At 31.0% G+C, this 60,948-nt stretch overlaps 6 protein-coding genes and 1 pseudogene across 7 annotated transcripts; 3 read left to right on the top strand and 4 right to left on the bottom strand.

Annotated features, from left to right (window-relative positions):
- Window positions 1-2,489: 2,489 nt before the first annotated feature.
- LOC102669707 (uncharacterized) lies at window positions 2,490-3,272 on the bottom strand. The gene has a single exon (XM_006601350.1). It carries the CDS (start codon window positions 3,270-3,272, stop codon window positions 2,490-2,492), a length of 783 nt encoding a protein of 260 aa, XP_006601413.1.
- Window positions 3,273-7,835: 4,563 nt separating this feature from the next.
- Window positions 7,836-8,589, bottom strand: LOC100777359 (histone H4). The gene has a single exon (XM_003549400.4). The coding sequence runs from the start codon at window positions 8,326-8,328 to the stop codon at window positions 8,017-8,019; it is 312 nt and encodes a 103-aa protein (XP_003549448.1). The 5' UTR covers window positions 8,329-8,589; the 3' UTR covers window positions 7,836-8,016.
- A 4,502-nt stretch (window positions 8,590-13,091) lies between these two features.
- Window positions 13,092-15,178, top strand: LOC100305783 (probable small nuclear ribonucleoprotein F). Its single transcript, NM_001354178.1, has 5 exons — window positions 13,092-13,172; window positions 13,355-13,442; window positions 13,535-13,572; window positions 13,657-13,721; window positions 14,847-15,178. Exons 1-5 carry the CDS (start codon window positions 13,167-13,169, stop codon window positions 14,914-14,916), a joined length of 267 nt encoding a protein of 88 aa, NP_001341107.1. The 5' UTR covers window positions 13,092-13,166; the 3' UTR covers window positions 14,917-15,178.
- A 3,511-nt stretch (window positions 15,179-18,689) lies between these two features.
- LOC100815844 (NADPH--cytochrome P450 reductase 2) lies at window positions 18,690-24,410 on the bottom strand. The gene is made up of 18 exons (XM_003549388.5): window positions 23,930-24,410; window positions 23,796-23,855; window positions 23,619-23,695; window positions 23,453-23,510; window positions 23,288-23,374; window positions 23,159-23,195; window positions 22,212-22,281; window positions 21,920-22,111; window positions 21,742-21,834; window positions 21,422-21,647; window positions 21,233-21,316; window positions 20,985-21,136; window positions 20,460-20,556; window positions 20,053-20,202; window positions 19,883-19,960; window positions 19,669-19,791; window positions 19,474-19,587; window positions 18,690-19,123 (listed from the first exon to the last, which is right to left on the bottom strand). Exons 1-18 carry the CDS (start codon window positions 24,272-24,274, stop codon window positions 19,043-19,045), a joined length of 2,124 nt encoding a protein of 707 aa, XP_003549436.1. The 5' UTR covers window positions 24,275-24,410; the 3' UTR covers window positions 18,690-19,042.
- A 10,132-nt stretch (window positions 24,411-34,542) lies between these two features.
- LOC100811569 (afadin- and alpha-actinin-binding domain-containing protein) lies at window positions 34,543-39,986 on the top strand. 2 transcript variants are annotated; one of them, NM_001415734.1, is made up of 17 exons: window positions 34,543-34,696; window positions 34,762-34,790; window positions 34,892-35,003; window positions 35,111-35,208; window positions 35,300-35,396; window positions 35,565-35,654; window positions 35,766-35,828; window positions 35,967-36,041; window positions 36,126-36,191; window positions 36,285-36,362; window positions 37,025-37,135; window positions 37,214-37,291; window positions 37,396-37,515; window positions 38,297-38,340; window positions 38,424-38,451; window positions 39,072-39,157; window positions 39,643-39,986. In NM_001415734.1, exons 1-16 carry the CDS (start codon window positions 34,664-34,666, stop codon window positions 39,153-39,155), a joined length of 1,206 nt encoding a protein of 401 aa, NP_001402663.1. In that variant the 5' UTR covers window positions 34,543-34,663; the 3' UTR covers window positions 39,156-39,157; window positions 39,643-39,986. The 2 variants fall into 2 exon arrangements, with proteins under 2 accessions (NP_001402663.1, NP_001242072.2); NM_001255143.3 differs by lacking the exon at window positions 39,072-39,157.
- Window positions 39,987-42,226: 2,240 nt separating this feature from the next.
- LOC102669580 (uncharacterized) lies at window positions 42,227-43,192 on the bottom strand. The gene has a single exon (XM_006601349.4). The coding sequence runs from the start codon at window positions 43,055-43,057 to the stop codon at window positions 42,500-42,502; it is 558 nt and encodes a 185-aa protein (XP_006601412.2). The 5' UTR covers window positions 43,058-43,192; the 3' UTR covers window positions 42,227-42,499.
- Window positions 43,193-45,755: 2,563 nt separating this feature from the next.
- LOC100778069 (replication protein A 32 kDa subunit B-like) lies at window positions 45,756-50,803 on the top strand (annotated as a pseudogene).
- Window positions 50,804-60,948: the final 10,145 nt, after the last annotated feature.

Genomic DNA, 60,948 nt, shown 5'->3' with positions numbered 1-60,948 from the left:
ATTTTTTCTTTGTCCATCATACCTAGTATCTTGTCTCTTTGTTGAAAGCGATATACATTCATAATTTGTTTCAACTCTTTTGATGTATGGATAACATACCATGAAATGTGTGATACAAGAGATCTTCCTAATTCTTTGAATATTTACAATTAATGCATATTGATTATGTGTTCATACATATAAATGAACATAAGAAGTTGACTCGTGTATAAATGAATAAATATATAAATGAGATTTGAAATAATTATTAGACATGTTTTTTGTTTGGTGGGATCATTCTACTAGTAGACATTGCAGTATATGGTTTTTATAAAATTAGCGTGATGATTCAAGGGGAATGAGCATATTGTCCTTGTAAATATATAAGGAGAAATTAATTTATTATTAACAAGTTTATGATTCTTTGTATAAGATGAACTTTATTTAAAAATTTTAGATGAAAAAAATTCATGAATCTCTATCAATAATTTTAAATATTTTTAAGAATTTACTTAATTTTTTAAAATCTTAAAAATTCATAATATTTTTTAAAATTTTATGAATTCATATTTTATAAATCTATTAAAATCTAAACTACAAAATTCTAATTATAAAAATCTTTAAAAAAAATCTTAAAAACCATTGCATTCGTACAAAATATTTTTAAAATTCATATGATTTTTTTACAAAAAAATAATTTTTTAAAATTATAATTCAATATATATCATAAATATATTTTTAATAATAATCAAAAATAACATTTTCATATTATATTTCGGAAAAAAAAACTTCGGATTAAAAAATTATTCTTGAAACAAACACTTTTTTTTTTAGTAGAGACAAGCACATACATGGGCTTATTGTCTGTGAGTAACAGAATATCAGAATCTAGGCACTTGAGTAAATGGTAGGGTCATTAGCATGCTTTGTTAGCACACGCAATTCATAGTCCATTTAAAGCATCTTTCACCAACTTCACTAGACCGTCCCATCATAAGGGGAAAAATGGTATAAATAACTCAAAGGTCAAAAACTACATTTAATTACTAATTTAAAAATCTCACCGTTTTCTTTTTCAAGTCTTTAATTTAATGGCCCCATCATCACTTGTTGACAAATCACACAATATATTGCCGTGCTTAAACATATATTTTGTCTTTTATGGTGATTAAAAAAACGTTTTTATTATTAATACTATCAGATTTGAGGACTGAAATTAAAGAAATAAAAGTAAAAGAGTCCTTGGTAAAAAAAAAAAGGTTAAAAAATAATTAAGAGTAATTGAAAAATATCAATATAACATTAGTATACTTTTGACGTAATAAATGTTGGTATTCTTAATAACTTCGGCATGTTTATCTCCTTAACCTTGATCTTTAAAACTGACCTATCAAATTGGTGATAGAAATAATTGCAAATACTTTTTGTACTTGTTCATTGTCCTCAATTAATTCCATTAATTATGAATTATCTACTTAATCAAACAAAAATATACTGGTAATCACTCCACCTCAGTGACAGCATTTTTTTAGAAGCTAAAGGAGGAAAGACATTAAGTTATGTGGCACAAAATAAAAGCTTTAAAAGTTAATTGATAGTTAAAAGTTAACTTATTAAATTATAAGAATTTGGTAAAATTAATTATTGAAATAATTAAAAAATATAAAATGATAGAAAAATAATAAAATTATGATTTATTTTTAAAAAATAATAAATAAATAAATAAATATATTAAGAATAAAAATAAAAAAAATAAAATAAAATCATACTTCAAGTAAATATATATATATATATATATATTTATAATAAATATATTTAGATATGTGAATTATATTTTAAATTTATAATAGATAATTTAAATTATAACATAAAATATTATTTAATTAAATTTTAAAGCAAATATTAAAATTTAATTAAGGAAAATAAATAAAGGGTTGATATAGAAAGGTAGACAATTAAAAAGATCCCATGACAACAATTTACATCATCATTCAACGTCAACATCCCAAATATCCTCATAAAAAAAAAATAGAAGTTTCCCATTCCCACATAAATAGTGCTTATATTTAAAAAAAATAAAAATAAAAGGGCTAATATTTCGAGGCATACAATACAAGCAAGAGCACTGGAGCAGCCGGTCTTTGTGTCACTGTCGGATTTCTCGTGATTGTCATTCACTCCTATAATTAATAGCCATCAACCTAACGATTAAAAAGTACTTTAGAATTCAGCAAAATAAAAAAAGTTGTAACTTTTGTAGTAAATAAATAAACAAATCTCCTAATCCACTTGGAGGAACCATGATCCTTCACTATGCGTCCCCCACTCTACACAGAACACAATGTACCCCTTCTACGTGAAGTCAATATTATATTTTCCTTTCCCTCCAGCAACAATCCAATGACAAAAATACCCCTTCCATATCCAACTTTTCCTCCCAAACCACAGGGCAATTGCGTCAACATAACAATAAAACCCTCTCGTCACGTCCACCTCACGTGACTTCAAACCTACGATGCTTGCGGCAACGAAAACGACGTCGTTACGGCGACGCTGCTGTGATCCTTGCAACTCAGTGCCTTCAGTATTCTCCACGACACCTTCCCGGGGCTGCGATTGACGGCAACCTTCCCGCCGGATTCCGTCGCGACAAACATCGTTGCGGATGGATTCCGGCGAACCTGCCGGTTCTTCATGTCGCTGAGCTCCATCTCCGGCGGAATCTTCATCGTCCCGAACATCAGAGAGTACCAGCGCGGCTTCGTCGCCTTCTTCGCCGCTGCCTCCGCCGGCACGAAGCTCCTGGTGGAGGAATTCCGATCAACCTCTGGCGCCGAAGACTCTCGCAACCTGCTATGATCCAAGCTCTTGCTGTTCCTCATCATGAGTTGGCGAGAACCGGTGCACGTGCTCACACTGTTCGATCGCGTCACGGAGGAGAGTGACTCCGATCTGCGGCGGCGCGAGGGAGATTTTTCCTCCTCGACGATGAAATTTTTCAGCGGCTCTTCGGCCTTGAAGGGAACGAGTTTGCCGCAGAAAATGATGTCGTCGGCGGGGCACATGTCGGAGCTGCTGCTGCTGCTGAAGCCGTTGAAAATCTCGCAGGCGTGATCGGGTAATGAGGACGGTCGGAGAATTTTCTTAAACGACGTGTCGTCCAAGCTTGGAGTTCTCGAATTGCGGTTAAGTGGAAGATCGCAAAGCGAGAGTGCCTCCTCTCGTTCTTCTTCTTCTTCTTGGGATTCCACATCATCTGATTCTTTCATTATGTGTGCTTGCTCTTCTTCCATAGTTTAAGAAAATTATCAGAAAGAATTGTTTTTTAAAGAGGGAGAAGAGACAGTTGTTGTATATATATATGTGTTTTTTTTTTATATTTTTTTGTTATGAAAGGAAGTGGGGACAAGAAGAGAAGAGAAGATATAGCTCCTTTGACAACATACAAGATTGAATTTGTGAGAAATATTTGATTTAATTATCAGATAATATAATATAAAAAGAGATTAAAAAAAAAACTTTGAGTGTAACTAAACTAAAGAAAGATTAGATCGATGGCTAATTATCCAAAAGATCAAAGTTTGTAAGATATCTAATAGCGTCTCACTAAAGAGATAAAAACCTTAATTACGTGATTACGAAAAAGATAAAGAGATGGAGTGGGGAAAAAACAAAGAAGGGTGTGAGGGAATTATTAGTTTCTATCACACTTTTTTTGGGGGGGTTTGGAGTGCATACAACGATATTTGTATTTGCAGTTTTATTGTCAAGGTGCGGTGCTCTGGGGTTATTTTGGCGATGGCATCTAGAAAAAATGATAGGGAAAGGGTTCTAGAAAGCCCAAAACAGAAGAGGGATGAGAATAGTGCAGTGTCCATTTCTGTGCCCATAGAATGATTCCAAAGGGGTAGGTATTCTTGTGGCTATGGTAAGAATTGAGGGCTTCAATTGAAGATATTTTCGGTTCTTAGACCTTATTACTGGCTGCTTTTGTGATTTGCGACATTGCCTTGCCACGGATGAGAAAAGGCCCACGTATACGCACTTGAAGCCCCTTTTACAAATACAAACACAACACGAGTATTGCTGATTTGTCATTCCTCTTATTTGTCATCACCAACGTCAACTCAAAATCTTATTTTCAAACCAACCAATTTTTTGCAAACTCTGAATGCTTGTATAAATTAACAGTGAACGCAGTTTGTTGCCAGCCTATTAAAGTTGCAAATTTTAACACAACAAGCCTCTTTGGATCTAAGATAAGTACTTTTAAGAATTTATCTATTGAAAAATATCTATATTTCTAATAAAAAAAATGTTAAAAGTATTTATAACTTATATCCAAACAGACCCAATATTAACATCAAAGCAATGCATTTTTCCTTTTTCTGTATATAGAATTGATTCTTGTTTTGCTCAGTGATCAATTTTTACTCAGGCAGAATATGATTTGCTGCATGTTTTTTGTTATCTTAGGTACACAATCCCCTGACGAATGTAACACCTAGAGACTCGCCGTCATGGAAAATTGGGACACCTCTCAAATAGAAAACTGGATAACACCAAAGTATAGTATATTTTAGGTATATTTTCTAATAAATAAGACAGCCTCACACCTCATGCTCGACTGTGAAATTGATTTAAATGAATAAAATAAAAAAATGTACAAAATAATATGATGTGATTTAGTTAAAGAATAAAAACAAGTGGAATAAATAATACATATACTTATATGTTACATTATTTAATTGCATGAAATGTAAAACATTTATAAATCAATTCTGATTTATTTATACATATTATAATTCGGCATAACAACAGGATAGGTTGAGAGAGTTTGGTTCTTTCTATCTCTGTCCAAGGATCGATGGGGTGACGAGGGAGTTTAGGAGAAGTGAAGATTAAAAAAAAGTTAGAATAAATAATGCATGCACATGTAATGAAAAGGTTCATTATTTTAATCAATTAATCATCAATTATCATTAATAGTCAGCATTTTTTATTAGTTAACATTATAAAAACTTTTATATTAACAACAATTTATAAAATTTTAAATCTAACTCCATCCTCGATGAGGTTATGAAAACTTGGGAACTCCTCGACTTTTTAAAAAATTAATTTATTCATGTTTTTTAAATAATGTATAAAATTAATAAATAACAAGAAATTCAAAAAATAAGAAACTTAATAACTAAGTTGACTACTTATGAAATGTGTAATTTTTATTTCCATTTAATTCTTACAATGTAAATTAATTAACTCTTATAATACTTCATTTATATTTTTGATAAATATAAAATTTGAGACTGAGAGAGTGAGAATAAAATCCTAACTCTGTAGGCCTAGTTTATGGGTGGAGTGAGTCGAGAGATAAGTTGTTACGTCTTGGTTCATGGGCCCATAATCATTGAATCATAAGTTTCTCTCTTTAAGTTAGAACTCATAATCATTTAATCCTAAGTTTCTCTCTTTAAGTTAGAACTCATTTAAGGTTCAAATTTCACAACAACAAAAAAATATTTAAGGTTAAAATTTAGAGTATACCTTTGTTACAAATTTAGGTTATATAATTTTTTTTTATCATATAAAACTATCAATTTAATGTATACCTTTGATTACGGTATCCACAAAAGGATTCAAACCTCTTGTTAAAGTGTCCATCAGATGCTCAATTCAAAGTTCAAACCACCGATTTCATACTTCCTATATACTAAAGTCATTTTTATCAATTGAATTGATTAATAGGATATTAGTTATTAATTGACACAAGTTACATAATATTTGTTATTATTGACACAAATTCATTAGTCATCAAAACAATAGATCTTACATGATTATATGACTGTAATTATTTTTTTAATTAGTTATCCCAGATGTAGGATAGTATTTATTATATATTGGTTAGTTAATGCATAGATGTAAAAATCAAATTGTATGAGCACTATTTAATGTAAAATTCTCGCAATCATAATTTTGTCCGAAATTCCTAGTCTCTTGATTTTGCAAGACTATCTAGTTCTTGCTCCATGTTCCTTTTGTGATTTCTCTCTAGTGATTACCTTTTTTTTCCCTTAGCCTTATGTCTAGTGACAGGTATGATGACTTATTCATTCACCTTAATGGCAAGAACCATTATACCTGGGCTTCCAATTCCAAATATTTGTCAAAGATAAATACCTTTAGGGCCATGTTGACGACACAAGTTCTGCTCCTAACAAAACAAACCAGCCAAACAAATATGCTGCATAGGAAGTCAAGGATACACAAGTCATGGCATGGATCATTTTGTTGATCCTCATATTATTCTCAATCCCTGACTATTCAACTTTGCAGTCAAGATGTGAGCCTATTTTAAGAAGATTTATAGCCAGAATAATACTGCAAGAAGGTTCTAGCTAGAACATGAAATTTCTATATTTCAATGGGATAATCTATCAATTTCTGAATTCTATTCTCAATCCATGAATCGTTTGGCTGAATACATTGACATTGTCTATAAAGATTTGTCAAATCAAGGTCAAATTGAAGTGCAACAAGTTCATTAGACTACAAAAAGAGATCAATTTCTTTTGAAATTAACATATGACTTTGAGGGTATTCGGTCCAATCTCATGAATAGAGCTCTTGTCCCATTCTTGGATATATGCCTCAATGAGCTTCTTCGTGAAGAACAATGTGTGCTAACTCAAGCATCCATGGAACAACAAAAATTTGACAATTAGTGCAAAAAAGATGGTTGTATCATTAAAGAATGCATCACAAAACCACCAAAGAAAGCACAAACAACCTTTATTGCTACGACTGGTCCTTCTACTGTTGGTTGTGAATCAAAATATTTTTGCCTCTGCACAATCAATGCCCATAAAATGGTCCAACAAATGATAATTTCTGCATTCTTTGCTTTAGGACTTTTAGATAAACTTTTTTCTTCTTGTATTTCGTGATATTTTGACTCCGATACATCCAATCACATGATCATGAAAAAACAAAACACATAGAGATTGATTCTCACTCATTTCAAGAGATGTATGACCATTGAGTTATCATTTTGCCTAATGTTTCTACATATGTTCAATTCACCAACATTCACACAAAATCTGACACATTAGCACCATATTTTCTAGTCAACAAATTGATGCCTTTAAACTTACCAACATCAATTTAAAGGGAGATGTCAATAAAATTGATTAACAAAATCTTACTTATTAATTGACACAAAATACAAAATATTTATTATTATTGACACAAATATGTTGTTCATTCAAATTAATAGATCTTACATAATTATACAATCTTAATTAATTATCACACTTATAGAATAGCATTTATTGCAAATTATACTGTTCAATGCAGAATTCTAAGTAAGAAAACATCCGGTTTTTCATCTACAACTTTTGGTCTAATAGCTTTATTTAAATCTTGTTACCCATGTATTTCGATCATCACAATTCACAACCTTAAAATTTACAGTCGTATACCCCCCCTCAATTCAAAACCTTTCGATCATCACAATCCAACAATCAATACCGTCTGGAAAGCTACAGCACCTACATCGATAACTTTCTCCTATTCAAGCCAAACAGAATTATACCCAAGACTTTGAAACAAAATGTCACCAACATGTCATAAATTTACCATCCCATTTAATCTCAAGCACGGCAACAAATATCGCAATCTGATTAAATCACCGTCTCATTAATTTCGCGGGCAGATGACAATGACCATAATATAAATTGAACAATGAAATTCAACTTAAGCTTAAGAATATAGCACGATCTTGCAACTAAATGTTAGATAAGGGCAAGCTAAATAACGAGAAGGCATAAATAAACAATGCATTTAACCAGGCCACATCATAAAAAGTTCAAGTTAATCTTGATTACCATATTAAAAGTTCTCATAGCTACAACCCAAAGCGAAACAAGAGCAGTTGCTAAACCTCAAGCTACAGCTAAAGAACTATTGCAGAATATAAACATCGAAATTGACACTATAAGAAACCCTAATCGAGGACGCAGTGCAGAAATCCCCAATTGTCTAACCGCCAAATCCGTAAAGGGTCCTCCCCTGCCTCTTGAGGGCGTAAACAACGTCCATGGCAGTGACGGTCTTGCGGCGAGCGTGTTCAGTGTAGGTGACAGCGTCACGAATGACGTTCTCTAGAAAGATCTTGAGAACACCGCGAGTTTCTTCATAGATAAGACCACTGATACGCTTGACGCCACCACGTCTGGCCAGACGGCGAATCGCGGGCTTGGTGATTCCCTGAATGTTATCCCTCAGAACCTTACGGTGTCGTTTGGCTCCTCCCTTTCCGAGACCCTTGCCTCCCTTTCCTCTTCCAGACATGCTTGTCGATGTTTCTTTTTCTCTGAGATTCAACCTTGATGCTAAAATGAATATACACGCAAGCAAACTTGGTTGGTTTGCCGGGGAGAATCCAAAGGATTATATAGATGCGGCAATAGATTTACCGCCGTTGGATTTGTTAGCGATCCGTGTGGATGGGTATTATCACCGTTGGATCTAAAATGGTTAGTTCTGATTGGTGGAAATGGTGTGACGCGGATCGTGAGGTTTGAAAATTTGAATTTTGGGTTAGTGGGTGAATTTTTTTCGTTGGGAATTGTGTCTGTGAGAAAACACATTCTATTAGCACGAGAAGAGGAAATAATTGTGTGGAGCCAAGTGAATCCGATGGCGAGCTCAGTCGAATTCGGGAATTTTGAACGAAAAATGAAAATACCGTGCGCTCCATATGAAAATGTACCCACATTTTGGGTAAATTTGGGATTTGGCTCTACAACGCGGGAAAATGTAATTTGAGATTTGAGAGGCCAAGCTTTACTTAAAAAAAAAAAAAAGATTTGAAAGGCAAAGCTAGAAAATCAAGTCGCAAAATTGAAAGGCTTACGGGTAAGATTGTTTAAATTAAAAAAATACTTTAAAATATTTTTTTTAATAAGCTGCTAGAATTTACATCTTAAAATAAGTATAAAAAAAACTAACTATTTTAAGTAAAAACAATCTAGATAAATACATTAGAAAAATATAACATTATTTATTTTATTAAAATAAACATTTAAAAAAAAGCTTAAACAAACTCACTTTATATTTACTTGTAGTACTTATAAATTGTGATTCTATAATTTTGATCATTCAAATGAATTTATTGTATATTCGGTCCTCTATATTTTTTAATTTAATAATTTTAGTTCTCTCTTAGTATATCATTAATTTTTTAACACAAATTTATTGCGTGACATTTAAGTGATGGATAAGTAAATTTCAGTAGGATTCTAGTGTAACTTGTATTTGAGAAATCCCTAATTTCTAGTTTATTATAACTAGAGTTCCTAATTTAATTCTCTCAATTAAATTGTCATACTAGCTTGTTGGGAACTTATCACTATTTGCATGCCTAAATTGATTAATTGAACAATGATCATACTATGATTATTTAGTAAACTTACAGGATAATTGAGTTTATGATAGATTCATGATCAAACTTTATTTCTAAGCTTCCAATTAGGTTAATTACTTTTATTAACCATCTTTTATATACCTAAAGTTTCGTTTCATAATGAAGAATTGGTAGTTGATAATTAAATTAGATTTCTTAAAGAACTGGAATTAGGGAATCAAGGTATAGCAAGTCATATTTATTTGCATTAGCTAGCCGGCACTAGTTGAAAAGTCACAGTTCTTCATGTATTAAATGTTTTCGACCGAACTATATTGCCATATAATGCTGAAATGGTTAGAAAGTGTGTGTTTCATTTGAAAGTAGAAGAAATGGTCTTAACCATTCCATGAAAAAGGATAACTAGTTACTCTCAATTCGAATGAAAAGATGATAAGCAAACTAGATTTTCATTGATCCAAGGCATGCTATGAGTGCATGTTCTATTGTTTCAACTTCATATCCACAACTTAAGCATAAAAGGGTTGACCTTTATATGACGTCGACGAAGATTTATGTGCATGCTGGTAGTGAGTTAAGGCAAGCTCACCACGCCAAATTTGTGCATATTGACTTTTGCTAAGAGATAACTTGACTTTACTATTGTATATTTCTCATCATGCTGGATATTTTCTTCCTTGGATCACGAGCTTACATTGTTGAATCAACCTCCTCACCATAATAGCTTTTGCTAAGAGATAACTTGACTTTACTATTGTATATTTCTCATCATCATTGTACTACCACAATAGTGTACTAATTAAGGTCTCTAAAATGACAAATAGGCAAGGACATGATGCAACAACAATGTATAAGAATAATAGATGTTGTAAAAGGGGTGTGCATCCCAATCATTAGTCTCCATGATAATGAGCTCAACCACTTTCATATCTGGTCTAACATTAGTAGCCTTAAAAAATGGAGTCTAAATCCTTGGACATTTGGGATCCACCTATCCCCAGTAAGGCAGTAACATTCACACAAATTCCTGTTGGAAAATAAAATAAAAATGAAAAAAAATAAATACGAAGAAGATGCATAAAATAAATTTAATTGACAACACATAAATAATGCATTATAACATACAATAAGTACAAGGAAAAAATAAATTAGGGAAAAATATATATAGTCTGGGTTGAAGCACGTAAACGTTATCTTTAGAGAGAAAACGTCTCAATGCACCGATAGGAAAATTTGATTGCGCTCCTCTCCCAAGATACGACAACCCGTTGATTCCGATCGTGTGCAGTGAAAAGATCCCCGAACCTTGTGAAAGCATTTAGTGTAGTCTCTCATAACACCTAGTCATGATGATGTCTACTCGTTTCTTACTAATTAGTTATATGTTATTTTCTCTAACAATAATATATTATACAACTCAAGTGTTATTTTCAATTTGTTGATCTTTTCTGCTTACATGTCATGCAAGTCTGTTGTTATAGTTCCTGATCCTAGGCTAGATAAATATTTTCATACAACAGACCAAGTTCTGAATTCACTGTTGGATTTCAACCCTGGTGGGTTGGGTTTGCCTCCTTTTGAAAATAATACAAGCTAAAATTGTACATTTTTTCTGCGGACAGAAAAAGCTGATGAGTAGTTAATCCATTTCGATAGATTATTTGACCTTTATATTGTTGTGCTTGCTGAATTACTACAACCAATACCAACGTTTTAGATAGAAATTTAATGTTTTGCTTACATATTTCTCCTATGGCATGAAACATAAAACGTGATTGATTTGATTGATTTAGATCAAATACTTTATGATTCCTTATCAATATCAATTTGATGATGAAATTATTTTGAACCAGTTTTTTTTTTATTTTGAAGGAAGGACTTTTGGACCAATTAAACACTATTGAATTAGTCGGTTCATCTATTCGGACCAACAAACCATATAATATTGTTTAATGAATGTTTTAACGAATTCCATAAATGTTTATGTACATTTTATATCATTGGATGCGAACTAGTTATATCATCTCATTTGATTCAATCAGTTGGTTAAACCGAGTTCATTGACTATTTTAAATCAATTTATTTAGCTTTTAGCAAAACAAGCCGAAGAGTTGTCTTGCTAACAAAGTTTGGATTTCTAGAAAGAAATTTATATATATTTTTCTACATTGAGTAATTTGTCATTCAAAAATTATTGTCGGGTTACACAATTTACGTAGATCACAAGGCCATCATATACTTTATTGTTAAAATAAACAAAGAGGCTTCAAATTGAAGTATGCACCACCAAAAGCACAAAGTATCCCAAGTTTCATTTTGCAGGTTGAAATTGGCTTTATCAACAAACACAAAGAATCTCTTGTGCTGCAACTTGGGATAAGAAATTTCTCACTTTGGAATTCAATGTTAAGTGGAGATTGTGTCATTTGACTCTGCCAAGACACTACAACACATTATATTAAGGTCGTGTAAGACTCAAGTGTTCATACACAATCTCTACTGCTTTATTAGTGAGAATATGGTTTGTAAAAAACATTTTTTATTGCACTTCTACAAAATACAATGTTTTTTTTAAGGAATAGTTTTGGTGCATGAATTCCATACATGATTTTATCATACAAATAGAAGACCGATACAAATTCTATTAAGAAAAACTGTTCATGTGAAAGATAATTAAAATACAGAGAGAGAAAAATTAAAGTTCGAGTATGAATGATAGTTCGATAAAATACAAAATAAAATTACAAAATCTCTAGGATAAATTATTGAGATTAATAGTCACACACACATTCAGGAAGTCTCATGCGATTACTATAAAAAATAAAAATAATAAATATAGAATATTAAATCCTATTTAAATGATCAAAATAAATATCAATACATATAATCACTAATTTTTTTACTATTCAATATATATTATTCATCAATTAAAAATCATGTTAAATATATTTTTTTAAATAATTGTTATAAAAGTTAATTAACTTAACATACATTTTAATTCATGATTTGGAAGGCCGTGGTATTTAAATTGTTAAAGTTAACTTACTTATTTCTGTTACACTTTTTCCTTCAAAATAATTTCCTTACAATTTTTGTTAAGCAAACCCTTATATACTACAAAAGAAGAGAAGGGAATATGGGATAATGGGAGGCTTGCAGCGGATTGAATGACCAATTGGGCCTGGACGGATCTATCTACTATTGTTTTCAATTTCAAAATTTTGATTTTGGGTTTGAATGACTACCACATTAGAAAATAATATAAAGGTAATTGCTAAATACACCTTAAATTTTAGTTTTTCAACTCCTTCTCTTATTTTTTAATTTGTTCTTACTAAAACTCCCTCAAGTCCTTTAACCTGTCTTTTTTGCAGAAATTCACACACACACACACACACGCCCTCCTCCTACCCTTTGTTTGGATTCATCCAATGGAGCACATCTTATATTCATTTCCCCTTCCTCAATTTCACTCTTCTTTTTTTATTTGAAAAAGTGGTTCCAAAGCTCAAAATCTCACACTCCCCTACTGAGAGATAGCAATTAGGATGAAGTCGATGAGAACATTGAAAAATAAAACTGTCGGTAAGGGTAATTTTAGAAAAGAAAAGTTAAAAAGAGGTGCAGAAGTAAAATGCCCAGTGGGCTTCTCAAAAAACCCGAATCATATCCCAAATCCCGGTCTTGGGGTACAAAACCCTAATAATTACCGCTTCGAGATCTCGCAGCGTCCCAAGTTCCAGGTTTCAGCGAGCATTCTACAATGGCTGTGAGTACCTTCTTCTTGCACTCCCTTTACTTAATCATCTTCCATTTATTTCATTCACTTAACCTGCATCTTCATAACTGAGTGATTTCAATGCTTGCTCGCTTTGAGTGTGTAGAAGGTCACACGATGTGATTAATTGTGCCTTATTTTCTAATTTATTTTCGTCCTCGTGTTTTTTGCAGACTATACCAGTTAATCCCAAGCCTTTCTTGAACAATTTGACTGGGAAGCCTGTAATTGTGAAACTGAAGTGGGGAATGGAGTACAAGGGTATGAGTATGATGCTTTGCTATGGATCAATTGTTCTACTGTTATTCCACTCTTACACTTTCATTTCGCTGTTATTTTGTTTTATTTTTCAGGCTATCTCGTTTCCGTTGATTCCTATATGAACTTGCAGGTATATATATCTAAATTAATTTTTAGGTGTCTGGGGGCTCTTGGCTTAGTCGCTACTAATATTAATTTTTTATTATCTTTGTAGCTGGCCAACACCGAGGAGTACATTGAGGGACAATTTACTGGAAATTTGGGAGAGATTTTAATCAGGTATACTCCATATCAACTATTCTATTTGTGAACAGTGGTTTTTGTGTTTTGATAAGGCATGAGGTTTTAAAATCCAATCAAACTTTTAAATCGGAAAGGAAAATACTGAAAACCAATCAAATCATCAATGACAAAACCCCCTAAAACCCTATAGTTGGAATCTGTTTTCATATTCCATTTTTTAAACTGAACCCAATCGTACTCTTTGTTGTATGTTTATGATTTTTGTCATATTTTTCTTGTTCTAATAGAAATGACCGTAAGAATCAATGTCATTGTGTCACTGCTTAAGATGCTTGAAGCCTTTCTGTCTTTTAGGTGCTAAAAGGTTAAAGCACACCATTACTTAAGATAAGTGTACTCATGTTTTTACAATCAGTTATTGTCATATATTTTACTAAAGTAGCTAGTTCTTTAATGAAAACATTCAAAACATTTGATTAAAGGGAAAAAAATATACAAGCTAAATTGTGCTATTTGAAAAATGTGGATATGTTAAAGAAATATTTTAAATAGTATTAGTCAAGAAACTGAATCATCCAATCTAGTCCAATTTGCTTTTTAATTGGATTGGCTAGAGTAGTATATTCAATCCTTTTCAAGTTACATTTTAAATTCCCATTATAATTTTAACTGGTTTCACATTGTTGTGAACAGTGGAAACTAGAGTTTACAATCATTGTTTTCACTCTGTTTTGTAACATAATTTGGGAGGTATAAGATAACATGATATATGGTTTCTGAATCGTGTTGTTTAAATTGAAAAGAGTGATATGAAGTTGGGTTATATTTGCTCAAAAGTCGAAAATACTTTTTACTTTCACCACCTAGATATTATTGACAAAGCAGATTCATGTCCTATATGTCATCCTTGTATATTTGTCATGTTGTATATACTTTTTTTATTATAATGCTGCCACATTTTGTTGTTTTTTTACTTCTGAACATGATAATAAATCCAATACAACAAGAAAGCAAATATGTGCATTTTTTCCTTTCAGCTGACTTTGTATTATTTATTTCTTTTAAGTTGGATTTATTTCATTTTGACATCCTTTTAGAGTGTCATACCTTCAATTACGTTAGTTAAGTCTTGTTTCATTGTTTTTAACTTTGTATTTCTAGATGTAACAATGTTCTCTACCTTCGAGGAGTACCGGAGGATGAGGAAATCGAAGATGCTGCTGAAGACTAGAGAGTGATAGAAGCTGCTAATGGCTATGACATAAACAGAACTCGAATTTCTACTGTTTTTGTATCTTCACATAAATGTAGGTTTTTTGTAGTCAATGTGTAGAGATTTGAATCAATGATGCACTCGCTTGTGAATAGGGTGCCTATGTTCAAGTTGTCTGTTATTTTATTTTTATGCTTCTGAACAGGTTATTTTTCAGTTTATGCAATCAACAGTAATCAATATCATTTAAACACATCCATAAGTCGTCATTTAATCATCATGCTCCTATTATTTAAGCATTTTCAGAAGAAATCAAACCATGGTATGGAGCAAAATAATGATAGATATTCACATTCCTTTGGGTGATTTTGCCTAAATTTCTTAGAGTGTGTTTGGATAGAGCAATTAAAACGGAGAAAATAATTAACCAAAGGATTTAAAATCTTCCTTAAATTTGGTTGGATTCTTTTTTAGAAGAAATTTAAATGTTTGGCATTTTAAAATATAATTTGTTATTAACTAAAAACCTAGAATTCTAAATTCTTTCATGAAGGAATTCTAAAATTTCTAGTAGTTCTTAGGGTTGTGTAATTTACACTTACTCTTGCATGCTCTTGGTGTTGCATTGTTTGCTCGGTCTCGGCCTCTCCTCCACTATGGTGGCAAATCTATTAGACGGTGGTGACTTCTCAGATCTAATGTACAATGTTATGGTTGTGGTAACGTGGTCTTTGTCGTTGATCAAGCGTCAACGATGACTTCTCACATTTTTTTTTTGGTGAAAGACTTCTCATATCTATTCAACACTATTGTGCGATACCATTGTTGTTGAAGTTCGACAAGGGGGTAATGAACCGGTGATAGACGACGTTCAAGGGATAGATGGATAATTTGGAAAAATAAAAATAAAAAAAGAGAAAAGAAAAAAAGAAAAATATAAAAAGTCTCCACCATTTATTTTTTTAATAATTACATCTAATGGTCTACAAAATCATCTTGTTATATTAATTAATGAGATTCAAACTTGATGGAAAATTGTCTAGGATAAATAATGACCTTATGGTTACATGAGATTCAAATTAATTTTATGTATCAATATTCATTTCTTGTTGGAATATATATATATTCCATGGTTTAGTTCTAAATTTATATGTTCTAAGTTTATATTTTAAAAATATAATTAGAGAAAATATAATTATTTATTTTAAAATAAAACATTTTATAAATGAAAGAATTCTAATTGTTCAACTAAATTACAAAATTTAAAAGAAATTTGGATGTTTTTAAAAAAATGAAGAAATTTAATTGCTTTGTTCAAACTCAAGATTTTGAAAATAAAAGATATTTAATTTTTTTATCCAAATTATAAATTTTCCCAATAAAAAAAATTCAATTAAAGATTCCTAGAATTTAAAATTCTCTATAATTCTAAAATCGCTGAGTCCAAACACAGTCTATTGCATTGTGGTTTTCATATATCTCAAATAAAGACCGGTGAGGTTGAGACTAGTTTTTCCACAATTCTGCTAGCTTTTCTTAATAGTTTTCCCTTTAAGGATAATACTCCCTGAAAACTAGGTATAAGTATTTCGTGGAAAATGAATGCCTACATAGTAAATTCAATACAAGGAATTGAAGGACAGTTGGCAATTTTCAAAAGATTAGGAGTAAATTACTCCTTTCGTTTATTTTATATCTTTTTACATAAAAATTACAATATTAAGAGTATTTATAATGTATGATTGTTTAAATGAATGATTTATTTTAAATTTGTGAGTCTTATAATGTTATATAAATTTAAAATTTTACAAAAAATTATTTTAATGATAAAGTTGGTAGAGTGGGTATTTAAATCACATTAATTTTTATTATTGAATTGATAAGAATAAATTAAGCTTATACATGTAACTTACTTGTAAGTCATATATTATTGTTAAGCAAAATTGTTTAATTTTAATTTATGAAGCACTCGAGGTAAAGACTGAAAAAAAATTACACTTTTAGGTGAAAATCTTATACTCGAACTTGCAGTGATTTAAAATTTGCTTTTTGTTAAATTTAAGTTACTTGTATCTTTATCATTTATTTAAATTAATTGTGTATATTTTTGTTATACTTATAAACATCTTTCTTAAATATTTTAAAATTTGCTTAAATGGAAAAAAAAGTCCTTATCATGCGCAATATTTCTTGGGTCAATGTTTTGTGTGCAAATTTATCAAGAACTGATAGAAAAGGAAGGAGGAATATTAAATGAAAACACCTAATAAATCATGGTTAGACCAGTAGCAACTCTCAAATATGGATTTCACGCGTGCACAATGTTATGGCCGAAATTTTGCTCAAACTAAGGAAAGGGCCCACATTTTTTTTTGTGGCTGAAATTTATTGGAATGTACACTCAAGTGGAGCGAGGTACTTCATTTAACTTCGATAATGCAGGTGTGAAAGTTTGGTGGCCTCATTCTTCATAGATCCCTGATTTGTACAATATTTATGGTGCGAAGGCTCAATGGGAAATAAATTGTACTATCATTGTAAGATATATATATATATATATATATATATATTCCTAACTCATGTATACAGAAAAATATTTATTGAAAGAGGTATTTTACTTTAAAAAATTATAAAAATATATTAATTGAAAGTTGAAAATATCATAGCTCAACGTTGGTTTTTTTCAAGTTTCAATAAATTGATTTTGCTCATCTTAAAGACATGAAAAATATAATTATTACAACGTTGGTTACTAAGTTATTAGTCGGCAATGTAGGTGGTGGTGCCATGAAGTGCCTACCCCACCAACACAGCCTAACCGCCTTGGCCAGTCTGAAAATGAAATAATATGCATTAGGGGAAGTTTACGAAGACTAATATGAATTAATGAAAATAATTTATATTTTATAAGCTTTAATTTAAGTTCATTCCAATTAGTTTTTTTCTAAAATTAATTACTATATTTAATTTATTTTATTAATTTTGTAGCCAAATTCATAATATAAGTTTCATGTAATAAGAATTTTTTAAAATAAATACTCAATTGAATTTTTTGTCTAAACACATCATAAATAAATTATTATTCTATGATATAAAAAAGGCTCAGGTTTACAACTACTTTTAAAAAATCATTAATTAATTAAATTCAAGCAACCTCAATCCAATATTTTCTTACTTACTCTTGGCTGATAGAAGGCGGCATCTGTCACAATTGAGAGTCTTTATAAAAAATGATTGACTTTGTTCCTTTAATATTTCGTGTCATGATGTAATAAGGGTTGAAAAAATTGATCAAATTGTTGAACTAAATTAAATGATTGATTGTCGATGCTCCACCGCGGGATCAACAATAAGATTAATAATGGCCATCATTACAGGGGGAGTACATTAGATTTATACCCATCTCAAGCCTACTTATGTTGAACTGCAGCATTAAATGAAAATTAATTAACGGAGGTATTGAAAATATGAAAAAGGGGTAGTTGACTAGTTTGTAGGCGAACAACTATAAACCACTAATATGGCATTGGCATGTGATTGTTCTTAAAAAGAATAAAATTGAGTATTAAAGAATACAGAATTTATTGTATTATTTAAATAATAAAAAAAAAGAAATTGAAGTTTTGATGGTATATATCCTCAAATTGGTATGGATGAAAATTGGAAAAGGCAATTGCGGAATAAACTGGGGAATGAAAATTGCTACAGATCCCATTGTAATTTGTATGGGATAGCTAGATTATTGCATTTTTGGGATATTTAAATCTAATAATAACACTTGCACAAAATAATTTCTTTACCTCCAAACATTTTTTTATAGTTCATACAGTACAAGGAATTGTCTGCGTCTCTGAACCTTTCTTTGAGGTTCATCATACATTACAAAAAGAAAACTGAAGTAAAATAGTTCATAGTCTAGGTATAAACAGTATATAATAAATTACACGAACCAAAAAGAATCCTTTAGAAAATATAGTGAAAAAGAATCGTAGGAAATGTCGTCGTGATGGCAACAAGCGCCCCCCCTCAATTTTGAGGGCACTAATGAAAGGTGGCACAAATAAGGCCCTTTCAAAATCCTCTAGCCACAACTCTATGTTTTATTAATATCTTCGTCACCCCCACGGCTTGCATTCAGATATCATCACCATACATCGCGCAAATATCTGCCAGTAGTTTGTAGATTCTTTACCATGCTCTCAGCCTTGGAACTATCGAGAGAACCCTGATATGATTGATATTCACAAAGGAACTTGATTAGCCACAGATTCATTTTTTAAAAAATTCACTAAGTAAGCAAGCAAAAGGTCTTGTGGAAATGGAAAACTCATAGTGAAAAATATTACAGAAGACCAAAACCCTTGTGCCCTCACAGAAGAGACAACCTCTACAAAAATAGACATGATGTCTACGTGGCGAAGATATATTGTTTGGAATTATATGTTAACAACCACAAATCTTAAATAAAAAAATTGCTGCAGGTAGAAGCAGCCACTAATATAAGGCACCAAATTCGCAATCACCCATGCCATCAATTTAAGGCAATTCAAGATTTTATTATTTAAAAACATATACCTGCTCTTGCAAAATTGTGTGCAGGGCGCGGTGTACATCCCTGGCCATGCCCTTGGCATCACCACACACATAAATGTAAGCTCCTTGTGATATCATGCTCCAAATTTCTGAAGCCTGCAGGCACATGAACCGTTGATTAAGATAAGGCATACCGCATTGATTGATAATTAATAAATTGTATCCGAGAATAAGTACCTTCTCCATCATTTTATGTTGTACATACTCCTTGGTGGGTCCCTCTCGAGAGAAGGCAAGAATGAGCTCATCAAGTGCGCCAGTATTAACGAAGTGACTCAACTCGTCTTCATAGATGTAGTCCTTTAATAAAAATTATTAAAAAATATTGGTAAGATGATCTAAATTTTATGTAACTCATAAATCTACATAGAGGATAGATAAGATAACTCACCATTTGACGGTTCCTGCATCCAAAGAATAAAACTGAGGGGCCGAGTTCAGCTCCTCCTTCTTTCAGAGCTAATCTTTCCTAAAGTGCAAATAAAAAACAAAATAAATAATTGGCATAGTAGATGGATGGAAGAAAGAATTAGAAGATAGAATATCAAGTAGATTATAAACCTGCAAGAAACCTCTGAAAGGAGCCAATCCAGTGCCAGGACCAATCATGATTATAGGCACTTTATTATCAGAAGGGAGTCTAAAGTTGGAGGTCCTAACAAAAATAGGAGCCCAACTGCAGTCCTGGCTTTTCTCCAATGGTACAGAATTCTGGACATCAAACCAAATGGTAAGTTTTGTTTTGAAATGGAGAAAAATAAACTCAGAAGATTATGGATATCTAAAATAACCAGGTATTGTCATCAAAAGTGACTAGGCATTGATAGTAAAATTACTATTCAACCATGGTATCGATTTCCTTTGTCAAATTCAAGCTGATACTTGCACTTGAAGACAATCTTTTTGATAGATTTACTTTGCCAATCTTAAACAATTTTAACCATAATTTAGGAAACAAATATAAGTACCTTCATCCATGTTGAACACACTCCTTTGTGAATCCTTCCGGTGGGCATTTTCTCATGTACTAATGCACAGGTAACATGAATTCTGTTTGGCACCATTCTGTTAACAATTACAGCAAACAGCCAAACTGTAAGTACAAGAACATAAACTTATATGATATGCAGACTCAGGAAGATGTAAACAAACCACAATCACAATGTCACATTTCCAGTTTTGAGACCATTGAGAACAGGCTCAGACATAAGAATGTAAAGGAAGTTCAGGGTTAAATGGATTGGCTAAGAAATATTTTGATACGAATTTGGAAATCAGAACACCTTAGATATTGCACAATTGGTTGCCAGATATGCTGACAGGTATGCACTAATTATTACTTTTTATTGCTACAAGGCTAAAGACAAGCAAGAACGATTGATAAGGCTTCTCCAACTTGGTCTTCGTTTTTACTAGTCTCTTCCGAGTCACTACATGCCCACACAATACCACATGCACAAACAGTAATGCAAAAGCAATAAAAAGAAATTAACCTTGGAGATGAGGAGATCGAATAAAATCTAGGCTGCAGGCGAGGAGCAACTGCTGCAAAAAAGACACCAATTGGAGGTTTGGCTGATGGAAATTCAGCCATGACCTCAAGGAGACTTCTCTGAGAGGCAATCACCCACTCTGAATATTCATCCTACAAAGGCAGACAAGAGTAGAATACAAATAAGAAACATAAGTAGAAAAAGTTACTTAAAATCCCCATGATACGTGGTTTAATAAAATATTAAACCTTTCCAGCAGGTGAGGCAAGATGTCTTAGTCGATCAGCTTCAGATGGATCAGATGCATGAGCAGCTAAGGCAAGCAAGGCAGACTGGAAAATATGTTAAAAGTATTATTAATTGTGGCAGAGTGAATCTCTTAGAAAGATAAAGGGATAAGGTTTAAATTAAGGGAGCATCAAGCTCAAAACAAGCACCTTTTTGGGTGAACTCAAAACATCTGCATATCGTGTAAGTGCTGTTCTTAGAGTACAGGGTGGGAATGTAGGTGGCAAGGAGCTTCCGCTACGTGGTTTGCCATCTTCATCATCAGTATGGATTGAGAAATAGGTATCTGGTGACAAACCTATTAACCTTATTGCCTCTTCCACAGTTTCAGACAAATTCTCACAGTAAACACCAACATGGTCCCCAGTTTCATATCTGTGAAATAAAACAGCATAAGAACAAGGAAAATGTAGGAACATTATATATAAAAATTTTTTTTGCAGTTATACTTCCACAGGCAGATACTTACGTAACTCCAGTGCCTGAAATGTCAAATTCCAAATGAGTGCAAGATCGATCAGATGCAGGAGTATGAAGCTCCTTTCTCACAGCCACATTTGCCCTGCATGAGTAGTATGTATTCGTATCAGATTATACTTTACAGTATGGCATAACTGATTTGCAAGTAAATGACTATTCTAACGTACCTGACTGGATGTTGAGCATCCACAATGGCGTGACCATTTACATTATGCCACTTCTTTTCGTCGACAGATGCTTCCAATGGATCATGAATAACAACCCGGTACTCCAAAACTGCAGCAGTATAAGGTGTAGACACAGTTGCATCGTCCTCATCTCTAAGCAATTCATCCAATGCTGGCCACAGTTCTTCTTTCCTGCAATAGCAGACATAGTTAGGGAAGGAGGGAAATAAAGCATAAAAAATAGATTCCTGCTCCAATATATTCATGCCAACTTAATTAATTATTTCAATACCATGCAGTAAAGTCATCCTCAATGCATTGATCATCATCACCTAGACCCACTGGCACAAGGCGCTTCCCCCCTGCAATTGCAGAAGACAGGTCAGATCAGATTCATGGTGAGAAGTAGAACTATCAAGGTGTGAAAGGTTAAAGAGAATAACATATATTTGACAACTATAATATAATTAAGCTTTGTTATACAAGAACTTAGCTGCCTACAGCATTTATATGAATCATGTTAAATGACAACCCTGGCAGAAATCAAATTCATAAAAAAATTACCCACTTATGTTACAAGTTACAACACTCCATTTGGTGTGTTAATTTAATTATCATAGAATCTGAAGAATCAACAAAAGGTTACTTTTCAACCAACAAAGTTCAATTACTTGCACAATTCTTATGAAGTATAAGATTTGGGATCACAATCCCCTCTGATGTGAGGGTCTTGTGAAGAGAAAAAAATAGACAGAATAAAGTTGTGATAGGATTGTGGGACCCTATGCAAAGATTCTAATTTTAAGTAAACCTTTTCCGTCTGACTCTCGCAAAAATAACCCATCAGTGGGATCCTCATGTGAGATCCAGATCCAGATAATTGAAGTAATATTCACCTAAAAGGCAGCGTAAGGCGGGGAGAGAGGTTGCCCAGTGCCCATGTATTTAGTATATACAGTGTTTAACTACTAAAAGTTTCAACATTTGGAAAACGATTGCACAGAAGTGAAAGATATATCCGAGTTGGTAAAAAAACGTGTAATTGTGAAAACTTTTTTCTATTCTTTAAAACATCGATTCCCTTCACAATTACACGTTTTTTTAACAAGGGAATCAGTGTTTTAAAGATATATCCAAGTTGTTAAAAAAACGTGTAATTGGCACAAATCAAATTTAAATCTGCCAATTCACAAGGGAATTCATTAAGTACCGAAAGGGATAGAGGAAGGAATAGAATACCTTGCTCAACGAGCATGTCATCCACTACCTTCGCCACCTGCATCAATTGCCACAGCAACCAACAACTCCATGATTAAAATCAAATTGAAACCTTAGAAAGCCAGAATAATGTAAGAATCCAATGCAGACCTTGTTAAAATGCTCATACTGCCTGTTTCCAAGGCCAAACACACCATAGTGAAGATTCTGAAGCCACCCTTCTCCTTTCTCACCCCCCTAAATCCTCCACAAAAGCACACAAAGTCAACACATAAGCTCTCAACCTTAATGCCACCGGAACAGTCTCAAACTCACCTCTGTAAACCATTTATAAAATCTCGCGGCATTATCAGTTGGCTCACCATCACCATATCTACACCCACACCACAACAACAGATTAAATTAAATTCCAAACAATAGCAAGCACGAAAAAATTAAATAGAAACAACCCAAAAATAAATAAACGATGAAAAACACTCACGTAGCTAAAAAGAAAAGAACGTGAGTCTCTTTTTTGAACCTTTCCTCGTATTCATCGTCATCGGCGGCATAATCATCCTGCTCGGAAAATCCCGAAGAATAAGCATAAAATCGGCGTAATAATTAACAGACAAAAAAAAAAACGGAAACGGAAGTACAGTTACAGTAATAACAGTACCATATCGACGACTCTGAACGTGGCCTTCTCGTATCGCGCTTTGGCCTCTTCAGCTGTGGCCTGTTGAAACGCGGAATTCAATTAAAGCGAGGTTAAGAGAAAAAAATATAATTACTGAGTTTAAATAAGTATACCTTGGCGAAGCCTTCGGCGGTGCCGGTTTGAGTGCCGAAGAGGATGGTGACCTTCTTGGTGCCGTCGTCGACTTCGATTTCGGGAAGCTTCTCGACGACGCGTTTAGGAGGCTCGAGAGGCTTGGCCTTGGGGGAGGATGATCTGCGCCAGATGAAGACGACGACGCAGCCGATGAGGACGGCGACGGAGGTGGTGAGGAGCATGAGGAAGTCGCGGTTCTCGAGGAGGAAGGCGGCGGCGGCGGCGTTGGTGGAGGAGGAGACGTTGGAGGGGTCGAGCTTGCCCTTGAAGATGGCGGACATGAGATCCAGAGGGGAGATCTTCATTGAGCTGGAGTCTTGCATGATGATTTGAGTTGCAGGATGGAAGGAAGAGTCTCTTCTCTCTTCTCTCTTCTATGGGAAGTTGGTGTGTGAAATGCAACAAAGTAATTGGGAGTTGAGAGAGAGAGAGAGACTCTGAAGAAAGAAACGGGTGGGAGTGGAGAGGGGGGTTATATTCTTGGGAGGGAAACAAACACCACAACACTGAACCAACAACGCCCACCAACCCAGACTGGTCAAATCCACCAACCACACATCCCTTAACCCTGGTTAATGTTTCCCTTCCTAATTCCTACGCTTTATTTTTTTATCGTTTTTTTTTTTAAAATAGGTGAATTAAATCTAAATAACTCCTCTTGATTAAGACACTCTCAAGATTTAATGAGTCTTAAAAAAATACTTATAAATTAGTTTTCATTAACAATGTTCTTAATTCTTACACACCAACATAAAACAATTTTACGCCTTTTGAGACATCAGTTTATTTCTTCCTGATTGGACTCATTTTTTTCTTTCTTTTCTTTTTCTATATTAAAATACTTTACTAAAATCTTGGTTAGTGTGCAATTCTTGTTAGGAACAACCTCTCACATCTACGACACATTAAGTACTAATTGTCTGTGCCACTCCAAAATAAATAAAAATAATAAAAAAAGTAGGTTGTAGTAATTGTTTAGAGTAAAACTACTTGAATTTAAGTTTGTATAGTAAATTTGTGAGGCAGAGGATTTATAGTTACTTAGCCACACGGATCAATTAATTAAGCTAAATCCTATAATAATTATGAAATATTTAATATACATATTTTTAACACTTTTTTATTAGTTAAAACTTATTAAAATTATAAAATTAAAAGATAAAATAATTAAATAAGACATGAAATTCAATTTTTTATAATTCATAAAAAAAATTTACTATTAACAAATATATTACTAATATTTCTTCTAGTCATACAAAAGGTGTGCTCTTAAAAATTCTCTTGATAACATTGGAGGTATCTTTCTATTCTACCACTTCTAATAAAAAAAACAATAATTTGCTTCTTTATTTTTATGATAATTATGTTGAAAGTTTGTTAATGAATGTGAACTTTATTTAGTTTAAAGTCAATTATTATTATTATAGGTTATATAGTTATATACGTAATACGTTATATTGATAGTGAATACAAATAATATTCATTCAATAAAAAAAATACAAAAAAAAAAATCAATGTATATTACCTCCTTCCTATTCTCTATCAGAAATTTCAACGTCAGTTTTATGAATTTTGGTCTTCCCTAATAGTCTAATACGACCTTAGATCGGTTCAAATTTCTGTCATATAGCGCTTACTGATTGCTTTTTCCTTTTTTGAGAGTTTATGATTGTTTTTTCTTGTTGTTTCGTCTTTTCCATGTTTTTCATTCTTGAAAGAGAGATCAACGTTCGAGATTCGGAACTCATAAAATTAATACAACTATCATCGACTACGGTAGGCTCCATTTTATATATATAATCTATAATTATTACAAAATAAATAAATAATTTCATTTGGTATTTTATTATGCCTAATATTCTTTGAGAATGGCCTAATAAAAATAAACAAATTATATATATATATATATAAATATATATTTTGAATGTGAAGAAATGTTAACTTAATTTAATATGAAAATTCGCATGTAAGTAATAAAACAAAAAATCAGCATACATGGATTCTTAAAAATGAAACTATATATGTGAATTATTTCACTAATAAAATATGTTAAGTAATAAAAAAATCTTAAATAAATTACTTTTATATTTTGTAAATATATAGTAAAATATTTGCCCACGTGTATAGCGCTTCCCATGATCCCATCTTTCTTTTCATTTTTATTGATTGTTGATTGGTTTCTGTACAGTCTTGCTCTGTTTCATTTAATTCATCCGGTGGCAACGTGAACACGCGGGATTTCAAGTACCGGTAAAGAAGCGAACACGTGTACAACCAAAGACTCAGCCGACAAAGAAATAAAGTTATAAAGAGAATGTTAACCTCAATCCATAAAATTAAAATGGACAAATGGTAAATTTCCACCTTTACTAAAACGATTATTTTAAAATTTTACAAGGATTAAAAAAACTAGAGGACCGATAATTGCCACCTTTCCTATATTTTTTCCAATATTTTTTGTGTAATTATTATATACATCATATGCTTTTGGACCTTGTTTGAGCCTAAATTGGTTGATTATTGAATAAACGCGTATGATGTTTGGAAATTTAGTTTTATCACTTTTTTATGTGATATTTGTTTGTTTTATCTATTTTATAGGAATTACATTGAGGAGTTATTTGAAAATGTGTTAAAGCTATCATTGAAAGAAGAATTTGATGAATATGGAAGTTATTGAGTTAGGTTAAGTGTATCCATGAACTAGTTACTTATAGAGACTATGGACTCATTTAATTTTACAACTCACTTAAGTCTTTCCAGCAAGCAAAAATTATGGCCTTTTAAGCTTGCTTAAGTGAATCCATTGTCAACAAGTTTAAGCAAGTTATGTGATGGAACTTAATTTGCATATGTATTTTTTAGCATTAATAAACTGAAAAACTTATTTGAGACTCTTTGAAATTTATGAAAATAAATAAAAATGGAATTTAGAAAAAGGAGATAAAAAATAACTTCACAATCTTAGAAATAAGTTGAGGATGACTCGTCACAAAAGATATAATTTTATATAATTTGAAATCTCATCAAAACTACCAACAAAGTGTTTAATGAATTTATTTATAACTCTTATTAATAACCTTGAATTAGGTTCAAGGCTCAACAACTAATCTAGTTATTAAAAGACTTAAAAATAATAATAAAAAGATAACAATCTATTACAAGTCCAGAAATAGACTCAAAATACAATTAAAAACGAAAATAAATATGATTATAAAAGTTTGCTAAAATTTATGAGCTCCACTCATTCTTCTCTTTCATCCATGATAGAATTTAATCTTGTTAAACTCTTCTTAAAATCTCTTATTTATTACTCAAGTGATTGGTTCATTTATGTTGAGTCCACCCAAGCCAAATTCTTCTTCTTTAGATAGTTCTCTATCACTATGTATTGGGCAAACTACGAATTGAATTTGTTTGAGATATTACACTTTTGAACAAGTTTAAACAAGAAAATAAGATAAGTCCACATTTTAAAAAAGTCCAATTCTAGTTACTATATAAAGTAACATTTAACACATGTTTTTAGACATCTCATTCTTGCATTCCAGAGGCCCCAAGGTCACAAAAGGAATCTGTGACAACATTTTATGTTTAGGGTTCCCTCTTCATCATCATTTTATACTTCTTCTACGACAATGGATAAATAATTCTTTATTCATTAGAGTTTAATGTATAAGGACTTATTTTTATGTGATTGTTATGTTTGTTTTTATTCAATAAAGCATCGTTATTGTTTTTTTTCTATGCTTAATGCTTTTTTAGCCTAAATAACTTTTTGCTAAATAAAAAAAAATAGTTGATTAGGCTAAAAACAAACATCAAACATAAAAGAAAACTGTAATTGAAAAATTCTTATGAATTATTGAAAAAGATAACCAACAATTTTTATGTTTGGAAAATAAGATAAAAAGATTGATCATCATTAAAATTATTTTTCTTAATTTAAGTATGTTAGTTACACTGATTTAAGGGATTAATAGTGAAATCAAGGGATTTGAATTCTTTCACATAAAAGATTAATGCTTGAAGGAATTTGTGGTTTGATGATAACATATTTAATTGAATAAGAATAAGTAGTGATTGCATCTTAATATGTTTAATAAATTTAAACTTTGACCATTTCTTTTATTTGATTTAACCCAAATTTTTTGTGCACACAAAGCGTTTATAAAAGTCCATAATTCGAATTCTCTCACTTCACTTTTTTATGCAATTATCTTTTAATTTTGGGTTACCTTAAATTCTCAATATTTGTAGTTTATTGAATTCACTATTAATTACTCAATCATTGCGAAAAGTCTATGTGAAGACGATATTTTATTTATCATTGCATTACTTGAGCAATTTGATACCCTTGTAAGAAAATTGATAGAATTCATCATCAAATCTTTAATCACATGATTTGTATAATAAAATTTGAAGCAATTACATTTTCCTTTTTTATAACAAGAATGTTTAGAAGAGTTGAGTTTTGAGAACTCATAAGGACCAAGACAAATCTGGAAGCTTAATGAACCCTTAGGAAGATACTTATAAATTACCTACTAATAAAATTCTTAAATTGACAGTAAAAATTAAATCCATATTTTTGTGAGATATGAGTTTATTTCTTACCAAATGATTATTTTCCTTTTTGGTGTACCAAAATATCACAAACGTTCATTAACTTAAGTTGGCTTTTTTTGTGATTTTCTTATCTAAGTTGTTTGGTACATGGAACATAAAAAACAGACCAAAAATAAGGCTAGCCCTACTCTCCTAATTGGTCCGAAAGCAACATGTAGCCGCCTGAGTTGGACTCGGAGGGGAATGCTATGAGGAAAAAGCATGAAGCTGTGACATGCTTAAATGGGCCAGAGAATTAAGTCCATAATTTGTTGGAGTAAGTAGCTGAGGTTATTGAAAATAAGTAAGCAGCAGCAGCACACCTACATCGAATCTTGATTATATGAATCACGTGGGAACCATCTAACTCACAAATAAGGTTAGTTACATCCATGGCATAGCAGCAATTGTTGCAGACCACGAAGATCACTGCCACTATAGTTCAGTTTTAAGTGCATCACCGTATCCTTCCATAGACGAAAACCTGGAGAGCCATTCAACTCCACTGTCACCCATTTACTGTAAAAGCTTCCATTCACCACTCATAATTCAAATCAACAACAAAATTGTGGTGATCACTTCTGGTTCATGATACATTAATTTCACAAGATCGAGTTAATTTAAGACTTTACTGTGTCAACAGGGATTAATATTGCAAGCAAATTCTTTTAGGATAGCATCCAAATACTTGGGCATCAACGTTGATTCTCTATATAGTTATCATAGATTTGTGAGGGCCAGATTCGGAGGAAAAGGTCAGGAGGTGCACGGTTCAAACTTCAGAGGCATGGAGGAAGTTTTGTTGATAAAACAAAATTCCAACTTAATTATATTAAGATTATTTTAAAATGTAAATGTAATTAAGTTCTTTATTTAATATTTATTTATTTATTTATTAGTTCAAGTTTAAACATATTGTTGGCTATTTAATAAGAGTTGGTTAATTTAACGATTCTATTAAAGACGTGAAAGTAAAGGTCTAAGTTATTTCTAATTATAATTCAGCTGTCTTAGTCTCAAACTTCCGTTCTCTTTTTGAAAATTATCCAACGTAGGACTCCTTTTCACAAGTTCAAGAGGGATAGAAAATGAACCAGAGTCAAGAAGTGACTATAATATATTCAGGATTTTGGAAATGGACTCGTCAAAGTAATTGCAATTATTTTGATTGACCTGAATAAAAAGTCATAAAGAAGAAAAAACAAAAATGCATATTACAAACTTAGTTTAACGTCAGCGCGTGCGTGCCACCGCCATCTAAGGTCTACCCTGGTTGCCATTTCCTAAAATTTTAAATAGTCACCTTGTTCTTGGACGATGTCAAAGCTCAATAGAAAAGTCCATATGGTTTTATTTTGACTTTCAGTATTTTTTTAGAGAATATTTTTAGTGAAATATTTATTTTTCTAAAATATCATGTTATTGAGGCTGCAGATACAAATTCAATTGATAATTTATATTTAATTATTTTATTACGTGTCTCAATTTTTGTTGTCTGGGTATAATACAACGCATTCAAAAATTCAATTCATATAAATGTCTAATACGTGCTTTCGGTACGTGATGTACTTTTCATTTTCTTTGTTCTATGTTGAATTATCGAGAAAGACAGTTAAAATAGTATCGAATTAAAAGAAAAACAGTTTAAAAAAATAATTCTTCCTCTGAATTAATCTGCACAGAATGTCCTGATAAAAAAATTCTGCACAGAAGACGAGAGGTTGATGCTCATTCCAGTTACGAAATTTAAGGGATACCAAATAAAAAAAGTTACGAGGACTTGTAATAATATTGTGAATTGCATAACGCGAATCAAACTGACAAATTATTGTTTGATTTTTTATCAAACGTCTTCAGTTCTCCGTAGTACCAGTAATACTAGTAAAAATTATACTTCGTTAAAATTTGTAAAACTTGTTATCCTGTCAAACACTTAGAATTCAAGAACATGTATTAGAACCTATAAAATTTTTACCCAAAGGATGCACGGTTGGTACTGTGATGTAAAGTTTTGCTGCATGTATTCATATAAGTGAGAATAATTTGTTTAATAGAAAAAAATTGCTTTTTTATTTCTATTTTATGTAAAATTTTCTTAAATTAATAACAGTCAAATAAGATAAATGACATCAATCTCTAACCTAATAGATTAAAAGAACTTGTAAAAATTCCTTCTCAAAATATTGTCTAATTTGTAAGATCAGGTAATCCTTATAAATAATAATTATTGAACTGTGTTTACTTATTCAGCAGCCTTGAGTCTACATTTAAAAGTTCAAACATTTGAATTCAGAAGAAGAAATATAAAAAGAAAAGAAGAGCACTTCCTACAAATAATAAAACTTTCTCTAAATATAAATTGATGGAATATATATAAAATCCAACGAAATCGAGAGTCAAACGAAATTGAATCGGTTGGAATGGAATCTCTTGTTTGGTTCAAATAGATTGAGCTCTTCAAATTTTTATGTATCACACTTTCATGAAAGACACATAGTTTGAGTTGATATGACTCTCACAGATAATAAAACTTTATCTGAATATTTAATATACTTATACTTAAAATTCAAATATAATATTATTAATTAAATTGAAACAATTACATGTTAGATAAATCACACGCACAATATTATTAATAACTTAATTTAGAGATTAAGTTGATGGTACCTACAATTTCAAATAAATATAAGTATGAGACAGATTAAGATGAGTTTGTCTTTAGCTCAAATTAACTTGAATTTTTTAATTAATTTATCTAAATCAAATCTAACTCAATCAAAATCCAACATACAGGAACAAAATAGGTCAATAGGTTATATACATAACATATCAATTTTAATGTTATGTATAGTTAAATTGTATAATAAAATAACTCTAAATCTTAAATTAAGTTATAATATATTGTATATAATTCCAAATAAATAATATAAATAAAATATAATATGACGTTTTACAAATATATTATCTATTAAATAGAAAGTGTTTTATTATTAATACATAATTATTAAAAAATAATATATGACATTTGACTGATTTGAGATCACTCAAAGTATAACATTAACATGAATATTTAATTTCTTCAAAATACATTAAACTTAATTTATAAAACTTAAACCCATCAAAACTAATCTTGGGTTGGGATATGCATACCCTTAATTCAGAAATTAAAATAGTAATATTCTGTGATATGGCTACCCTGTATTTGCCAACATTTGTTTTTATCAGCAATAACATTTTCATAAAAGAGTGCAAAAAGTGCTTAAAATAATTACACCTTCAAGACAAGACTGCCCGAGAGTGCAAACAAACGGGGCATTTGTCAACATTGGCCTCATAAGGGGACTTGACTTGATATATAAATGTATTTTTTTTTATTCAAATGTTATATAAATGTTGTCACTTAAATGTAAATGACGTCTAAACTAATTTTACTAGTGATTTTCAATTTTAATGACTATTTTATTTTATTTAATAATTGTAGAGGCTTAATTAACAATACCTCACAATTTTAAAGTCTAGCATGGTAGTTTATTATTTTTTATATATAATTTTTTGACAGCAACGATATGATATTTACTACCTAGTTTTATACAAGAAACACGTGGGTACATTTTATTGTCTTAATTAATTATAAGAAAACTCATTTTTAAACATATTAACTACTTATTTTTTATATCCTTACTTTATTATAAAATTTATTAATGAGACACTCATTTATTCTTTATATAAGTGGATGTATTTATTTTGTTATTAACAATTTAAACCACACTCCTCATACTTATTTTAAAATATACTTTTTAAAAATAATCTATCTATTTTTAAAGTATTTTTATTTTACAAGTGTTTGACCAAACTTTTACTTATAAGAAGAAGTTAAACTTAAAATAAGTTGGATCAAACATACCCCAAATATAACTTCAACTTAAATCTTTTGTATTTCTGAAATGAAATTTAAATTTACCACATTGTAAATTAAAATTAACTAACTTAATTATTTGTATTGGTGAATTATTTATGTATCAACTTAAATATGCTTTTATACTTTTTTATTTTTTAAGTTTTTTATTCCTATTTTTTTACTCATACAACACTATTTAAATCAATTTATTTTACTTTCAAATCGCTATCTAAACAAATTTAGAGAAAACGATAAAATGAATTTTTTTAGGATTAAAAAGTTAATTGTTTACTAGAAACCAAAAATAAAATAAAAATATTTATCAAGGGCTAGTAGTATTTTTAATCCTGATTTATTTCTTATATGAAAGAGTCGAAGTAGTTTTATTTTTATTTCTACGAGATGATGAAAATGAAGTTAATTCAAACATTTTTGAAAGAGACAATCCGTGTAAAAGAAGATTAAAATAATTATTTTTTATCTTTTATAATTTTTTTTATCTTTTAAGAATATTAATGTGATCAAAATTAAATTCTCCCACTGAGAAAAACGATGCTTCATTCGAAAGAAAACATTAGAATAAATAATTATGAACCAATTCGTACGCAATCCGCATCCTGGCGTTGCTATGCTTTGCTTAATTAGTCAATTTTGGCAAGGATTCATGAATGCCACTTATTTGAGGCTTTTTTTTTTCTTTTTTTTTTCTTTTCATTCTTTGTCCTTACTGACATGTTACGTGTCCCATTCCCATATCTTACTATCATGTTACGTGTGTGTCCATATCTATCTATATCTATATTATTATACATATCTAAACAGTATTTTTCATTAACAGATATGATGAGTTTGATATCAATAATTTATATAACAATTATTTACGAGGATAAAAAAGAAAAACGAGACACCACATCCTTTTTTTTATAAATAAAATAGTTTTGCATATAAAAAGAATTTCATTTCAATAAATGTTAAGTATAGTTAATTTATTTTAAAATGTCACCAATAATTCAATTTGTCACTTATCACTTTCTTGAAAAAACCTGAGTTCTTAAATAATTGTATTTTTTTTTCAAAATTAACTATAAATCAATTCAAGAGAACATATACATTAAATAAAAAGTTCAAAGACCATTCAATTTAAAAGAACAATGCTCAGTAAGCATCATCTTATATTAGAATGAGCTGATGTAATTACAATAATAATTAGAAAAAAGTGAGATTGGTTTTAATTAGATAGATAATAAAAAAAAACTTATATATTATATAAAATATCAGTATTGGTGAGTATATGTAACATCATTAATCATTTAATAAAATACGAAAACAAACTAACAGTGTCCACAAAGTAACCTGATCAATCAAAGCCAGACATTTCTTATCTCAACACAATGTATGTAATACTGAAACATAGCCGTTGCTGTCAGGATCAAAATAACGAACCCTTTATCTCAAAAAACAAAAAAAAAAAACCCTTTAATACATGCAAAGGGTTAATAGCAAAGGACCTAACATCATAATTTTCTAGGGTCTCGTGGTAAGCATAAAGAACCCAATTTTTTGTACATTTTGGCTACTACTTACCATTGTAGAGAAATTTAAGTGATGAATGAATCATAAAATGAAGACAAGTGGGTGGAGGAGTTAAGTGTGTTGGGACAGGACAAAACAATCCACATTGATTACGAGACGAGAAGTGCATTATAACCCGAAAGATATATAGGCATAAACATTGATTACGAGATGAAAGTCGCATCCCAACCAAAACAAATAAGAAAAGAAAACACTGCACGTCTAATTCAAGGGATGTTTGCTTTCACTTCATTTCAACCAAAAAAATCCAGAGTGAGTGCCTGCCTAGTCAAAAGGATTCTCTAGTTAGGCGCCATAATCACAAACCAAAATATAACTCGTATTTGCCACCTTGCATCTTGCCAACCAATCATAAACCGCCACGTCACAAGCCACTCAAAGAAAAGCCATCAGAAGCCAGCTGTAGGTGTGTAATTGGAGGGTACAAAAACAAATATCCAGATCCGACCGCAGAGTATATTATTCTCCCCAACCAGAGCACCCGTTTCATTTATTCCTCTTTCAAATTTGGGCACCGCTTGAATATCTCAAAGTTTAGATCTAAGAACTAACACTATTACTACTCAGAGTCACACGCAGAGCCCAGAAAAGAAGCTCTTTCTCTCTAACAACAATGCCTCCCACTGACGGAGACTTGGATCTTAGGGTAAAACTCTCCGACAATCCCTATTTACATCATTCTCCCTCTCTAACTCTTCCTTTTCTTTGCAGCCACCTTCTCAATCTTCCTTCACAGCCGGGTTAGTTTATTTAGTTAATAAACCCTATTCCTCTTCAATTCTTCCCTTTCTCGGGCATTTTAACCAAATCGTAGGGTTTTTGCTTCTCTTGTTTGTTTCAGCGACTACACGTTCGCCGATGCGGACAATTTGGAGCATTGCGCTAAGTATCTCAACCAATCGCTCGTCACGTTTGGTTTCCCGGCTTCGCTCGATCTCTTCGCAAATGACCCCGTGAGTATTGAACTGATCCCGTTCCGTCTTTCATGTGCATTGTTTTTTGCGCCAATGTATGTAGTATGCACATTATGTGAATGATGCTGTTTTGAAAAATGTGGTAGGTTTCAATTGCGAGGACTTGCAATTGCATTTACGTCTTGCTGCAGCAGAGACAGCGCGACGTGGAGTTTAGAGAGTCTGCTAATGATCAAAGACAACGGTAGTTGCCAAATAAGTATAATCCTTCGATTAATGTTAGTCACGTAATGTGTTGTGTGTGAGTTCAATGTGTTTTACTTTTGATGTTGTAGACTGTTGTCTGACATTTCGAGATTGGAGGCCAAAGTGGAGAGGCTTGAAGGTCAACTACAAGTCAAAGACAGGGAGATAGCGACTATTACTAGAACGGTAAGGAGATGCTTGGAAATCTGGTTTTGGCAAACGTAAAGCATGCTATTGTCTTGCTTAGATGAAAAGATCAGAAGTGTGTCCATTATGCAAGATGCAACAATTTCCTTTTTTACGCAGTGATGCTGCTAGATTTTGTTTAACTGGGGTTGAATTCCTGTTATTTAGGAAGCTAAAAACACTGCAGCTCTGAAGGCCCAAATTGAGAAGCTGCAACAGGAGAGGGATGAATTCCAGAGAATGGTTATTGGTAATCAGGTTAGAAGTTTGATCTTCTTTGCTTATTGTGGCGTCTTGTTTGGATGACCCTACTTCAAAATGGATAAAGCCTCTGACTCTTGTGAATTTGACTCTTGAATGGTGTTAAAGCAAGTAAAGACTCAACAAATGCATGAGATGAAGAAGAAGGAAAAAGAATACATAAAGTTGCAGGTGTGATATCTTTGATTTTGTTTTTATTCTGATGAGAACCATATTTGGTGATTAGTGCTTTTACATGATAGGAACTTACGCGGGTCCACATATTATTAGATTTGGAAATGATGAAGGGCTGGTATTTTGTATTTGCAGGAGAGGCTAAACCAAGTGTTGATGGAGAAGAAGAAAGAGTCTAGGTCAGGCATGGAGATAATGAATTTGCTTCAGGTACCAGCTATCCATTTAGTTTGGACTTTGCTTGGAAGATATTCAATTTCATGAGAATTTGGTATTTATGATGTGTGTAAACAGAAGGAAGGGAGGCAACGTGGAACATGGAATGGGAAGAAAGCTGACAATGATTTTTATAAAAAGATTGTATGCATATTGATAAACTTTCACTCTGTCATTACAGTTCTTTGTATTCGGGACACATCCTCGTCTCATACAATTTATTTTTAATGTTGAAAGGTGGATGCTTATGAGTCAAAAAATCAAGAACTGATGGCAGAGAATGCTGATTTAAGAGCATTATTGAGATCAATGCAGGTAGGTTCCTGATAGGTGATTATTGTTATTTGCTGAAATTTCTACTTACAGACAAGATTATGAATGCAATACATGTCTCTTCTGTTCACGTTTCATTGATTCTACTTGATGTAATTTTGAACTTTCATCAACTTTTGCTTTGTTATCATTCAGTTACTGTATGCTGCTTTTTTAAATTTCCATCTTGCCTGCAATTTTAAAGAGTTCTATCTCCCTGATATTCCCTTTCTTCCCCCATGTGAATATCTTTGTTTGTAAATGTGTGTGTGTGCATACACCTGTGCATGAATGGATTTGCTACTTTTGTTCCATTACCTTTATCTTTATTAAACAAATTATGTTTTTGGTTTGGACATGAAGTCAACAATATAATTTTTGTGTGTTCTGGGAATCGGTTATTTTGTGATGCAAAGTGCAAAATGATGGATGGACATAGTAATTAAATGGGTACTGGAAGAACACTAACACGGGAGTCGATTTGTGGTATTGGTGGCTTTCAGTATATTTCTTTTTTGATTTCATCCTATTTTCTATTTTATATGTCACCTACAATCTGTAGTCTGTACTTCCCTCTATATGAAGACCTTTATTCTGCGATGCCCCTCCCGCTAAAGCAGGTTCCTTGACCTAGATTATGAGATTCGCGAGTGTACTGATTACAGGTGGATATGCGTGATTTCTTAAATGCTCCTAATGGACTACCAAAGCAATCTTTCACTGGCAATGAAAGAGTTGAAAGTGATCCTTCACAATCTCCATTGGTTGGGAAAATGGTATGGAAGGTTTTTAAATTTTCATACTTTATTCCGTGTCAAACTGCCTTCTGAAATTATTGAGTTTGTTACTTGCAGGATGTATTTGACCTTCCTTTTCACATGGCCAGAGATCAAATAGAAGAAAGTCTTCGCAACAAAATGGCTTCTATAAAGGTAATTACTTATTAGTATCACTTTCCAATTTGTATCTTTTAAGTATTTGCAGATATGAACTGTTTGTCTTTGGTTGTTAACTGCTTGAAAATTGAAATATGAAGGAGCGTATGGTTCAATTGCAAGATGCTCAAAAAGAAGCAGAAGTTACTTCAGAGGCTACTGAGAGGGAACTTGAGCTTGAAGCTCAACTTGTCGAAGCAAGGAGCATCATACAGGAGCAGGTAATGTTTTTTGTTCATGCAGTTGAAATCACAAGTTAGGTCCAAGGCATTTAGAGCCTGTTTGATACTTTTATTGTGATGTAAAATCAACAAAAGCTGCTTTTTAGTTAGAGAAGCTCTTCTTTTGATGTTTCATAGTGTTTGCCAAAGTACAAAAGTTCTTTATAATGAAAGCTGAAAAAAACTGCTGTTATGAGTTGCAAGAATTGGTGCTCTTTTAGGAAGCAAAAGCAAAATTTTCTCAGCAAGGTAAAGCTGGTACTTTGCCAGAAAATGGAGTGAAAATAGGAAAAAATGGCAGTGCGTGCTGCTTTCTTGAGTCTTTCTATCTATCTATGGATTCATTGAAATTTTCAGTTACTTTTAATTTTCAATTGTTATATGACTAAATGTTGCAGTGTTGCTTTTGTTTTCTTTGTTTGCTCAAGCAAGTCTATACTTGTTACAATCACCATATGACTATTAATTTAAATCTGTATAACTTTTTAATCTGTGTGGCTTCTATTCTTCATCAATTGAAGTTTGAAAAGCATGTGGGTCAATATATATGTCTATTCATTTTTTATTAATTTTCTTTTTTTGGAGGGTGGGGTTGTATCACTCAAACGAGTATCTCAATTCAAACAGTTCTCTCTTTCAATAAATCGAATGAGTTTTTCTTAATTACTCTTTTCAATCTAATTGCCTGAAAGTATTTTTAAGTGTTGATTTGTGTTAATTTATATTGATAATGCATTCAATTTTAAGGTAGAGAATAATGTGATAATGTGTTGTATTACAGGCATCAATAATGTCTAAACATCTTGCAAAATCTGACAGGCCAAGGTACTCAGTGTACTTTTGATTTGTTAAGAACCATTTAATTATGTATAGATGCAATAAGTTGAATTGCTTTTCAAACTTTACAGGGAATCTATCATCCCAGCACCGGCTGAGGTATGCATTTTCATATATATGTTTGCCTGTTTCTTGTTTCCGGCGAGTATTTTTTTATGTAAATTTAGCGACCAACCTTATTTACTATAATTAAGATTCTGAAGGTTTTTCATAGTGTCAATACTTGTTTTGTGGTAGTTGGTTGATAACTGATAAGTAGGTTTGGAAAATTATTTGTAGTATACTTTATTTTGTAAAGTGATTATGGCCTCAAACTATCTTGTGGGATTTCTCTTTGCAACTTTGCATGGATATCCAATCTCCGAGTCTGTGTTTCTTGAGTTTCCAGTTGTGATAGGTTATAGTTTTTATGTGGGATATAGCATCTGACATTTTTGTATATCCTGTCTTTTGATTTTGTGTATGCAACTTGAAAGTTAGGAATTGTCCAGTGGGTCTCAGTCTTGAATAAAATTTCCTATTTTAAGTATGTTTATTGTGGTCAGAAATAAGCAATTTTGTTTGTAACGGTACAACTTATTAAGGAAGAAGAACATTTGTCAATAGCTTGCAAGTTCACACAATTTAATTTACAGGGTAGGACCAGATGAAATTTGCTAGTTTTTCTCTGTTTTTAGGTTGAGTTGATTACTGTTCTTTTTGTCTTTGCATGTGTGAAGAATTCTCAATGTTTTCTGAAAATATCTTCAAAAGTTCAAAATGGGAATAACTCATTCAGCACCTTCGCAGACACCTACTCTTGAAGATAAGACTTATCCGTTACCTGAAATTCTGAATTTAAGTTGTTAGTTCTGAGAATTGTAGAAATATAGAGGATAGTAGAAAGGGATTTCCATCATACTTATTCCTCTACTGGCTGGAGAAGGGATCAGAATATTAATGTTTGGGTGGTCTGTGTGCCTTTGTTGCTGGTAGGAAGTGTTGGTGTAGAAAGGGAAGGTGGTGATGATGACATTTGGCACTAACTATTTGTGTGGCCTCTGCTGCTAATTCTTTTATTTGATACTTTCATTCTTTGCTTGAAATGTTGATTAACATATGATTTTGGGATTCAATCATAAAGTTGAAATCATTATCTTGTATAATCATACTGTTAATTGGCGCTTCCTAATTAGGTAAAATTATAGTAGTCATTATGTCACATTCAGCTGTAGATTTATTGTTACTTGCTTCTCCATCAGTCACATTGATGGTGCCAACGTTGTGATATCGTTGTTTCTTGATTTACAGGCAGTATGCAATTAACAAAGCTGAGGATACTCACATTTGATGCCTGGCATGATTAATTGAGTTGGCTCTGCAGTGTAACAGGAACGGACAGCATGCTTTTAGCCTGTGTTTCTAATCTTGCTTGTTCATCTTGCACTGCCCTAGTTTATGATAAGAGGCCCGAGTATGGTCGAATATCATTGTAATTATTAGCATGGTGTTGTAATTAGTGTTATTGTACCCTTGGAACTGCTAGAAGAAAAAATAGATCATATTTATGTCACAAGAACCATTCAAACTACATACTAACATTTAAGATTGACAGCTAGAAATATTTTATAATATCACTTTGGGCTCTTCCAAAATTCATGTCTCATTTATTCGGTGGGAAATATACAGGTCACACATTTATAGAAGAAATAGTTGTAGTTTTGAAAAATGAATGCTGAGGGATTACTCGGGACCTAGTGTCCTACAAAGCCACCAATTACTACAAAATGTTTCCATCTTAGGATCTTTAGTGATGTGAACCCCCCAAAGCATTAAAAGCTTTTAAATGCGGTGTAATTTTTATTTGGAAATTGAATTTTGTATTTGTTGATAACGGGAATCGATTTGGGTCTGTTAAAAACCTCCGTATGAGTTGTTGCAGATAAGCTATTCTATACACCTTATTTATTTATTTATTTTTTATACAAAAACTGTGGAGAGGAAGTTCACAGTCCCGCCATCCCGGTGAACTTGTTTAAGTTTATTTTTTTTTTTTAAAATGTTTCTTTTAGTAATATAAGCAGTTTTAAGTTTTTTCTGATTTGTGTTTAAACTGCTATTACTTATTAAAAAATATAAGCAGTCTTATCCGCTTAATAAAAAATATTCTTTTAAAAAGCACTTATTTTAATTTTTTTAAAGTTTAAACAAACTCATCCTATGTGTATTTCATGATAATGAGTTAAAGGAGTGAGGTAAAGGTATAGGTCCTACACAAAAAAATTGAAAATTTCTTATTTCTTAGCAATTTGAACACAACCGAATCACCCTCAAGAGACAAGAGAAAAATGTGACTAGCATAAATAAGATAAAATGGATGTGTGTTACCACACAGGAATGATAAGATATGCTTCTAAAAAAAGGAATGGTAAGATATGAAATAATTGCACCTGAAGAGATAACAAAAAAATGGGTTAAGGTTATTTGAATGTCTAAAAAAAGGAAACTAGAAACAATGGTGAAGAGAATAAATTGTATGACTTGTAGTCTGGTGAAAAGTGTGAGAAGGAGACTAGGAAGGACATTGAAAGAAGTCGTGAAGAATGATTTGGTCTCAAATAACTTGATGTTAATTGTTTATGTATGTAACTAACCTTACTGGTGAAATAAGACTTCTATCGTTGAATTTTATTATTCTAATGGATTTCGATGAATGACAGCTGTTTGTTTGTGTGGATATGTGAAATTTCGTACAGCTGAGCAATTTATAAACTGTTTTCATATATTTTTCTGCAGGATTTTATTACCTTTTGTTTTTGTCAATACGCGCATGAGTTTATTAATTCTAAGGGCTTCCAATGTCATTGGACTTATTTCAACAGACAGCCTTGCCTTGCCCGGCATGTGGGCCCAAAATACTTTAAATACGTCGTATCGTAGAGCATGGACTGCCACTGAAAGCACTAATTAACTCCAACAAGTTACTTATTTGTAAAGAGTCATGATGAGGCTGATAGGTTGCAGCTTTCAGGTTATACTTTCAACTAACTGGGCCAACTATTGCTTACCAAGACACACTGTCTTTCTCATTGATCATGGATGTGATAAGCTGATAGCCTTTGTTTTTTGGTTCAGGGGATAGGAATGTGGAAATTAAAAGGTTTTATGCCTCATCTTATGAGTGTATATACATATTGGTTCACAATATATGGCCCCAAGGAATATTAATGTTTCCCAGCAGTTATTTGGGAAGTATTTACTGCCCTGAAGATAATAATTGTATGACTCTAGTTTCTTATGATTAAGATTATTCTTAAAAACACATTTTAAAAAAGATATAATATGGAGCCTTTGTATTAATTTTTTTTATTACATTATGTTACAGATATTGATTTTCAAATAAAGAGATGATAGTTTTTAAATATAAATTATTTCATTACAAATTCAATTCTAACCATGTTAGTTTTATAAAATCAAATCAAGATCTGTCAAATTAAGTTAGCATGTTTTCACCTAAAGATGTACTTTATACCCATGCACAATTAATGGCTATTTCTGGATCCCCCGGACTAGATTAATTAAAATATTTTGTGGACAGCTTAGCTAAGGATAGCGGCCTATGGTATTGAATTTCTTGAATCGACATGCTTCTATAATTCATACACTTCTAAATTAATATCCTCTCTTGGATTTAGAACCGCTCGTATTTAGCATCATGATATATATGTAACTGTTATGTTACGTTTTTCTTTTTCATGATAGCACACTATATCTCTAATCAGCTAAAGTATAACATGATTTCACATGGTTGACAGATGATTTTGACATGATAGCATCGCATATATGTAACTGTTATGTTAGGTACGCGTGTTAGGAGTTGGATCCTAGGTTTGTGCTATGAAAAAACATATATATTAAGAAAGGTTAGCCTTTTATCCGCGAATTTTTACAAGAACGTCATAATGTAAAGAATAATAAACTGTTACATTAGTTGAACTAATATCTTTACAGCAGTTGATGAAGTCGCAGCGTTAGACTTAATTTGCAGAGAGGCTCTGATCAGATAAATTACTATTAGACGATGATTAAATTTTTAGAAATGAAAAATAATGTGAGTGTGCGAATATCACTCTAATGTAAAAAGTAATAACTGCATACTAGTGTTGTTTCAATCACGCCTTGCAATGGAAACGAAAACTCTGCTAACATGCATGGGGAAGCAACCTAAGGTCGAAGGCCTTCCACATACCTCTCTGATAGTATTAGTAGGACTTTTCATGAATGACGACATAGACGACCAAGAAGAGAAACTAGAACCACGAGGTGATGCCATAGAGTTAGACTCAGAATCAGAGCTGCAATCTAATATGTCCAAACCAATAACATCATCTTCATGAAAACAATCATGGGACGATGAGGGTGACTTTTTGCTTTTTCCACGTTTTACCCTTTTCTTCCAAAACCTTAACCTTGACCTTGTTGAAGGTTTGGGGTCTGGAATGCATGGCTTGGGTAGCCCTAGGCTGAGAAGTGCTGGTGGAGGACTCAGTGGAGGAAGAACTTCTCTTGGTTGTTGTCCCTTTGCAATCCCAGGTTGCATTTCCCATTTGAATGGAACCCCTTCACTGCTCCTATAATAAGAGATGCGAGAGGAGCACTCCATTGAGGATCTCCTTGAGAGAATTTTGCTCGTTGATGACATCTTCTGATACTCAAAATCCATCATAGCTTTTTCCAATACTAAAGAATGTTGGACCAAGTTGTGTTTATATAGGATGCATGGAGGTGTACAATTGTTTATATATATACCGTTTTGGCCATTAGAGAGTCATGGAAACATGCACTCTACTTTTTTGTTAATTAGATTGATTGGTCGTGGCCTGTTACTTCTAGTTTGAGTGACTCAAAGTCTTTTTGTATTGACAAGGAAACGAATAGTAAAGCAAGATGGATATGCGATGTCGTTGTTTCTAAGGCTGCGATAAAATCGATTTTTAATTAACAAATAAAAGTTGATATAATTGATAAGATATAAATTCATTCTTAAAAAATTTAGATTTGATTTATACTGTCGAGAGGACTTTCTTAATAAATACTTTATAAATATTTTTATAAGTATTTATTGAAGTCAAAGTTTATCTGATGAGACCTTCAAATCAAAAGTAACCTAATTTTTTTTTTTTTTACATAAAAATATTATTGTTATGAAAGTTGGCCGGCCTCTATTGCATGTGCCATGACATGACCAAACCCGTAAGACTTGGCCCCCATCTTAGCTTCTCAGACAACATAGGTTGCTGCATTATTTTATTAATTAATATTCTATGAATTAAGGGCTTGGGATCATTGAGATGACCCAATTGGCCTTGTGTGATATGTGAGGCACATGTTAGGGTTACAGGTGTCAGTATGCCAAGGCATTTCTGCTTGAATTAATTAATATATGATATATGACAACTAAGGCCCATCTACGTACTTATCTTCACAACGTACATGGCACAGCTTTGATTGGAACATCGATAACTTTTTCTCAATTGCTAAGAAAGCAAAGTCCATTACTTGGCAATTACCTAAGGTTGCATTCATTGAATTTGAACGAATGCAATTGCTACCGGCTAGCTACTATTTCATAATTGTGAGATTGAAGAGGACTTTTGACAATTAGTTATTTTTAATTATCTTCCATGCATATACCTAATAGCCTTGTAGTTTTATTATATAACTTCTTAATGAATATGATTTGGGAACGGTTAACCTAACAGTGGAAGATTTAATTTGCATGGCCCGATAGTTCAAGTATTCTAGGAATGACTTAAGAGACAAGGCCACTTTTTGTTCAAACCGACTTCAGGAAAATTCTTTGTTACGATTAAGCTTCACTGATGGTGTCCAATGAGTTGTATTAAGTAGTTTATCCAGTATCCACAATGACCACACCCTTTTTGTGTAAGTAGCTTATGATTGTTTTTCAACAGCTTTTTTTTTTTACTTCAGCTATTTTTGTACTTTTTTTAATGTGTAAAAGTTGATTTTTTTGTTACATCCAAATGAAATTAATCATTTTCAAACTATTTTTTTTTAGCAAATCTATCCAAATCTGATCATGATCATAATCGATTATTAAAATAATCTAATTTTTTCGATTATCTCAAACACATTATATTATTTTTCAAATAACTTATGAAAATAAGTTATTTAAAGTAAGCTATGAAAAAAAATATTAAAATAAATTTATGTATCAAATAATTAACTTATAAGTTAGTCAAAAAAAGAACCTATAATATCCTCAAAAGTATTATCAATTATTTTGGTGAAACTAACTGATAAACTAATTGAAAGATTATAAGTCGTAAGTTAAAAGATGAAAAATTAGAAGCTTATAAGTTAACTGATTTATAGAAATTTTTTCATAAAAATAACTAATAAATTAACTCATAAATGTTAAATGACAAAAATATATATATTTAATATTTGAATTTAGTTTTGATAACTCTTTAAAAGTAAGACAATAATTTTGTATTATATAAAAATAATATTTAGTGATTTTATTCATATTATTTTGTTTTAAATAAAATTTTTCCTTTTTTGAAAAATTAGAATAAAATAAAATAAACTTATATGGTTTAAAATTAATTTTCTAACATTTATTTTGCATTAATAATATTATTTAAAATAAAAAATAATTTTCTTTATAATTTGATTCTATTATCATTTTTTGTTCAGTGAAAAAATATTTTAAGTAAAAATAAAAATAAATAATATATTAATTTATTAAAATAAATAATTTAACATTTAAAAAATAGAATTCCAAGTTCAATAATAATTAAGAAAATAAGTATGTTATTTGATGATCGTATAAAGAATGTTAAAACAAGTAAAATTATTTTAAAACTAAATAAAAGGATAAAAAATAATTTAAAATAATTTTGCGAAGATAAAATTGAAAATAAAAAGTTAGTAACTTACTTTTCCTCCGTTCTCCTTTATAAGAAAAAAAAACTAAATTCATACGAAAATAGTTAATTTCTTTAAATCATATTATTTTTAATTAAAAAACACTCTCTTTCCTAAACGACTATTAATTGAAACTTGATATAAAACATAAATTTTTTATTTAATGAAATATATTTTAAACATAATTTCATTAAATAAAGTAAAAGTAATCAAAATTTACTTATTAAAAAGAACAAAAAAAAATATAAAAGAAAACAGAGGAAGTATAAGTTACTAACTTATTTTCCAAAATAACTTCAAATAGCTTATTTTTGTAAGTTATTTGAAGTAACTTGTAAAAATTAACTATTAAAATAAACTAAATTCGTGCAGTAAACAAAGTTATTAATTGTATGTTTTTAGGATAAATTCATAATTTGTAAAGTTCACAATAATAGTCACTTTTTACACATAATTGAAATTTTTATTCTTTAGAAATAAATTGTGATATGTTTAAGAACCAAAATATATATATTTTTTTACCGAATGGACCCAAATGTTTATTAAGCACGGTTCATTTGAAAATTGTTCTCGCGCTCACGTTTGTTTGTTTCTCGTTCTCGCATTCTCGATCTTTTCTCTCTGGTTCGTCTCTCCTCCTTCCTAGGGTTTGGTTCTTAGATTTTGATTCCTTTGTGTTTGTGTTATATCCTTTTCTGTTTATGCACTGAACTGTTAGTTCTGTGTTACTGCTGGATGTTATTGATTTGTTGGGTGATTGTGTGATTGAGTATTTGCTCTTCAAAGTGATTTGCTTTGGAGATTAGAGGATTAGAAGAAAATCAGGAAAAAAAGTGTATCTTGTATTTGGGCACATATATAGGTATCATTTAGTATATATGATGCCTGCATACGCAAATCTCACAATCAACTAGGCTGGAAAACTAAAATTTAATGACTCACTCTTAAAGATCGGGAAATTACAGTTAGAAAGAGTGTTGTTTGTATATCTATGTTTCAGTTACAGTAAGCACACCCCAAATTATGAAATTAAAAATTTGTGTATGCATTTTGATTGTGCAAGTGAAGAAAGATGTATTCGAGTCCAAGCCAGTTCGACGGAAATGCAGCCTTCTCCGGTGGTGGATTCATGCCTTCTCAGACCACTCAGGGCCCCGACTCTTCGTTGGTTCCTTCCAAGGTCCTTTCTCTCTCTTTCCTTTTCATAATAATCACAACCACATTCAACACTAATTAACCCCCATTATTTTGCTCTTCTTTCAATTGCTAGTGTTTTGAGAAAATAAGATGGAATCAATTTGTGGTTTTAAGTTCTATTTAATTTTTTTGTTGTTTTTTTGTAGAATCGCGACGCTCAGTCCTTGCTTCCTCTGACAGTGAAGCAGATATACGATGCAGTCAAGCGATGATAGAATCAATTTGATTGTTGATGGTGTGGACGTTACCAATGTGCGTTCTCCTTGAATCTTGGTTTGTGAATTTGGGTAGGGTTTTGTGGGTTCGCTTGTCCTAACAATTTGAGTCCAGGTCACTCTTGTAGGAAGGGTGTCCAACAAAACTGGACGAATTACTGATGTTACTTTTGTGCTTGATGATGGTACTGGAAGGATTGAGTGTAGTAAATGGTGATTATTGTTAATTTTCTCTTATCTTTTCTGCATTATTTTTTTTTTAATTTTTTCTTTTATACCATTTACTTTTGGCAGTGATGTCTGATGACTTCTTGTTTACTTGCAGGCTTCATGAAGCTGTTGATACAAATGAAGCAGAGGCTATCTTGTATGCTATATTGCATTTCCTGCATAGATTTTCATATTTTATCTAGGCTAGTTTGAATAAAATTCTCAATAAATACTTATAGGAAAATAAATTAAGAAGGTAAAATGAACTAAGCTTCTTGCTTAAATTAAAATTAGCTTATGCATAAGTTAATGTATTAAAGATCTTTTATTTGACTTTTTCAAAAACAAATTTTAATGCACACAAAGTTAATTTTAACTTATAAAAGAAGGTAAATTCATTTTACTTTCTTATTTTATTCTCTTATAGGGGTTTATTGAAAAGTTTATTCAGACAGAACCTTAATACTAGATTTACTTGATTGATAATGGTTTTAATCCCTTTCCCTGTTTTTTTAAAAGATTCTTCTTCTAAATACTATATGTTTTTATGTTTTTATTTGATTAATTCAGAAAGGAAATGAATTGTTTTGGAATACATGTTACTGTTGAATTATTTTTTTTCATAAAATAAAAAGATACGTACATACATATGATCATTTTATTTATTTTTCTGCAGGAAAAATAAGTAGATACACACACAACTTATCATTTTGCTCATGTTTTGTACTGTTGTTTGTTGCCAAATGTGAAATTTTTTTTTATGCAATTTATTTCATATACTATATACTAATATTTTAGTCTCATTATTAGGGACGGAATGTATGCGAGGCTCCATGGACAATTAAAACATTTTCAGCGTAAAAGGACCTTAACTGTTTTCTCTTTTAGGTATGATATAAATACCTTTTGCTTTTTTTTTAATTATTATTTTAGCTGTTCAATATTTTAAATTGTATTGGATGTCTATCATTGTCACAACTATTACCAAGGCTAGTTATGTTCTTGTCCCAGTGATTAGTGAACGGCGGAGCAGACCTATTTCTTTCATACAGTTCAATATTTCACCTCATCCCGTTGTTTCATTTTCAGGCCTGTGACTGACTTTAATGAGATTGCTAGTCATTTCAGCGATTGCATATATGTGCATCTCTACAATTCCAGATTAAGGGTATTAAAAACTGTAAACTGTGTTTGAATGATTTGATGTGATATGATGCACATATATGGTTATGAATTTTAATAAGTCTGTACCATACGTATGTGTGTATTCTAATGTTTCATGTGGTAACATCTTCAGTCTAGTGTCCCTAATCAGCAGCATTCCTCACCAATTCCTCCCACAATAGTTTATCAAGCACAAGCTGTTCCGCCAACAAATCAGGTAAGAAAGTGAACCATACTCTGTTTTTGCTTCATTTTTATTTGATGTCCTCCTTGGTTTGTTACATGTTATTTTCAGTTCTCTGATCAACATATCAATGGTCAGAAGGGTGTTACTGTTGAAGCCATGGTCTTAGATTTTTTGCATCATCCCACAAACAGGTATTTTTTTAAGTTATTTTATTTAATGTTGTCTATTTGTCTCTTGTTGAACATGTAACTAACTGCATTCTTGGTGCCTTTGTTTTTCCTGAATATTGGTTGATCCATGTTATTTTATTATATGGATTCTTGTCCACAAATACCTTTCTTGAATATTGCAAAACTTTTGCATCGTTTGCTGTAGAAATGGAATAAAGAATTTTCTAGTAGTTCAATTATATGGAGTATGGTTGTACACAAATTTTTTAAAAGCTAAATCATTCTTTGATTCTTTTATTTTTTAATTTGTTCAGCTTGGTCTCTATTATTGTGTGACTGTGTGTTTGGTACACAGTTGATATCAACTGAAACGGAAGTTGTCTAGATGATACGCAAGAGTTCCTTCATTGTGTATGAGAATGTGTGGACGTTTTTTGGATTTCAAACGGAAACCCAAACACTGAAATGTTCAATATGGTCCTCTAATTGTCAAAATATATGCAATGTGTTCCTTTCCATTTCATTGGATTAGGTTAACGTCCTCAGTGAGAACAAATGGAAAGGACCATGTTGCATATATTTTGGTAATTAGAGAACCATAATGAACATTTTAATAATAGAAGTAACAAGTTGATCAAATTAAAAAAAAAGTAGAGGGACCAAAATAATAATTTAGCCTATTTTTTTTTTTACTAATCTATACAGATTGAAAATGCATGTTAAGGAACGGTCTGTTTCTACTTTCTAGTGATTATACGTGGCTCAAGTTGGTAAACGGCCATTTTGAGCCTACAATGTGAATAAGCAAGTTTTGTGGCGCATATCTTTTGTTGGTATCCATGAGTTTCAACTGGGGCTGGATAATGTATGCTTACAGGGACGGATCCAAGGGGGGCAAGCAGGGGCCTTGCCTCCCTCCCTTGGGACCCTTTATGTGTGTATATATGAGAAAAAAATTAAAATTAAAAAATACTAATCAATAAAGGAAAATATATTAGAAAAATAGATTTTTGAGTCTCTAGTTTTATACATAAAATTAATAATAAATATTTTTATTGAACTTATTATATATTAAATAATTATTTGTTAGATGTTAGATATTTTAATAATTGTATAAAAAAAATTCAGCTCCCCCTTTAAAACACTCCTGGATCCGTCCTTGTATCCCTTATATATACTTTCTCTTGTTATGGCCAAAAATAAAAATCCGATAATGTCAGATGTTCTATGTTAATTTTCTCTGTTTTGAAAAATAGATAGAGGGTTATTTGTGTTCGCAATGTACCTACCTAATTCAAAGTAGAAAGCCTTTGTTTTCCAATTTCAGCTGTTTTTCCCCACCCTTTTATTAAAATAAAATGCTGGATGTTTGGGGATCCCAGCTTAAATGCTTATTTTTTCTTGAGTCCAACAAAATTAATTATCTTCAAACCACTTTTCAGCAAACTTAGCAAACAAAAACTGATTTTGATTATGTTCGATTATAACAGTAATCGATTATACATATAATCAACTATTGATATAATCTAATTTTCAGTTAGGTATACTCTATAGTAGTAAATGTTGGGCTTAAAAGGGTCAATGAGAGAAAAAGGTGGAAGTAGCAAAATGAAAATGTTAAAATAGATTGCTTACCACAAAAAAGGACAAGATACAAAATGATTTTGTATGACAGTATGCGGAGATATTGTTGTGGCATCAGATAAGATATCATAGAAAATCGATAAGGTGGCTTAGATAAACACAAAAAATGTCATTGAAAGCACTAGTGAGAAAGAGTAAATTGCATGAATTTTAGTCTTATAAAAGAGAGACCAAAGAATAACATTGGAGAGGGAGTTGTAAAAAACCATTTCACCAGCTTAGTTATAATAAAGTTTGTACTTATTTATTTTTTAGATGTGTTGAATAGTTTGGTATTCATAACTTAACATTCTGATATTGATGTTTCAGCTCAAGGAATGAGTGAGTCCATCGTGACCTTATTGCCAGCATCTTGGAATTTCTTTGGAAAAGCTAATGTTTTTCTCTATTCTCCTTCTCTTTAACATACTATCCAAATTTTGTTGACTCTTATTGAATTCCAACTCTGCAGGCTGGCTATTAAAAATCTTATTGATGAAGGTGCCGTTTATGAAACCATAGGTGATCACAATAAGTCAATCATCAATGGTTGATAACTTGTTGGATAAGTACAGTTTTTTGTTAGAGTATGCTAACTCTGCGTATCCATTCTAGTGATGTTACATGCACAAGCAAAACAATGTTCTGCTAGATTTTGGTGGTCTTGTTTTTCCATCTCATATTAAGAGTATGAACCGGTAATATGTAACAAAATATATTTAACATGATATGATATGTATCCGTTATGCAAAGCGTTTTTGTCTTATTGATGAACCAATTTCAATGGGTTATCGTTACTATATTCGGCACTCATACCTACATATAATGAGCAAGGATGCTTTACATAATGTTTGGTAAAGGGAAATAGACAAGGAGGGAAGAAGAGAAATTTTATTAAACTGCACTTGTTTATTCAAATTTTAGGAGGGGAGGAAAATATAGGAGCAAAATCTCTTATTTAAATTTTGTTCCCCTCAAATATTGGAAGGATTTGAGGGGAAGGAAAAGAAATTTAAAATATTTCAGTTGAAATTATTAAAATATTTTTATTTGTTTTCAAAAAATTATATTTAAAACCCCGTTTTCTTTTCTTGTAAACAAAACGAGAAAACGATTTCCTTTCCTCTCCTCAATTATAATCTCTCAACTCTCTTATCAATCAAACATAATGTGTAATTAAAATTCTTCCCCTTTTCTCCTTCCCTCCATTAAAATCTCTCTTTTCTCCTTCCCGCTTTTGAACAAAACAGTTCATTAGAGTCTAGAGTGAGAAGTTATATGGGCCGAGTATTGGGCCTTTCTTACACAACTACGGTTCTCAGTATAGGATAGGATGTGTTTAGCCTTTTAGCTAAGCTTTGAAACATTCACATTGGTATGAAAACATAGATACGTATTACTTAAGGTCATACTCGTGAGACGTAAATATTTCAACTCATTTCATGAATATACTTTTGAAGTGTATGAAATAAGATTAAACACAGAATGCACAGGACACTGATCCTTGGATCCTTGGTGGAGTGGTATCTGTGATTTTCAAAGGCACTATATCAAGGAGAAAAGTAATAAAGTAGAATATTAAGCTGAGAATTCAAAGAAAGTTAGAAACTGCAGAACTTGTAAATGTAAATCATTATTATAGAAGGATATATAAACTAGAAAGTGGAAGTGGCAGATGAAAATGTCACTAACATCACGTGTGCTTCACTCCAGCACAAATTCCACCGCCCTCTTCATATTGTGCCTGAAAATGGCACGTGGAAACAGAGCTCTTGTTGTCAAGTCACGTGCTGTGATGGTGGATCATTTTTTTCCATAGACAGTATACCTCTCAAGACGCCACGTGCAATATCATCTTCTATGTTTGACCCTCATGACCATGTGGATGCACCGTTTTCACTCTACCTCCTTAATTATTGCTTTTAGTTTTTTTTAGTATTGTCTAAATACGGATAATGCTCGTGCTGAATCCGAGTATATGTATAATACATTATATAATAAAATTAGAAAAACGCCAAAAAGAAAATATTTTGTTGGCTTAAAAAAATGGGGTAGCTAGCTAACAACCCTCTCCGTCTTGATACACTTGTGATGGCTCTTATTTTGTAATAGAATCATAATCAACCACACGTATTGTGAATCCCTTAGTTGGACCCACACTTATGTCTCAAATCATGCAGAATCAGACAGAGGACCTTTCTCCAAATCGAGAATGCAAGAAGAATAATTGAAGCAACAGAACTAAAATTGAAGAGAATTTGGAGACTAGGATACAATGAAGAGGAAGAAATGATCATGAAGTAATAATAATAGTAATGGTATATATTAAAATACAAATTAAGATATAGCAGCGAACGTGAGGAATGATTCGTTTCTCTGACCCCAAACTACACTCTGCAATGGCTTTGTACAACAAAGTTGGACTGTTTTGGCAAAGTATTCGGCCTTGAATTAAAAAGATATTGGCTTTTAGTAGCCAGCTGCATCCATTGCTTACTTTATGTTACAAAATCTGTATGTTAGTGGGTATTTTTTTAAGTCCACAATTATTATTACAAAATCTGTATGTTAGTAAAACTCTTTTTTACTACATATTTCAAGCCTCAAATGCGAGCACACTCCCACTCCCGCCGAACTCTCTGCCAATCTAAAACACCCTTTACTCTTTCTTTATTCCTTAGACAAGTAACTTGAGCACTATGTAACCTTTTTGTGTTTGTTTTTTTAGGATTTTTATTTTTATTTATATTCCTTTCTGCATTCTGATTGCTTAATGTAAAAGCATTTTTAACTCTTATATCCGTGTTTTGAGGACTTGCCTGTCTGCTGCCCACATTTTTAGCAAATTCAAAATTGTTTTTCACCACCTACTTGATCTCTATTAACCATCTCTTTTGTCTTTTTGCTCTCACATGTGCAATGTGAACGTGCATTGAGCTTTGCTTGGCTTGCACTAAGGATTGGTGATTGGTGATTGGTGCTGTAGTTGAGTCACTATTATAAGACACATTTTTTTTTGTTATCAATTTGAGACAAGTGTCCGCATGGCCCGGGGTCAAAGTGTCCTTTCGGGAGAGAGCCACCATGTTTCTCGCCTAATCCTGCTTCACTTATTTTATAATTGCGATCAATCCATATCATCTTATACACTAATGTGACAAATATCAACACTGCTATCTTAATCTCAATTTTTATCACTCTCCTCACCCCTTGGCCTTGTCCAAGTGACATTTATGTCATCATTAAATGCATGCCGAGTTACTCATATATAACACAACTGAAAGGTGATTTGCCTAAAAAGTTTTGTTTAGTTAATTAATGATGGCATGCAGTTGCCTTCTTTTGTCTCTAATTTCCACTTATAATAATCATTTTATTCTATCATAGTAATATTTTTGTTTTTAACGTAAATTCTCAAACAAAACTGTGAAATTAACCTTCACACATCAGGGGTAGTAGTCAAGTAAAATCCCTTATCATAACCGTGTCTCTGAGATTCAAACTTCTGACAATATTGATAAAGTTTTGTCAGGTTCAATCATTGTAATTTGATTCATTTCTATATTAACATTTAGATTTGCCAAACTCAAATTCCAAAAACTTTGATGAAGATAATTTATTTTATAATTTAGTTAACTTCATCATGCATAAGTAATGTTGTTAATAATATAAAAAAATGCTAAATATATGCAATTTTTGACTTTTTATTTGCAATATATATATATATATATATATATATATATATATATATATATATATATATACTATTTATGTAAGGTGAAATTGACGTGTATTTTATATTTTTATTATATGGTGTGAGTTTCACTTTTTATTCCATCATTCTCTCCCCATTGAAAGAGTATACCATGCAAATTTCATCCAACAATAGACAAAAATAAAAAAACTTGTCACACGGAATTATTTGTTCCCACTGTGGTTAAAGTTTAGACACGGTACAAGGTCCCTTATGAGGAGGGTTCTCTCTTTATTTTTTTTAGAACTTACAATAAATTAAAGGTACGAAATTGAACTTATAAGATAAATAAATTACCAAGTATCCGGTTCTCGGGCTGATCCGACTGGCTTCCAAATTGTATGTGGATTAAGAAATGTATAGAAGAAAGGTTAGGTACAAAGAAAAACAAGATGATTAAGCTATATTTTATGTTTCGTTGAAAAATATGGCGTGATCTATGTAATTTTTCTCTCTTCTATAAAAAAATGAGAGGGAAATTTGTTTAAAAAACTAAATTCACGGTCTTTGTTCATCTGCTGATTCTACTCATCAGTGCATCATTATACCAAAATGATGTAAAAATCATTCAATATAAATACATTTTTTTATCAAACAAGAAGATATGTTTATCAATCAAGATATGTTTTGTACGTTCTAATTTGACCAGTGAGAGTTTTGCTGTCTAATAATGACGTTATTTGACTTAAATAATATTGTTTTCAGTATAAGATACCTGTGATTTGTAAAAAAGAAAAAAAAGTTTAGAATTTTATTTTTATTTTCCCTTTAATTTGTAAACATTCAAACCTAAGCAGCCACGGATAGGTGCTAAAAGATCTCACGTTAATATTTTTCTTTATAAAATTTAGACAATCATCCCCTTTTTGAGTTAATTTTTGTTAGTCAGATAGATTTGATTTGATTTTTAATATGATATATCAGATGCTACCTAATGAGTAATGACAAATGAAGCTTTGGTGAAAATATGGGAATTCGATCTGCAAAAGGAGGAAGCAGGTATCTGGATGAATTGTTTTGTTTGTTCTTCTTCAGCCTCGTGGTGAGCTCACTGAGCTGTTTAAGCGTGATTGAATAGTGTGTGAGATCGATGCAGATATTTTTTCGCGGGAAGGGAATGCTACTGGCTGCATGCAGACAATTAAATTTTTAAAGATAACAGTAACATGATATCTCTTATCAATAACTTCTCTTAATGTTCTTATTGATTTGATTTCTCTCCTCCTTACTAATTAAAGCTAGACTTTTTTTTTTTACCAAAATAGGTGAAAACAAAAAACAATTCACTTAAAAGGTATGGTATGAGAATAATTTAAATGTCACGAGTTATTTTTTGATGCCCATTTATCTTGTACTGTAAATGTATAGTTGATGTAAAAAGTAAAAAATAACTAATACGTGAAAACACCACTTAAGATGACTTCTTCTGCTAAACGATAAATGAGCTGACACAAAATAATCCCTGTCATGTACATTTTTCTTACAGTTTTTTGGTAATTTGTTTTCAAAAAATGTACCCAGTTTAGTGAGAAAGTCCAAAATTTAGGTGTGTTTGGAAATACCCTTTGATCTATATATGTTTTAAATATAAGCTTTACACTTTTCAATGTATAAACAGAAAAAGCAAGGTGAGTGTTAGATTCACATTGATTGTGAGTTTGGTTAAGCCTAACTTATATACAAACACACTGCACACAAATATATAAAATAATTGTAGACTTTGTTTAAAATGGTTATATTAATTCATATTTTTGTCCACCTTACTATTGCACCTTGAGAAGCATGGCCAATAAGTTCCAGTTCCAGCATGATCCTGTCAGTACATATTGAGTTTTTCTGTTGTATTCTCTTCACTTGTTTGATGTCTTTCTTGTCATTGGTTTGCTTGTTTCTTAGCGGAGAGGAATTATTGTTTACACAATTGAGGAATATCTTTAGGTGGAGAAGGAGAAGCCTTTCACGTAATTTTGATTAGACAATAATGTTATTAGCTATAGATGAAAACTCACGTCACGCATCTAATTAATAATGAAAAACATCCTTCAGTTTATCCAATAATGGTATAGATGGTGTGCCTCAACACGTGCAATTTGATGCCATAATAATTCATATTCACATAAATCTAATAATTCAAAGATTACATGAATTGAAAGGCAAAGTGATGATAAGCGAATTAGGCTATTAAAACATTTGAAAAACAATTCATATATCTAACACTCATGCGCGCATATATTATATACACACACAAATAACTAAATAAAGGGATAGGAATGGCTAAGATACAGATAAAATCATTTGAAATTAATTCTTAAAACCAGACATATGTAAAAAATTTGCAATCATTTAAACTATTATGTACTGTTTTATGTGAAATCAGAAGAAAAAGACAAACGGACAACCTATTTTGGTGCCCGCTGGCCGCTGTTGATTTCCTGACCCAAGTCTTTTGTTTATTCATATTCACTTATTACCATGTACATTAATTTTTTAAAATCTTCATTATGAAATATTTTAATTTTATAAGTTCGACACATTACACTACTAAAAGTTAATGAATTAGCGAACAAATTTAATGACAAGATATTTTTCATGAAAATGAGTTTCTTGGACAAAATGAGGATAATTTAATACTAGATTATTTAATTTTGATTGTTGATTGGATTTATTTTCATTCAATTTTATTATATTTATTGTTTTTTAATTCAAATAGCAGTTGGGTTCTATAAATTGCATACAAATGAATCTAATAGAATAATTTTTACGTCTCAGATGAGGCAAAAAAAGATTTAAAATCACATTCCAAAATTAAAATCCATCACTATTTCAAAATTTCAAAATGATCATTTTAATTCATTTTAAAAATATAAAAAACTAAATTAAAACTTCTAAAACATAAAGAATCAAATAATTTAACTTTTAACATAAGAGTAAACCATATTATCTTAAACTTTGAAGATGACAAATTAATAGAAACAATAATCATTCAAAAATTTGACAATTAAAAAGGAATAGCAGAAATATTTTTTTTAAAAAAAATATATCTATCATCCAAGTAACTTAGAGATTCTATATGTATTATTAGTGATAAAGCTTTTAAATTTGATATCTTTCGTCAAGTTGAAAACCAGTTAAATTACGCATTTGGTGGTCAAGTAGACTTGCTTTTACTGTAAGTGAAATTAAAATGAATTTTTACTTGAAGATAAATAATGAATTAAAAGTATTATATTTAATTTGCAAATACAGTTGTAATTTTCATTTAATTTCTTACGCATGCTTCCAGAAACCATACAAGTTCCATAAAACATGGTTCCGTAATTTATTTTGGCATATGGCATTTATTTAATTGCAATAAAGGGTAAATTTATTGTCCTAGGTCCATGGCCGTAGTAATGATATATGAATGCCCACTGGTGGCCATACCTTAGCAATGGTTTCAAACGTTTTCTCTTTGCCCTCTCTCTATCATGTATAAATCAACCCGAATTTCTTTTTAAGAAAACTTTTAATAATACAATTTTAATTTAAAATTATACTTTTGGAACACAACTTTTATTGTTGATTGGAATTGTTTTTATTCAATAAGCTCCATTTAAAATTACATTATTTTTAATATAAATATTAATCAATAAAAATTACTAAAAATTATACTGAGGAGTGAGAACACTGCTCAATTTTTAAAAAGAAAAAACCAAGCTTTCACATAGTAATAATAGAAATGATTCTTAAATATAGTATTACTTATTTTTTGAAAGAAAATATATAGTATTACTTGATACACGTTTATTGTGAATAACTAAAATTTTAAAAAAATAATGAATATTTTAAATATATGATGAATAATTTATATTACTATACAAGATTATTTTTAATTATTAATGTTTTTAAAATTTTCAAAGACATTAAATTTAAATCTAATAAGAAATGAAAAAACTATATTATTCATTAAAATACAAAAATATTATTATTCAATGTTTTATAATTAATTAATCGCATGATTTTTATATTTTAATATGATATAATTAAGTCAAAAGTAGCATGCATTTTATTAATTACAAATAAAACAAAAACTTTTATATATACAGAGAGTCATTGAGGCAATTGAAAAAGATTGCGGCATGGCATTCTGAGATCCTTTTGACAGGTGTCAAAATTTGCTTAGCCAAAACATTAAAATATTGAGTACGTGTCCATCGAGTTACATACACATCGCACGCACGGTGATGCCGCTGTAGCAAATCCGGTGATCTCACACTAAGTTTAAAAAAAGCATGTGTTTAATTACACGACAAGATCAATTATTTTCTTTCTTAAGTTTTTGCCCTTTTCTCTCTTTTTCTTCTTCTTTGAATCATATATTACAGTTGATGGTTATCATTACTCTAATAAAATTTAAAATACAATAAAAATTAAACACAAATTTATTTTTTAAATAAATTATTTTTATTCATATATATATATATAACAAAATCTTACACCGCCGAGTTAATAATTCTTTGAATTTTTTCTTTCTCCTTCTCCCTATGCTTTAAAACAATATTTATGATTAAATTATTAATGTTATATTTTAGTCATTTTAATAGTTTAAAATTCACTTTATTATACTTTACTTTATATTCATTCATAATAGTTGTAAATTAGAATTAACTATTCAATTTCAATTAAATTATATTTTTTTTATCTTTTTTATTATGCAGTAAAGATGAACTACACATTTCTCTAATGCAAATATTATTCTTTTTATATAAAAATTCTGTTCTTTCTCCTTATCTCCCAATTAAAATATTTTTACATATTTTACCATTCAAATTAAATAGTGTCTTTCATCTCCGATTTCATAAAGATTTTCTCCGAATTCTTGGAAATATAATAGTTTTACTATTTTAAATTATTAATATCTCTTTTAACTTGTATACAAACTAAAATTTCTTTATCTCTTGCCTAATTTGAATTCTTTTATCTCCTACCTTATTTAATCTATCCTGCCACTTTCATCTCCAATGTTGTGAAGATAAATTATCACTAATTTCCTCGAGATAATGATTTATTATCATCCTTTCTCCTATCAACTAATGTAACGATAAAGATGAAATATAAAATTATGAAGTACCAAATACAAAATTTGAAAAATTTTAAGGACCAAAAATATGTTTATGTTTTATTTATGTGATATAAGCTCATTTATAAGTTCAAATGATGCACATTTGTCTGTAAGAGTAAAATATAATTCGTTTATATGATATAAGTCCATATATAATTAAAATATCTGAAATCACAATTACATTTTTAAATTTTTTTTATTTAAATCACCTATTATTAGTCAATTTAATTATTTTACTTGTTAAAAAAATTAATTTTAAAATTTAAATAGAAAATAAATTCCTGTTCTCAAGCATTTTTTTCCTTACATTTTTGCCACATAAACCCCCAAGGAATTTGATAAGATAGTTCACATTTGGGTACTTGCAATTTCACTTCAAGAGTATTCCTATTTTATGTTTTTTTTATTAAACTTATTTCAAAGTAAAACAATTTATGTGCCCATGTATTTATCTCAAAAATAAATTTAAAACAACTTTTAAGGTAATGGCACATTTTATGTGGAAAAAAAATTAGAAAAAATTAGTCGATCGTGGTTAGAAAAGTCATAAATAAAAGTTAAAAATCAGATGAGTACTACGATTTTTCATTTACAAGTTCTTTCTCAAAAAATAATTCATGCATGTTAATATTTTGTTAGACTTATATGGGTGTTTGTGTTAAAAGCATATTTTTTGCAAAATGTTTGTAATTTTTTAAAATTTTTGCTTTAAATTATCTTCAACAATCTTTTAAAGGAATAAGGAAAACTGAGAATGCTATATAAAAAGAGATAAAATAAAATGAAAGTAATTATGGAAGGGGATATGTACATGGCGCGAAGAGGCCATATAGAAGGAGTCAAAAGAAAAGAAAAGGGTCGTTCTGAAATGCTTTAAAAACATAGATAGAGATAGAAAAAATAGAGATAAAGCAAGAAAGAAACACGCCAGGATTGGATAGCGGGAAAATGCATGTGAGTCGTGATTCAGACAATTTATCATCACAGAAATAGAGGCCACTATATTTGATCATTCGTCTTAATTTAAAGAGCTACCTTCTTTTGTTAAGGGGAATGTAATTTGTATAATAAATTTTACAATAGAAGAAAAGAGAGAAGTATAAAATGTACTCATAATAAATAACGTAATGGAGAAATAGGTAATATAAATTGTTGAATATTAATGAATAAGCTAGTAGTCTTTCGGTTAAGTTAAGCTGGATGATTATACATTTATACTCTCTGTTGGGAATCCGGGGTAAACACAATGTAAGTTTTGGTTTAAAGTATAATGTAAGTTTACTTACAGTGTTTTACTACGGGTTTTGAAAGGAAATTTGAACTGGTGCATAAAAAACATTGTTCACTCTAAAAGACCAACCATGTTCATCTTTCTTTTTGCTACTGCAATGTTTTTCGAAAACTCACCCCATTATGGGCGATGATGGGGTCACCGTGTCCCCTCTTCTTCCGTCTTGCTTCCCTACAATCATACACTAAATATTATCAACAGCCAATTATACATCATCTTATCATATTTTATACACATGTATAATTCGTTTACATTCTTATTACCCTTATATCCATATATATTTGACTATATGTAATCAATCTTGATATTACTGTCTACTAGTTTATTGTTTACTGTGATCTGTCTCTATGTATATCCTAAATTAATTGACCCAAAAATATCTCTTAATTATACCCATGCTTTTATTGCGTATTTGCTTCAGATACAAATTTCTATCTCTATCTCTATCCTAAAGCAATGCTTTCTAATCTTGGGCAAAGTCAGAGCGACCGCCAACTCTTCCTATAAAAAGCTTCCACTTTGTCTTCCTATATTTTAATGTTTTCTTCCCCTCCTTATTTCCTTCTCAACACTATAGATCAAATTAAATGTAATATACTTATTGGTCATAAAATGCACGAATCACACAAACTTATATATAGCTGTAGAGATATAATAATAATTATAATAACAGTTTTAAATTCTCTTACTATATTTTCTTATTAATTTTTGTTTCTTTTATATAATAAATTTTTCCATTTAATATTTTCTT

This window comes from Glycine max, chromosome 17 (genome assembly GCF_000004515.6).
Source record: "Glycine max cultivar Williams 82 chromosome 17, Glycine_max_v4.0, whole genome shotgun sequence".
NCBI classification, from domain to species: Eukaryota; Viridiplantae; Streptophyta; class Magnoliopsida; order Fabales; family Fabaceae; genus Glycine; species Glycine max.
Note: the sequence above shows the minus strand (reverse complement) of the source record. Positions and strands in the feature narration are given on the sequence as shown.

Excerpts from the sequence above, each read along its gene's own strand:
- LOC102669707 (XM_006601350.1), bottom strand. The coding sequence starts at position 3,272 with ATGGAAGAAGAGCAAGCACACATAATGAAAGAATCAGATGATGTGGAA.
- LOC100777359 (XM_003549400.4), bottom strand. The coding sequence starts at position 8,328 with ATGTCTGGAAGAGGAAAGGGAGGCAAGGGTCTCGGAAAGGGAGGAGCC.
- LOC100305783 (NM_001354178.1), top strand. Across the intron at positions 13,573-13,656 it reads ATTCCTATATGAACTTGCAG|CTGGCCAACACCGAGGAGTA; the intron begins GTATATATATCT and ends TTATCTTTGTAG. Across the intron at positions 13,722-14,846 it reads TTGGGAGAGATTTTAATCAG|ATGTAACAATGTTCTCTACC; the intron begins GTATACTCCATA and ends TTGTATTTCTAG.
- LOC100815844 (XM_003549388.5), bottom strand. The coding sequence starts at position 24,274 with ATGCAAGACTCCAGCTCAATGAAGATCTCCCCTCTGGATCTCATGTCC. Across the intron at positions 21,835-21,919 it reads GATGCTCAACATCCAGTCAG|GGCAAATGTGGCTGTGAGAA; the intron begins GTACGTTAGAAT and ends CTACTCATGCAG. Across the intron at positions 20,557-20,984 it reads TCGATCTCCTCATCTCCAAG|AATGGTGCCAAACAGAATTC; the intron begins GTTAATTTCTTT and ends AATTGTTAACAG.
- LOC100811569 (NM_001415734.1), top strand. The coding sequence starts at position 34,664 with ATGCCTCCCACTGACGGAGACTTGGATCTTAGG. Across the intron at positions 37,136-37,213 it reads CTCCATTGGTTGGGAAAATG|GATGTATTTGACCTTCCTTT; the intron begins GTATGGAAGGTT and ends TGTTACTTGCAG. Across the intron at positions 37,292-37,395 it reads ACAAAATGGCTTCTATAAAG|GAGCGTATGGTTCAATTGCA; the intron begins GTAATTACTTAT and ends TGAAATATGAAG.
- LOC102669580 (XM_006601349.4), bottom strand. The coding sequence starts at position 43,057 with ATGATGGATTTTGAGTATCAGAAGATGTCATCAACGAGCAAAATTCTC.